Source organism: Silene latifolia, chromosome 6 (genome assembly GCF_048544455.1).
Source record: "Silene latifolia isolate original U9 population chromosome 6, ASM4854445v1, whole genome shotgun sequence".
In the NCBI taxonomy this organism is placed as follows: Eukaryota; Viridiplantae; Streptophyta; class Magnoliopsida; order Caryophyllales; family Caryophyllaceae; genus Silene; species Silene latifolia.
In genome coordinates, this window is record NC_133531.1 from 57,301,867 (window position 1) to 57,373,955 (window position 72,089).

Here is a 72,089-nt window from a genome sequence, read left to right on the forward strand (position 1 = left end):
ATATATATATATATATATATAGAACTTGAGTTCCGTAATTTTCACTCTGTCAAGGTAGTTGTTACGGTTCGTGCTTCGTAGTCATTTTGAGAGTTCATGGTGAATTGTTAGCTACATGAGGAGGTGATGCAAAGAATTTGTTGAAAAATTCTCTCTTACTTTGTGAAGTGCAAGAAGCTCTTATAGGAGTCTGAAGTTGTGTAGATAGTGCTCAAGTAGTCACATTTATAAACATGGAGATATTAATTGGTCACTGTGAAGAATGGTAGATATGTTTAAATCAGTTCAATGACCGTCAATCATAAAATAAAATGAAAACAAAGGACCATTACAGGAATGTGAATGATTTTGTTTTGAAATCAGGATGCCAATTGCGGAAACACACTTCTCATTTCTCTTGAAGAACTGGTGAAGGATGGACTGTTGACAGAAGATGAACTTCCTAAGCCTATGTATGCCTCGTTGCTCTGCTCATTTTCGCAACATCCCCACAAAAACTATTTTTTCTAGATGATGCTATGTTTGTGTTCTTTCATATAGTCATACTATTTTTTTCCCCTCTTTTCTAGTGATGCAGAGCGAGTCAATTTTGCTGCTGTGGCTGAGATAAAAGATCACTTGGTTGCAAAGGTTGGAGATTTACATTGTTCTTTATGACGAGAGTGAAGTTTGCTCAAATGAATGGTTAAGAGTGAATTTTTCCCCAAGTCAGAAACTTATAAGACTTACACGATTTAACCACCACCACAATTTTAATTATGTATTAGTATGAATCAAAATTTAAATTCCCCAGTCATGCCCTTTGAGTTATGGTGACCAATAACTGATAAGGTGGCCACTGGCCAGTGGGCATTATTCAAAATTATTGCCTATATCATGATTCAGAACTTTTTCCTCTTGAAAGTTAAAGGAAAGCTGGTCGCAGGACTTAATTTTAGGATCTTATGCAACAAATGCCATTACACATATCCTAGCCCTATCTCCAAAGGTACGTCTTGTGGGTGTCAGTTTGTGTTAATTGTTCCTGTTTAACTTTTGGTAGGCAGCAGAAAGACTCATAATGAGTGAAGGGGAGCTAAAAAATCAGCTTCAAAATTTCCGAAAAGATCCCAGTATATCAAGTGAGTTTCTGATGTCTGGTTTTCATTTCTTATGATTCTCGTTAAGTTTGTAAGCACATAATCTCTGTCTAAGCCATGAGCTCATGTAGTATACTAGTACATCGCTTTTTTGAAGATTCTGAACCAGGAGGCTTGAGCCAAAGCAAAGCTCATGATTGACTTATTTCAGTAATCAACATATTGAGAGACATTAATTTTTTCAGTCGACAATTTTCATATACTGTGTGACTCAGATGTTGCAGTCATATTTTTCGTCAAAAAGTAAAATTTCAAATATGCTCCCATGCTCCCTAATTCAATAGTAAATGATTTATGAATTGTTGTGCTTAGGGGAGACTTTCTTTAGATGCTTGAGGCTAAACTCCATGATTATTAGCAACATTGCAAAAATCTATATATCCTTCAGTCTTGTCACAATCATGCAGGCTGGCTTGAGGATGCAGCATACTTTGCTGCGATCGACAGTGTCTGCAATACGTTCAGTTGGTATGACTGGCCTGAACCCCTAAAAAACCGCCATCTCTCAGCACTGGAGAAAATTTACCAGACCAAGAAAGACTTTGTAAGCTGAACTAGCTTTAAGCTCCTTTGGGAGATTGCATCCCTCTGATTAATCATTGGTTGATGATGTACTTACCCATTGAGTTGGACAGATTGATATATTCATTGCTGAGCAGTTTCTATTCCAAAGGCAATGGAAGAAAATTCAGAATTATGCACGAGTAAAGGGTATAAAGATAATGGGGGATATGCCAATTTATGTGGGCTATCATAGTGCAGATGTTTGGGCTAACAGGAAATTGTTTTTGCTGGTACGTGTTCGTGTGCTTAACAACTTATATTGATAACTCGTTTCTCTTGATTTTTCGACCTTTGAGGATTTGCTACTGATGTCTATACATGTTGCAGAACAGGAAGGGTTTTCCTCTTTTAGTTAGCGGCGTTCCACCTGATGCTTTCAGTGAAACCGGTCAACTGTGGAACAGGTTTGTGACTTTTCAACAAAAATTAGTAACTCGTCGGTGGAGAAAAATATAGTCAAAGTTGCGTCTTGCAGACTACTCAGAAGTAAATGGGGCAATTGGATTTGAATGGAGGGAGTATTTTTTTTCCAGACTGTGGAATGTAAAAAATATTGTGAATGCTACTTTTACTTCGTTGCTCACCTGATCTCGTCTCTAGGAACCTGCATCTCAATTTTCTCAATCATTTTGCTGAAACTCCCCTTTATTATGCTCTAGTTGAGTCGTCGTGCCAATAAGCTTTCTTTATTCTTAAATGTAAAGCCCTTTATACGATTGGAAGGCTATGGAGAAAGATCAATTTTCTTGGTGGGTACGCCGAATTCGACGAGCAGTAGATCTGTACGATGATTTCAGAATTGACCATTTTCGAGGATTAGCTGGCTTTTGGGCTGTTCCATCAGGTATGAACCTTTGACATTTTATCACTGATTTGCTAAAATTTAGTGATACTTTCCACAAGTGCTATAATGGAGGTACTGTTGATATACAGAGGCAAACACTGCAATGGTAGGGAAATGGAAGGTCAGTTTCCTTACTTTACTCAATCAAGTACTGTCTTTTTTAAGTTTTCGTTGCTTACCTGCAATGTTATTTGATGACAGTAGGCTGGTCCTGGGAAGTCATTGTTCGATGCTATCTTTGGGGCTGTTGGGAAGATTGACATAATTGCCGAAGACCTTGTATGATTCTGTTTTGTATGGTGTATTGTTAATTTTTTATGCCCTGATGATAGCGTGCTTTTCTCTTATCATTTGAGTTACTATTTAACCATCCATTGTTGTGGCAGCTTTTGACCTTTTAATGTATTATATTATAGGGTGTGATCACTGAGGATGTAGTTCAGTTAAGGAAATCTATTGGGGCACCTGGGATGGCTGTCCTGCAATTTGGTATTGATATTTTAAAAAACCTCTGGCTTCTCCCCTTCCCTCAATTCTCCTCACGTCCCTATGGCCCTATTTCAAGTTTTTCATAATTACCAAAATAATACTTCATTAAGTTGATGCATTTTGATTCAGGCTTTGGAAGTGATGCAGACAACCCGCATCTGCCGCATAATCATGAAAATAATCAAGTAGTATACACAGGAACTCATGATAATGACACGGTAAATGTCTGCTAAATATACAGCTACATAGCATGAAATTTCAATATTAGTAGTATATTTCATTATTTGGTTGCGTTATAGATTACAGAAGGTGATTTTGGGATTTGTAAGTTTGGGAGAAAAATTCAGTTGATGATTAATCTGTGTTTGACTTCAGCTTTCCGATTTATTGGATATTTGGTTATTTTCTGTAGGTTCAAGGCTGGTGGGACAATTTGAAGCAGGAGGAGAAATCTCATGTATGATTTCTTTTTTGCTGAAGTGTTTTATAAGTATGCATTGGAGAGTATAAATTTTGCTTTTTTCTTTTCTGTGTGCCCGAGCATTACTTCCACACTGATATTTGTACAGGTGCTAAGATATCTTTCCCTCAATGATGGAACTGATATCTCATGGGACCTTATCAAAAGTGCAATATCTTCAGTAGCTAAAACAGTAATTATACCAATGCAAGACGTTCTTCGACTTGGAAATTCTGCCAGAATGAACATTCCAGCTACTCAGGTAGTTTTGCTTTTCTGTGTAGGATGTGGATTATTAGTGTTAGTCTATTAATTTACCCATTGTTTCTCACTAGGTTAATGTAAGGCTTAGGTTTATTTTTAGTAATAAGTTCGTGAAGGTAAATGTTGTCGTCTGTGTGATGTGAAATGGCACATCTAGATTTTCTTTTGAAAGAAATTTTGTTGTTATTCAGACGTTTCACAGAATGAAGCCACTTTCCCACGTTTGTTTGGTAAAATTCATGAAATTTGGAGGGAAATGGGGGAGTTAGCGATAGGAAATGTTCCATATTCCGCTTAATTTGGAGGGTTTTAGATGGAAAGAAAACTAAGGCAGCGTTTGGTTGCTCCTTGAATTCACGGGTACTCTAAAATCCAATGAATTGCATTTTTGTAGGGTGGTTTGTTTGGCTCCATTTTTGCATGACGGAGGAGTTGGGAACTCCATAGGAATTCACAAGTCTCACACATAACGTGGGTTTTAGTAGTTTCTTTGTTGATGAGTGGCATATCAGTCTAAACTGTAAATTTCACTGAAACATTGTACTATGAGCTGATTGCAAATAATTAATACTGCAAGGGATACTAAATTGCTGATCATACTCGTACCATCTCTGGATGGATTGTGGCTGAGGATCTGTTTGTGGTGTAAAAGAGAGCATTTCTTAGTTTCTGGCTTCTCTTTCTAACCTTGGGGGAAAAAAAACAATGGATATATTTTGTAAAAGACCGCATTGTGCATGTGATTGGCTGCTGTTTGGAGTTCTTCTACTTCTATCATTTTGTTTCTACTATAAAATCTTCAATACCAACTTTTCTAGATATAACTGTCAAGATAAATATGTAGCTCCTCTTCCCTTTGGTGTGGGATTTCTTCTAATTCTTAAATGTCATACAGTTTGGAAACTGGAGCTGGAGATTACCTGCTTCTGCCAGTTTTGGAAGTTTGGAGGCGGAGGCCTCAAAATTGCGGGATTTACTATCAATGTACGGTAGGCTGTAAATATTGCTCTTACTGAGGTTTGTAATTTTGTTCAAGCTAATCAGGATTCAGCTTTTCTGTATAATCCAGCGGGAAAAAAATGTATATCAGTTGTAATAAACAACCAATGAGGATCCTCTGTCCCAAGTGATAAACTACTTACCTAAGGAACGGAGTAGAAGTAGAAATAATAACCAAACAAAACACTGAGAAATTCATTATGTTGCTGTCATTTCTTCCTTGGCAACCATGTCTATAAAAATCTTTGGATGGCATTGTCATATGGAGTTAGGATGGGATTTTTCGGAATCCTTCTCTGGATCGAAGATGGATTGGTAGTTTGGTACTTGGTAGGATCGAATCGCGGGATTGAATCGAAGATCGTAAGATTGTACAAATAAATTGGACAAACAAGCACTCAGTACATGTAAAAACTTTGGTATAATTTGTGATGTTGTATGTAGGGTGAGTTTTACCGCCCTAGTACTCCTACCTGGCTTGAATTCGGACTAAACCGAATGGTTTACACAAAAAAAAAAAAAAATGTATAATATTGAAGGTCGATTTCATGAAGTGGGAGTATCTATAAATTCTATAATTATATCAATGTATTACTATTGCTTTTTGTTTGGCGTACTTGGTAGTGAATTTTATTTGGTAAAGTAGTTTATTTGATTAAAATTTTAGCTATCTGATTTTTTTGCAAGTGTTTGGTAAGTAACTTATTTGACTAAATAAGTCACCTGAAATTAAATGCTACATAATGTAGCATTTGAGAAATTAGGGGGTGTTTGGTTTACCCAAAAAAGGTATGAGGTATGGGTTTGGAATGAGCCAAACCCATACCAAGTGTTTGTTTGGCAAATACAAAGGTTTCATACCCATACCTCAAACCCATGAGGTATGGGTTTCTCATATCCAAGGAGGGGGGTGGGTATGAGATTGATACCCACAGGTATCAAACTAAATTGATCAAAAATATGAAAAAACAAATTATAGTATATTGTAAATCCAATTTTTTATATACTTATTTGGTTAACTAATCATTTTCATGATTTTATAATATTGAAAATTATTATTTATAATACTTTAATTTACGCATTTTAACCTTAATTGATGTTCAAACCCATACCACTCAAAAATGAACCAAACACAAGGTATGAGGAATCAAGTTTCAAACCCATACCACCCGGGTATGATTCCTGATTCCAACCCCATACCCGTGCACGAAACAAACGCCCCCTTAGTTACCTGAAATGAGTTATCTTCCATTTTTTACCCCTCTAAACTATAATATTAAATAATTATTATATCCTTTTACGTCATTTTATCAAAATCAGCTACTTTTCAGCTGATTTGCTAAACCTTTTTTATAGGATTTTTCTACATAATACCCCCGAGTTCTTTCATTTTCTACCTGATACCCTTTCACTTTTTAAAATACATATGATACCACTAACCTTTCCTATAAAAAGTAACAACCGTGACCCTAACATCGTCTTCCGTCAATTTGCTGACATTGATGAATACTAGTTGTTATATCGCGCGCTTTGCGCGCGATACCCCAAGATATTATTATTTGCAAATTGTTGTTTGCCAAGGATGATATATATTTTAAAGTGTGCAAATTTAGTAGCTACAAGTGTACTATAAGACCATCTCCAACCATACTCAATACTCTTCCTCATCCCACCCTCTCTTATCACTTCTTACTCATCCACCTCATTATTCCTCAACTTTTCAATTTTACACCCCCAACAATAATTTACACTTATTCTTCATCACTCCCTTTCATCATTTATCTTTCTTACTTTAACATACCCCACACATTTTTTACAATAAAATCTATTTTCGTAATTTGTTCGGTTTTTCAACTCGATAATTTATTGACTTCGGTTTTAAAAAAAATAAGACGGTTTTTTAAAGTTAAAAAAATGATATTAAATAAAAAAACTCGAGAAAAAAATTATGAATTCTTAACCGTCCATTAAAGAAACGATATCTAAGAGAATAAACAAAATCAAAGAAGAAAGAGGAGGAAAAGTCAAGAAGTGGGTGGATATATGTCAATATTACTACACTAAAACTTGGGAGAGACGGTCTCTCACTAAGTTATTGAGAGACCAATTTTTCGTACCTATTTATTTGTATTTCGTACCCCTTTTATTGTTGATCGTGACATAGTAATTTCGTACCTATTTACATAATAAATGTACCTATTTTATCATTAATCATGATTTGTACCTATTTTATTACCTTTAGTACCACTTTTTCTTAAAATTGTACAATGGTCTCTCAATAAAGCTTATTAAGAGACCGTCTCTCAGAAGACCTACTCATATTACTATCTATTTGTAAAGAAAAAAAAAAATGAATTATAATGTAATTATTTTTTCAAATAAAAATTTTACATTTTAATTACTAGGAAGTAAAAATAAAAATGGCCTTTTAACACTAATTACATGTATACATATTCAATAAAGTACACAAATTCTCATTGAAGACATGACATATCCGTCACAAGCTTGTGACGGATACCACTTTACCTCACAATGTACCCATTTTTTCTCTCTCTGCAACACTATTCATGTGGTCCCCTTTCTCCACTAACCCATTTTGTTACCATTTTATCTCACAAAATATCCGCCACAAATGGTAACCCGTCACAAGGGAGACCAATTGAATAAAGTAAGAGTTTGTGAAGGGGTATGGTGTACTACAAAGCAATAAAAAAATGAAAGATGGTCCACATATTGGTTTCATGCGCAGCGTTGTTATCTTCGGTTTGTCGCTGAATGCTTCAATCCTCAACTTCCTGAGGATTAATAATTATGGTTGGAGCCCATATTTGCACCTCAATTCCTCTTCCTCAATTTTGTGAGGAATGCTATCCTCATGGTTGAGGATGGTCTAAGGTTAGTATTTTTGGAGTAACGTTGTGGGTAGTTTGAAACTGGTAGAGCATCAAACTATAATAGAGGGAAATCTAACAAATGAAATTATATTTACAATCATCCGACATTTTTAATTTATCTTTTCCCTTTGCAAAGTATAGGATTTCCAAAACTGATAATCCTCCATGTAGAGCGATCTTAATACGCCGATCACGACTCCTATATATGAAAAGATATAAACAACATAGAATTAGTTTATACAAAACACACACAAAAAAAAGCTAAGAGTACTAAATCGGTAAATTCTAGCAAAACCACCATAAGCATATTTGCAGCTGAAGTTATGGTTCAATTAGTGACTAATGAACAAAGAGAGGTAATGCACATTTACTATTGATTCAAAAGTTGAATGTTTGATCTCATTGAGAGTAGGGAGTTCCTTCTCATCTTCTGTCTGAACCTGATACGCTGGAAGATCTCAACTTGCCATCAGCGTCCACTGGGACCGCAGCATTGCCAGGTGGAAGAACCAATGTGCAGGTAATCTATCTTATATACCCTGCTTCTTTTCCTCCTTGTACTTGAGCCTTTTGGTTTATTTATGAACGGGGTTTTAAGTGAATTTTTAGTGCTTGGCATTATTCGGATCTTTAAAAATACAAGTGAGGTTATATTATTCATGTTAGTTTGTTATTTCTTTTAGTTTTTACGCTGAACTTAAGTAATATGTGATCAGAAATTGAAAAATCCGGTGAGATTTTGGCCGGAAAAATAAAAGGAGCTTGATTTCACTTTATAACAAAGTTAAGGGGGTTGTTTACTCCAAATCAAACTTAAGGGGCTTAATCTCACGTTGAAGTAAACTTAAGGGGGTTGTTTACCACTTTCGCGTAAGCAAAACTTAATGATCTTCTAAGAGGTTCTCAATTGGTTTGTATCAAATGTTACATGTCACTGCCTTGGAGGTAATTGGGGCTTTACTTTTAGTGAACAGACGAAGAATAAGATATTAATTAGGTGTTCTTTATCAGAGAAATTCTTACTTCGATCATAATCCTTCTTTTATTCCCAGTTAGAAAATTGTATCATGCTAATATAAAGTAAAATGTACTCATTTAATATAAGCGAAAAGTCAAAGTCCATCAAACCAAATGAACTACTTTTACTATGATATTACTAAGGCTTTTTCCCATATTCAACATCTGTCGATCGGATATTCACAATCGAGTGACAATACTATTGTTCCAAAAAGTGCAAAATTCGTATTAGTTTAGTTAATTTCAATTGATTTGTTATCGATTTCATTTTTGCATATAGTCTTTTCATTCTACAATATTAAATAATATGAGATTACTCAATTCTTAATACATATAATTATCCTTGTTATGTGATTGGAACACATTTGCCATTTATGTAATTTGGCTTCATTAAATTACTAAGCTCAGTAAATAAGTCCATTACTTCTATTATTTTTGGGGTACCGCTAGGCAAACAACAACTCGAAAGTAATAATATCTTGGGGTAATGCACATTTCCCCGAATCAGCTAATACTAATCACTACTACACAAACAATAGATTCCGCCATCTTCCCTTCCAAATCACTCCAACAAATTCATCACACTAACTTTGATTCTGCCATGTCTCCTCGCCAATCCCCATCTGCTCACCTAAATCACCCTTAACCTCAATGATCCTTCTCAAATTCTTCATCACTCTTCACTTACCTATACAATTCCACTAAACCCCACTAAAAAAGTTCTAAATTTCCTCATAAATACACCCAAAAACCTCAAATTCTCACTATTTCATCACCAAAAAAAGCCGAATAAATGAAATGGACAGTCACAATTTTATCAAATCACAAACCCCTTTTCATAGTTTTATGGACCCTTGGACTTGAATCAGTGTTCATGCGGCAAGGAAACAAACTTGATGGTCTGCTAAGCTTGACTAAGCTATTCTCATTTACGGACTATTTTCCCTTGTTTGTATAGGTAAACCATCGTCCTATCTAACACATGCTCTCCAGCAGTAGTTCTTGTCAGACCAACAACTCTCATCCATAACTTGGCCGACAAAATAAGATCCATAAGACGATAACTCTTAAGCCACTAATCATCAACAAAATTAATCCCTCCTCCAAAAAACGCAGCAATAATAGCCCAAAAAAGGCTCTAGTAAACTATAAATTGCACTGCCCGCATACAATTGGGAATATTGTAAGGATCATCACCCAACAAAACAAACCCTCTTCACATCAATCTCAACTAAAAACAGCACGGTAAACCTAATATAGTTTCAATTTTTTAATGATAAAATCAAACATCTTGGTTAAGAAAATACGGTAAAGATAATCAAAGCAAAACCAATCTATTAACCATTCACCGCCTATATCACTAAAGTTTCAATATTTATTTTCCTGAGGAAATCATGGTTTCAGCAGTTCGAGATTAAATAGTGATTTGAAGGAGATACCTCCTAAAATCTTATAATGTTAGGAGATGAAAGAAATCTTTGATCAATGATTTCTTTAGCAAAATTCTTATTTATATATTGACAATCCACCAAAAACTACACCCAAATTAATAAAAGCACACCAAAAATTGACGAAATTAAATTAAAACTTGAAGAATAAATAGCATCAAATCTTCGGACCAAGAGTAGAAAACCTCAAAAAAACCAAAAATTAAATTAAGGAATAGATGACGATGGATATACTCACTAAATAAAACCAAGAGATTTGAATGTATCTGATAAGGCGATGATAACGACGGCGAACTGATCGCCGATTGCGTTGATGATATGAAACTCTGGATGGTAGTTGAAATCACACCCAAATTAGTGAGCAACGAAGAAAGCGAACAAGAGAAGAGAGTGAGGAAAGTAGGTGATAGGAAGGGGAGTATTAAGTGTGGATAAAGTGAGGGAAAGCGAGGAGTAGTAAGCTGAAAGTGAAACAAAGAGAGAAGGTAAAGGCCCACGTGAGGTTTAACCCAAAAAAAAAAAGGCCACGCAAGGAGCCCACTTAGCACAAGCACATGTAAACAAAAACGCAGCGCAAATGAGTAGAGCAACTCAAAACGACTCACAGCAACTGTTCATATGAACAGTAAGAAGCTTTGAAGACATTTAGGATAACTAGTTGTTGCACCGCGCCCTATCGGGCGCGGCGCCCCAATTTGGTTAAACAGTATTGTATAATAATAGTGGTACAATAATAGAAATGATCTTTGCTAAATCAAGTAAGTAAAATGATTTAAGTTAAACACACTACGTAGTCGGATGGCATATCATTGAAATGCTTTACAAAATATGACTTGTCTTGACAAAATGAATAGAATGGTGAAGCATCCGTACAGTTTTAGCAACAAAATCGATAGTATTTACGCATTCCGAGGGATACATTAATCTCCATTCGAACCGAAATATGCCGTCTGTAACACCCCCATATTCAGAGGAGCCTTAACTAGGCCTTCCTTAGGATATAAGGGCGTTACCATCTCGGTTGCCCGAGGATAGCAATATTCAAATGTCGATAAAAGAACCATTAAGATATATTACAAGCGATTTAAACCAAAATACAATATAAAGGTACAACTCAAAGACTATTCAATATGACCGCCATATCTCGTGAGGACTCATCCCTGCCCGGACTCCAGCTATCAACAACATCAACACCTGCTAAGACCGACTGCTCACCATAAGGGATCACGGCAGACACATAACAAACAAACAACCACACAAGGTCAGTACTGAGATAAGACACGGCAATAACAGCTACAACCAACAACACAATACGATGCTATCAGTCTCACACACACAGTCACGACAATCCAACCAATCTCTGTCACTGACTGTCCACTGGACCAGTCCTGCCAGTGGGGGACCGCAGCCGCACCCACCAAATCCCCGCTCATCATACCGAGCGATAACCCTGTCCATTAATGTGCACATCCTTCTCTACGTGGCGGGTTCCCATGAAGGCGAAACAGGGCGTGAAGCCACTCCCGCAAGTGACCCCACTCACCGAGACGCATCTCGAGAACCGGAGACAACAACCACAACCGCCATCACAATCGTTTGCCATACAATTACGACATTAAGCAAACACTAAACAATCACAACAATCGACACGCTAGACTATCTCTAAACCGAGTAGGCGAACCTACCTTTAAGCCACCGCAACCAATCCATGCCGACAGATAACATGTCCGGCGACCAAGCAACGCCTATAACGAGAATACCATCATCTATTACTAACAGGCAAACCCTAACTAAAAGAACAAGGACACGGATGATGATTATGACATACCTATTAGGAGAAAACTCGCAAGAGACCGCTACCCGACACCAAAGTGACGCCCTCCTAAGGTTCAAGGATCTTAAAAAAGGCTTCCATGGAGGTTTTGAGGTGAAGGGGAGGGAAAGAGGCGACTGAAGGATAGAAGGAAAGTGGCGGAAGTGATTTGCGGATTTAACAAAACGCGATATAAAACCCTCGCTGAAAACCAGGTACTCGATCGAGTACTCAACATACTCGATCGAGTGGCCCCCTACTCGATCGAGCAACCTAGCTACTCGATCGAGTAGCCTCTACTCTATCGAGTACCACTCTTAACACGCAGCCCAAGATGGTTTTGGCACACTTTTCTAAGACTACTCCCGCTCCTATGGTCAGTCAACGCTGGTCAAAGGGTCCCTAAAAGGGCGGGTATTACAGTCTTCCCCCCTTAAAAAGAACTTCGTCCCCGAAGTTCAACTCACCTATCTCCCGCTCGCGGCACGAGAACAACACGACCTCACCACTCTTTCCGCTCAAACCATAACTCCATGGAAATACCATCCCCCCCTCATGTCATCATCATCACCGTCCACATTTATACCTATCGATTCTTACTACTGTCATGCAAGCGTTATCACCGTCAACCGTTATTCTATATATATATAAAACATCAAACTCGCAATGCGAATCACCACCCACGATCACCCAACATGCAGTAACAACTATCAAACTATCAATCTAGAACATGTCTCATATCAACTTTCATGTGGTACAACTAATGCCACCATGTTACTCGGCAACGTGATTCAAATACGATTCATCGCACTATAACTATTTCTTCATGACCGTCTCTTGAAACATACAACCACATTCACTTTAAAGAACTAAAGTAATCCGTTATACTTCAGAAATTTTTGTAATTAAAGCAAAACATAATACCAACAACATTATAAACAAGCAAAACATTATTCAAAAACAGCCTTTTTATTTCGCGACATTACTCTTCCCCTCTAAAAAGGAACTTCATCCCCGAAGTTCACCACCCAATTTCAACGCATATTACTTATTATCTGATTCATGACATGGGTTAAAACATATTATTTATTGTAGACATTACTCGCTAAGCCTAAACTCGTTAAATTATAAATCATACATAACTCTCCGGGACAACTAGTCGCCAACGATAAAGCACGTTAACATTGCACGCACAGCGTATGAAGAAATGTAACTTCAATGAATAAATGGTAAAATGACATATTGTAATATTAAAACAACAAGAAACCGTTACCACTTCACTAATCGTTATCAAGATGTATATAAAACCGAAACTTGACTTCCAACATATAAAATTAATGGTTCAAAGGTGTAACTACGCACTAATAGTCACATTAAACATTAAACTTGCAATTATAAAGCAATTGGACATTTTAATTTTCGAAAACCTCCTGTAACAGTGCTACTCGATCGAGTATGTAGCGATACTCGATCGAGTGCCATGCTACTCAATCGAGTGTCTTGGCTACTCGATCGAGTAGCCTACAGGTCAGAATGCTTTTTATCCCGTCTTCCTGCAGCTACTCGATAGAGTACGGGGTACTCTATCGAGTACCTACAGGCCAAGTTCCTTATAAAACCTGTCATAAACTAACCCATATATATATATATAGCCGTCACATAACTTGGGTCGAGATGATTTCCCGACCCTAAAGTCAATCCTGCAACATAGGTAAGTAATAAATCCGGCCTTATGGCCACAATACAAGTCCAAAATCAAGTCTCAACGAAAGTCTAGCAATACTCTTAACCACTAATACCAACTACCATCAACAAGGATAAAACAAGGAGTATCACTCCTCCTGCTGCTGCTGCTGCTCAAACATCACCTCATCATCACCACCACCGAAGTACCGCTCCCGATGACCCGATCCCCGCATCCACTCCCGCTCCCGCTCCCGGGCCCACGTACCATGGAGTCAAGCCACCGTAAGGGAAGGACTGAGGTGCCCCCACATCGATCGATCCACCCCGTAGGAATGGAAAACCCCGAGTAGTCCCCAACTCCACTCCACCAAATCGGATGCGGTCCCTCGGTCCCTATCCCCTGAGCGTACGCCATCTCGTGCATCTTCCGGAGTGTCAAGGTAGATGACACACTCGTCGCAAGTAGCTGGACCGCGTCTCGGGGTGTCGAGGTAAGGGTAGCACGGAAAAGGATGTCGCTCGCCTGTGGGCGCTACCGGGCCGTGGCCTAGTCTCCGAGGCCCTCTCCCTCACTCGACGGGGTCCCCTCCCCAACCTGGGTCTCTCCACCACCGCAACTCCCGCATTTTCGCCCTTCGTCGGCTCCGGCATCACCTCCAGGATGGTGTCGTCGATGAGATAGGTCTGCGGTGGTGGGGGTCTATCCTCATCCTCCTCCTCCTCCTCATCATCGGAGTCCACCGCCACTACCGTCGGCTCCAAGGGCTCCATCGGTGGGAGGTCTTTGAGGAGCCGGAATTTTCATCCAACTCATGCCCCACACCCTCCATGCTAGGCTACCGTCAGCCAAGGTCCTCAACCATTTCAGGTCGAGATAGTAGTCACGATCCATGGTAGGCACTGGGGTAGCTAGAGGCACGTACTCCGAAGAAGCCTCAAAAGAGGTTAGCTTTTCAGCTAACCGAGTGGCGATAGCGCCACAACTCAGGTATCGGGAAGAGGAAGAAGCCATCAAGGCAAGGGCAGCACAAACCATAGAAGGAGCATTAAAGACCACTTTCCTGGCCCGCTCCGGGTTAAGGTAAGACATCAAGTAAGACCTCATGATTATTCAATTTATCGATATCCTTTTCGTCATAGAGGAGGTTCGAAGAGAACGGAGAAAGACCCTCAAGGTAACATCTTTGAACGTCATTAATCGGCATGTTGATCGAGGTGGGAGCTTGCTTCCCGGTCAAGCAAGGCATTAGGCGCGACGCCGCACTCACCGGGATGTCGGTGATAGAATTCTTGGGAGGTTTGGCCAACCCAAGGTGAGAGGCAACCAAATCCATGGTCACGTAAAGTGGTGTTCATCAATCTAAACTCAACGACCGGCATTTGGTCATAGCTAAAAGAGCTCATGAACTCCAAAGTAAGAAAAGGGTAAGTATGCTTCCTCAGCCTATACAAACCCGTAAAACCCAAGGTCTCGAATATGTGACGGACATCCGTCTCTATCTCTAAATCCTCCAACACAGTAGTGTCTATACACCTCGTAGGTCTCATTTTGCGTTTTTGTAAAGCTACAAAACGCTCCCTCTGCTTGAAATCAACAAAAACAATCAAGGGTATTCGGGGCTGCGGGTACCACAGTCCACTCCCTCCCCATCTCGGGTGGGTTACCCTCCCCGTTTACTTTGGCGGATTCCAAGGTTCGGTCTCGGATCCGCTTTAGGCATATGTTCAAGCAACTTGTATAAACATGCAAATATTTATTTCATGTAATTTGAATTCACATACTCAGCTAAGTACACAATTTCACCAACAAATTTGACATGTGAAGCACATAATTCATGCTATTAACCTTGAATATCACACTATGTACACACATTCGTCAACGGTTTCCAAATTTTGACATACAAGCTCAGTTTACTACTACTCATAGGCCATAGTTGTGAAAGAAATTTATCATGGTGATTACGTATGCCCAACAAATTCGAATATCTTAGCATGATTCTAAGGTTATTCCAAACACACTTCTAATCACATGTGAGGTATTCTTACTAGTTCATGGACAAGAATGACTTAGAACATATCATTATCACCCTTCACTATTATGAACAACAACTCAATTAGAATTTTCAGACGGTCTTTACAGCTGTGATAATCTTGGCATATTTTCATCAATTATCGTTTCTATTATCATATTGAAGTTTAACTTATACTTATAATGTCATTCACAACATCAATTTTCCAATTATAAATCACGAATTTCCATTTGAGGCACTTTTAAGACGGAGTTTTAAGGCAACTTTCTAAGGTGAAATCATCAAAATCTATCTTCCAACATGACATAAACAATATTTAAGGCTCAATTCTACCACCTAACCATTGTAAAACAACCAAAAATCGATTTCAATTTTGGAAACCCTAGAAATTTCGATTTCAAATTTTGCAATTTCTAATCTAATTTACAGCAATTAGTCACCCACAAACATGGAAAGAAGGCATGTGAATCATGTTTCAACAATTAAAAGCACCAAATTGATCATAATAATCGGAATTTCAGATTGTTTCACTTCTCTAACACATTCAAAACAATAAATCGTGTAAATTAAGAAGAATAGCATACCTTGATTGATTAACAAAGTAAAGAAACGAAATTAAGCAAGGAAATTAACCCAAGAATCACCACTTAACCCAAGAGTATGAGAGGATTTGAGAGGAAATAAGGAATTTGAGAGTAGTTTAGGTTTAGGTGTGTCAAAATATAGGGGAAGAAGAATAGGAAATAGAAAGGTTAGGGGTTTTAGAAAACCCGTAGGATTCGCTGTACAGTAACCTACTCGATCGAGTGCCTGGGGTACTCGATCGAGTACCACCCTACTCGATCGAGTAGGAGCTAAATCATCAAGTATCTGCAGGAATTTTCCCACATCCCGACGTCATAGCTTCCTAACTAGATCGAGTGAGGTCTACTCGGTCTAGTAAACACCCGCACTCGGTAAAGTATGGTTAAGTACTCGATCCGGGTACGACGTAAATCAAAGATACCGCAAAATAACACCGCGTGTCGATTCCAAACTAAGTTCGAATTCGGCACTAATTATCACTTCGATCACGTATTACAATCATTAGTCACGCACAACGACGCCTTACTAACAAGGCGTATGCCACCTTACGCTACAACAACTACCCAACTCGGTTCACCTGCTACCGAACGTTCCATAAACATATTCACGTCATCATATTGTATTTGAACTTACTATACATGTTACTACTAGACTCATATTCACTCCAATTTGAAGCATATAATTCACCTCAATTCTTTCTTTCACTTATCACATAAATACACACTTTTCAAACAATTGTTCAATCATGTCTTACATTCTATCCTAAGCAATTCATCTTGCACTAATCAAATATTACGGAGCGGAAAAATTTCAACTGATTAGCAAAGCATATACACATTGCCATATGCTATGATTCGGATTATTACTCAACTATACTATAACTATTATCATAGTCATTACGGTAGGATTTATAAACTCGCTTACAACTTCCGTCATTGTTAACTTTTAGCAAACACCTACATGTTCACTCTTCATGTCACGACATTCGACTCCACATTTTCACGCATCACTATCACTTAAACCTTCGTCACATATCTCATAACCATCCTATAAGCTTGCTAATCATTCAAAGAACTTCAATAATCTCATCAACAATTACACTACACGGCCCAAATTCTACCATCACACCCCTACTAACTTCTAACAAAGACTTAACCAGGAGGTAGCTCCTGCACGCTTAACATACATATCACACATAGACACACGGACTCCACATTCCCATACCATGTGACTGGCTTAAGTGTCATGGGGCCAAGATTTTGAAATGAGGGCGCCTACTCACCCAAAATCTAGCATCAGCTGGGGTTCCCATTACACATACACCAGGTTCATTTTATTAGACTCTCTACGTTCATTATGTTCATTTGTTACAGGTTCCAAAACCGTCGCTCTGATACCACTTTGTAACACCCCCATATTCAGAGGAGCCTTAACTAGGCCTTCCTTAGGATATAAGGGCGTTACCATCTCGGTTGTGTCGAGGATAGCAATATTCAAATGTCGATAAAAGAACCATTAAGATATATTACAAGCGATTTAAACCAAAATACAATATAAAGGTACAACTCAAAGACTATTCACTATGACCGCCATATCTCGTGAGGACTCATCCCCGCCGGACTCACTATCAACAACATCAACACTGCTAAGACCGATCACCGCTCACCATAAGGGATCACGGCAGACACATAACAAACAAACAACCACACAAGGTCAAGATCGAGATAAGACACAAAGAATAACAGCTACAACCAACAACACAATACGATGCTATGGGTCTCACACACACAATCCACGACAATCCAACCAATCTCTCACATCGATCGTCCACTGGACTGATCCCCGCCAGCTGGGGGACCGCAGCCGCACCCACCAAATCCCCGCTCATCATACCGAGCGATAACCCTGTCCATTAATGTGCACATCCCTTCTGTGGCGGGTTCCATGTATAGGCGAAACTAGGGCGTGAAGCCACTCCCGCAAGTGACTCTACTCACCGAGACGCATCTCGAGAACCGAGACAACAACCACAACCGCCATCACAATCGTTGCCATACAATTACGACACTAAGCAAACACCAAACAATCACAACAATCGACACGCTAGACTATCTACTAAACCGAGTAGGCGAACCTACCTTTAAGCCACCGCAACCAATCCATGCCGACAGATAACATGTCCAGCGACCAAGCAACGCCTATAACCAGAATACCATCATCTATTACTAACAGGCAAACCCTAACTAAAAGAACAAGGACACGGTTGATGATTATGACATACCTATTAGGGAGAAAACTCAGCAAGAGACCGCTACCCGACACCAGTGACGCCCTCCTAAGGTTCAAGGATCTTCAAAAAGGCTTCCATGGAGGTTTTGAGGTGAAGGGGAGGGAAAGAGGCGACTGAAGGATATAAGGAAAGTGGCAGAAGTGATTTGCGGATTTAACAAAACGCGATATAAAACCCTCGCTGAAAACCAGGTACTCGATCGAGTACCCAACATACTCGATCGAGTGGCCCCCTACTCGATCGAGTAACCTAGCTACTCGATCGAGTAGCCTCTACTCTATCGAGTACCACTCTTAACACGCAGCCCAAGATGGTTTTGGAACACTTTTCTAAGACTACTCCCGCTCCCATGGTCAGTCAACGCTGGTCAAAGGGTCCCTAAAAGGGCGGGTATTACACCGTCATCAGCAGAAATCACATGTTCAAGTACTTCCCGAAATTTGTTTTGGCTTTGGTGTTCTGATAAGGTAGTGAATATGCATGTTTAGCATAACTGTATAACAAGCTCACAACCTTACTTGGACCATGTCTTGTCTAAAATTCCTTCATACTCGATCTCTTCACCATCGGCGGTAAAACGAATCTCTTCTCCATGCCAGAAACTTAGCTTAAGCGAGCTGGCCATGTAAACTGAGGGCTACATAGCTTTGCGGATCTGCAAATGGGCAGTTTTTTAAGTGATGATAAAGGCAAATGTTGAGACGAAAATGACCGTTTTTTCATTCTGGGGATAATGTGTATTAGACAAGGAGCCTTACACAAGGAACATTCTACAGTTCCCTAAGCATGCCTTAAGCTCACTCTTTTCCTCCCTTCCTCTTAAAAAATCAGCCAGAGACTATCTCCCTCACCCCCTCCTTCCCTCCCTCCTCTTTCATTCTCCCCTTCCCTCCCAGCCTCCCTCGCATGGGTCCATGCTGAAAATTACATGGTGCAGAAATATAGGACCTGATCCGGTAACAGGTGTACATTTTGATTTGATGCGATAGATGTGCAGCTTCTCATATAAGTCATACTTAATAAGGGTACACGCACATGCAAAGGAACGACGTTCTCCCATCTTCCATTCTTCCCTCTTAATATCTCCTCATCTCCCTTCCCTCTCTCTCTCTCCCTCTCTCTCAAATCTAAACAAAACCAAAGCACAAACGATCTCTCTCCCTTCCACCCTTCACCTTGCTCCCTCTCAATCTACACACAATCAAGCAGAAACAATTTGTGCCTCCCTTTCAATCTAAACAAAACCAAGCAGAAACTATCTGTCCGACTGTCCCTCCCTCCATTCCCTCCTTCCTGTTTAACTTATTTCGTAGTAACAATTCTTTGACAGAACTCCAATCCAACCCCCAAAAATGAAAAAAATGTTGAGATAAAACCCCATCAGAACTCATTCTCAAAGAAAACATCTGAATTAAAATATTTCTAATATACAAGCACTAACCTTGCTCGGACTGTGAGAAGAACATGCTCATTGATAATCTGGCCTCGATATCACTGAATGGTCGTCAATCCTGTGACAAGGATCCAACTGATGACTCAGAAAAAAATGACTCAAGCAAAAAGGCTTGGTACACTTATACAAAATATGCAAAACACTATTGTTGGTTTTTGGATCCCTTACATGCAAAGCCTTGGTACAATATTGATAAAGAAACTAACACAAGGTGGGGTGGGAAAAATGCGTTCTTTATCCTCCTTCCTCGTCTTATACTCTCATTAACCTTAAGTCGGGAATTTGGTGATTACACTTTGAATGTCACATATTGAACCAGGAAATTGGTTAAAGAAACACATAATATATATATACATACTTCATGATTATAGACTTGAGCTGGGAATCAAGACTCTTCTTTCAAGGGATCTCCTTCAGTTTATTCCACTTCTACATTACAGCTTTGGACTAATAACCAGCAACAAAGGTCGCGAACTGCCAATAGAATTTTAAAATTAATCATTCTTGCCATCACTTAAGGAATAGTTCATCTTGTTATTAACCGTATACCCATGCCATCGTCTTAAAGTATCAACACCTATTAGTCTTTCATGTTTCTCCTATGTGTCTTTCATACTCCCTTCATTCTAATTAATTTTATACATTTGATTGAAATATAATTCACATATATTGAACAAATTAATGAGGGTACACCACATATGCAAAGGAGACGCTTTCCCTTGTCCCACCTCTCCCCATATCCCTCTCCCTCTCAATTCCGAAAAAAACCATCCCCGGTTGCTCTCCCTCCCTTCCAACCTGTACCCCTTTACCTCTCCCTCGCTCTCTCTAAATCTATATTTCCAATGGAGAAGGGAAATTAATTAAAGGAACTTACTCTAACGAAAACTCTCGCCCCTCCTTTTTGTTATTATTTCCCCCATAACTGAAACTTTGGCTCTCTGTTTTGTCAAAAAAAAAAAAGGTTATGATGAAAAAGGCACTATTCATGTGACGTAACTTGAATCGCAGGTTAACCTATACCTAACAATATAACTCTCTACCTAACTTGATAAATAATGCCAAAGACTTCTAATTACCACTATAATGTACAAACCACACATTACGAGATTGAGGAGCCGGCTGTAACCTATCATCAAACCAATCAACAAACCAATTCGTGATTTAGCTAACTATGACTCTAACTTTTTTAGGTTCCTAATTCTTAGATTAGAAGTTAGAATTCCCCCATGACCGTAACCTATATTCAAACCAATCTACAATTTAGCTAACTGTGTTAATGCATAGTACAGTCCCCAGTAGCTAATAACACCACACTCAACCAAAATTTCCACTTATTGGACATTAGCTCACAAGTTAACCATCTCATCAAAAAATCAAAATCAAAATCTCAATCAACTCCGAAAACTACACAATCAATAACCATTTTAAACCCGTAAGCTTATAAATACCTACAGTCCTAACCAACATCAATTGATTAGTCCCTTGAATTTCTAATGAAAATCGTCAAAATTAGCATGCCAGGAGTCATCTACATAGAGGGGGAAAAAGGAAACGTTGCGGGTTTCATTTAAGGTATTAAATATCCAGCGCTACTTAGTCATCAAGATTACGAAGGTTAAAGGGATCGTCTTTTGAAGTGGTTTTTGCCGCATTTACGGTGCAATTACCAAGAAGAGACCAACAAGACATATTTAAGGATCAAATCTCAAAACTGATATATAATACCATGGTTTGGAAGTAACCAAGCACCATGCTTAGCGACAAAGATAAATACAACCTGCAAGGATTAAATCTTGAAATTATTTGTCAAATAAAGGCAAGAATAAATAAACCTAAAGTAATCAAATTTGTAAGGTAATTCAATGTTGCAAAGATGGCAATAGTGCTTGTAACTTTCCGTCTTTTCCAGGGCACATCTCTTCATCTCCTCGTCCATTGCATCAGCGAGTCTCTAAAACACCAGCAGATAAAAGCACAGTGAGGCAACAAGATTACAAGACTGTAACACCCCCATACTCCAAGTGCCTTACCAGGACCACTCAGGTATGAAGACATTACCATCTCGGTTACCCGAGGCAATGATAATCAAACAACAATAAAGAAACAACGTTTATTATAAATAATTTAGCGAATAGTTACAATCCTCAACACCAAACCAAAAGTACGATACATTATCTCAAAATGACTGCTCTAATCGAAATGTAAATAAACTAAAGGCTACAAAGCGGAAGACTCCTATCATCATGTCGTGGCATCCCCTATCCCAAGACTCATCTCAATACCGCTCACCATCCCCGAATGGATCACCGCAGTTTACAAAACAACACCGGGTCGATTACTAATCACACAATCAATATGTATAACAACAATAAGATACACAGACATGGCTTTAATCGCACACACACACACACACAACCAACCAATTCCCATCATCTCAATCGATCGTCCTTTGGACTACCGCGATGGGGGACCGCACCGTACCCACCAAATCCCCGCTCCACATAGTGAGCGATAACCCTGTCCATTAATGTGCACATCCCCTTTCGTGGCGGGTTCCACGAAGGGCGAAACTAGGGCGTGAAGTCACTCCCCGCAAGTGACCCCACTCGCCCGAGGCCACGCCTCGCGAACCATCAACGACAATCACAACCACAAGCACAATACAATTATTATATCAAACAACCAAATACAACACATCAACCAATATCCCATTATGGGACTAATACCGAGTAGGAAATCCTACCTGGTATGCACACAATCAGACGGTCTCTCTGGGCCGAGTCAAAAGCCTCTTCTATGAACCCTCCTCCTATCATATAACACATAGAGGCTACACATCACATACTACACATAAAAACCCCCAATCACTAAATTAGGGTTTAACCAAATCAAGGGAAAAACAATAAAAAGGGTACGTAGATCTTACCCTCGACGCAAGGAACTCAACGATACGAATAACGACAAGAATCGACCGTCTCGAACTCCGGAATTGCTAAGAATGCGATTAGGAAGATGAACTTGTTGCTTTCTCTCTTAAACAGGGTTTTAGGTTTTGTAAAAGTGATTTAAAACAATGACGACGATACTTAAATACCTTAATCGCATAATTAACAAAACCCGAGAAAACTCCCGTAAAACCAAGCTACTCGATCGAGTACCCGAGGTACTCGATCGAGTACCCCTTACTCGATCGAGTGCCTGACCTACTCGATCGAGTACCCAACAGTCGAAACTATTTTATTTCGCAACTTGCCCTTACTCGACAGAGTAAGGGCTACTCGATAGAGTACCCCAAGACTTATAAATACGGAGTATTACAGTCTTCCCTCCTTAAAAGGAACTTCGTCCCCGAAGTTCAAACCACTACTAACCAAAGGTACTCCCACAACATTCCCGACTCAAAAGCCAAACAAAATTCAACATAAAACATGATACTAACCCCAACTCATCCCGACACAAAATATAAAAGGGGTATAAAACTCTTAAAAACTGCTCGCGATCATCTCCTACCCCCCTAAAAGAAACAAGGTTACGTCCCCGTAACCATACATACCTGATCAAAAAGGAAAGGGTAACGCTCTTTCATAGCTTCCTCTGGCTCCCATGTAGCTTCCTCGGTCTCGTGGTTAGACCACAGGATCTTAAGCAAAACTGTCTCACCACTCCTAGTCTTTCTAACCTTTCGGTCTAGAATCTGCTTAGGCACCTCCAGATATGATAAGGACTCATCTAGCTCTAAGCTCTCTGCCTCCAACACATGTGACGGGTCACTCACATACTTCCGCAGCTGCGATACATGAAACACATTATGCACTCTCTCTAACGCAGTTTGGTAAAGCCAGACGATAAGCAACTTCCCCAACTCGCTCTAGGATCTCATAAGGCCCTATAAACTTCTGACTTAACTTGCCTTTCTTCCCAAATCTCATAACCCCACGCATAGGAGACACTTTCAAAAGAACCTTGTCCCCAACTTGAAACTCTATGTCCCGGCGATGTAGATCCGCATAACTCTTTTGTCGATTCCGGGTCGCTCTCATCCGTTCCCCGATCATCTTAACTGTTCCACCATCTCATGCACCATCTCTGGTCCTAAAACCATTGCCTCTCAAAGACTATCGTCCCAACAGATTGGACTCCTACATCTCCTCCCATACAAAGCCTCAAACGGTGCCATACCTATACTGGTGTGATAACTGTTATTGTAAGAAAATTCTATCAAGTCCAACCTCTACTCCCAGCTACAACCAAAATCCATCACACAAGCTCGCAACATATCCTCAAGAGTCTTGATTGTTCTCTCAGTCTGCCCGTCTGTCGCAGGATGAAATGCTGTACTCATCTTTAAAGTTGTTCCCAACGATTCTTGCAACTCCTTCCAAAACCTCGATGTAAACCTCGCATCTCTGTCAGACACTATGTCCTTAGGGACTCCATGTAACTTAAGCACGTTCTTTCGATAGGCCATAGCCAATTGTGCCTTAGTCCATGTATCTTTCATTGGAACAAAGTGAGCTGACTTGGTCAGACGATCCACTATCACCCAAATCATGTTGTTACCTTGTTGACTCTTTGGCAAACCCACAATGAAATCCATGGAAATGGATTCCCACTTCCACTCAGGCACCTCTAAAGACTGAATCTTACCTTGTGGTCGTCATTGTTCACCTTTAACTCTCGGCATGTCAAACAACGAGACACAAACTCATTTGTCTCTTTCTTCATCCGTGCCACCAAAACGTTTTCTTCAAATCCTTGTATAGCTTGTCTCCACCTGGATGAACTGAATACGGTGTGCAATGCGCCTCTGTCATGATTGTCTTTTTCAACTCCTCGTCATTAGGAACACACCACCTACCATCAAACCTCAAACTACCGTCTGTATGAATAGAAAATCGGGACACTTTGTCCCTTTTCTACTCCACTCTCCACTCCACTATCTTAGGATCCAAAGCCCGCATATCCCGAATATCATCATAAAACTCCGGATGTCTTTGTCATATCACCCATGGCATCTCCTTTCGCATCATATGTATCCCAAAACTCGCTACCTCATCCCTCAGCCTCATCAAAGAAAGAGCTGTACACAAGGAATGTACACTCTTCCTACTCAAAGCATCAGCAACAACATTGGCCTTCCCTTCATGGTAGATAATTTCCATGTCATAATCGCCAATCAACTCCATCCACCTCCTCTGCCTCATGTTCAACTCCTTCTGCGTGAAGATGTACTTAAGACTCTTGTGATCAGAAAATACCTTAAAGATTGCTCCATAAAGGTAATGTCTCCAAATCTTGAGAGCAAACACCACTGCACCCAACTTCAGATCATGAGTAGGGTAGTTCTCCTCATAAGGCTTCAATTGCCTAGAAGCATAGGCAATCACTTTGCCATTCTGCATCAACACACATCCCAGCCCATTCTTCGAGGCATCTGTATAAACCTCAAAGTTCTCGCTCCCTTCAGGCAATGCTAAGACAGGAGCTGTGGTCAAACGCTCCTTTAATGTTTGGAACGCCGTCTCACAACTCTCATCCCAACGAAACCTGTTCTCTTTCCTCATCAACGCTGTCATCGGTCTAGCTATCTTGGAGAAATCTTTCACGAACCGTCCCGTAGTATCCGGCTAAACCCAAGAAACTCCTAACCTCAAGAACATTCTTCGGTGCTTCCCACTTTGTCACCGCCTCAATCTTCGCCGGATCCACAGCTACCCCATCTTTAGAGATTACATGTCCTTAAAAGCAACTTTCTCTAACAGAACTCACACTTGGACAGTTTAGCATACAACTCATGATCCCTCAAAGTCTGCAACACGATCCTCAGATGCTCCTCATGCTCCTCCTTAGTCTTAGAGTAGACTAAGATATCATCGATAAACACCACTACAAACTGGTCCAAAAACTGTCTGAAGATTCTATTCATCAAATCCATAAACACTGCCAGCGCATTAGACAACCCAAACGGCATCACCACATACTCATAATGGCCATACCTCGACGTGAAAGCTGTCTTTGGTATGTCCACCTCTCTAATCTTCACCTGATGGTACCCCGACCTCAAATCAATCTTAGAAAAGACTGTTGCACCGCTCAACTGATCAAACAGGTCATCTATCCTTGGCAAAGGATACTTGTTCTTTATCGTCACACGGTTCAGCTCCCTGTAATCTATGCGTAACCTCAAACTCCCATCTTTCTTCTTCACGAAAAGAACTGGTGCTCCCCACGGCGATACACTTGGTCTAATGTATCCCTTCTCTATCAGATCATCCAACTGTTTCCTAAGTTCCTCCATCTCCTTAGGACCCATACGGTACGGTGCCTTAGAGATTGGCCCCGTCCCTGGCTTCAACTCAACGGTGAAATCTATCTCCCTCTTCGGTGGCAACCCGGAATCTCCTCGGAAAAACATCTCGCAAACTCCCCCACCACTGGTATCTCATCAATCGCCGGACTCTCTATCCGATCATCTCTCACATGGCACAAGATCAGCGGACATCCCTTCCTCGGATAAGACTTCAAGGTGACAGGCAATGCAATCAACTTAACTTTGGGTTTGACTAGAAACCCACGATAAGACACACTAACACCCTTAGGACCTCTTAAAGACACTTTCTTTTGATGACAGTCTATCTTAGCTTTATACTTTCCTAACCAATCCATCCCAACTATCATCTCAAAACCGTTAAAAGGAAACTCTAGCAAGTCTACAGGGAAATCAACTTGCCCAACTATCAAAGATACATCCCTGAAAAAAATCTCCCACACGATACAGACTCACCCGAAGGTATGAAAACTTGCTCACTAACAGACTCGTATACTCTCAAACCCAACTGTTTTACATGACTCGAAGACACAAACGACCGAGAAGCCCCCGAATCAAACAAAACAAAGGTAGGAATACCATTAACAAGGAATGTACCGGTGATAACGTGCGCATCTTTCTCAGCTGCTTTCTTCTCCATCATGAATAACTTGCCATCGGTCTTCCGCCCACCTCCTGGGACGGTGCTAGGCGATGCGGTCGGCTTAGCACCGACCCTTGATTGTTGTTGTTGTTGTTCGCTGGTGTTTTTTCGATAAGAATTACCGCCGTTGCGGTTGCCTCCACTGTAACTCGACTCCCGGTTTGGCCATGATCCAGCCGGTCTGTTGCTCGCGAAGCTCTGCGCAGGTCTCTGGAAAGATCCCGGTGCACTTGTGCACTCATGTCTCTTGTGGCCTACACCACCACAGCTATAGCAGGTAACTCCCCAACTATTACTCACACTTCCACGGCCACGCCCAAAGGAAGCCCCAGCACTAAACCCAGACCCAGAAGAAAATCCCTTAGACTGATTGTGGTTGCCTTTCTTGTGATTAGATTGGCCACCACCCTCGCTCTCAGACTTCCTCTTCTCACCACCTAACCTCTCCTGAGCCATCTCCACCAACCTCTCCGCTCTCCCAGCTCTCTCATAAGCTTCCTTAACATCTGTAAGGATTCCCACGGGTAACTTATCCATAATCTTAGGGGTCAACCCCCTCTCAAACCTCAATGCCAGATTCTCCTCACTCAAACCCATATCCTCCAAGATACCTCGACTTCTCATTGAACAGCGTATAGTACTCAGCCACAGACATCTCAACAGTCATCTTAAAACCATCAAACTCTTCTCTCATCTTACTCCTCACATGTTCCGGTACAAACTCCTTCCTCACAGCCCTACGAAACTCTTCCCAAGGTATAGCAGGTAAGCCTTGGCTTGTATATATCTCCTTAGCACTCACTTTCACTGAATCCCACCACTTGCCTGCTGCCTCCCTCAGATAGAACGCGGCCTGTTCCACTCTCATCTCATCAGGACAATGAACCAAGTCTAAGATGTTCTCCATCTCTCTCAGCCAACTATCAAGAAGGTTAGGTTCCCCAACCCCCTTGTATTCTTTCGGGTTAAACCTCGCAATGTAAAGGCTGATTTTTGAATGATCAACCTCCTTCTCCTTATCCTTATTCTTGTCCTCATTCACTTTCTTTAGGGTCTCAGTGAGAGCATCCTGGTGCTCTAACATCTTAACGATGTCATCCACGGTCATAAGCTCAGCTCTCGCATACAAAGCAGTTCTCTTGGGCGGCATCTTGAAACTATACATATATAAGAAAGGGTAGATATGAACATACGTACTAAACCTCAAAACACGGAAACACGCCACCCAGAACCCACTCGATCAAGTTCCCAAACACACTCGATCGAGTAACGGGCTACTCGATCGAGTGCCCCACGTACTCGATCGAGTACCCAAACTTCAGACCCCAAACAGACCTTCTGATCTCTTACCTACTCGATCGAGTATCTAGGCTACTCGATCAAGTGACCCCCTACTCGATCGAGTACCCCTAGTTACTCGATCGAGTGCCCCAAAACTCGATTCTGGACTCAAAATCGCCAAAAACCCACCCGATCAAGTCAGTCCCACTCGATCGAGTAACACTAATTCGTAAGAGCTACCCGCATGTTACGTCATATGCTAACATGCTAAACTTTATGAACCACATTATATCATAATAAACATGCTACGCATCTTTTCTACTATCTATGAAATTATTTCATCATATTATTAAATGCCACATTGTAAATCATCCAACATGTTATCATTTCATCAACAAATTCCCACATATCACCATTTTCTTTCACATGCTCAACTTCCTACTTCAACACCCAACAATTAACACATTTCACCACATCCGTACACAAGTTAACCAAACACACATACGACTCGACAAACACTTCCCCCATGTGACCGGTTCAAAGTTGTAGGGCGACCCCTGCGACTTTAGGACGTCTCCCAAGCCTTTGCACTAGCTCCTACAACTTTTACCCCGGGTTCATTTTAATTGACTCTCTATGTTCATTAGGTTCATTGGTTACAGGTTTCAGGATCGTCGCTCTGATACCATTTGTAACACCCCCATACTCCAAGTGCCTTACCAGGACCACTCAGGTATGAAGACATTACCATCTCGGTTACCCGAGGCAATGATAATCAAACAACAATAAAGAAACAACGTTTATTATAAATAATTTAGCGAATAGTTACAATCCTCAACACCAAACCAAAAGTACGATACATTATCTCAAAATGACTGTTTAATGAAATGTAAATAAACTAAAGGCTACAAATGGAAGACTCCTATCATCATGTCGTGGCATCCCAGCCTATCCCAAGACTCATCTCAATACCGCTCACCATCCCCGAATGGATCACCGCAGTTTACAAAACAACACCGGGTCGTACTAATCACACAATCAATATGTATAACAACAATAAGATACACATGACGGCTTTAATCGCCACACACACACACACACACACAACCAACCAATTCCCATCATCTCAATACCGATCCCCACCGGACCACCCCGATGGGGGACCGCAGCCGTACCCACCAAATCCCCGCTCCACATAGTGAGCGATAACCCTGTCCATTAATGTGCACATCCCCTTTCGTGGCGGGTTCCACGAAGGGCGAAACTAGGGCGTGAAGTCACTCCCGCAAGTGACCCCACTCAGCCGAGGCCACGCCTCGCGAACCATCAACAGCAATCACAACCACAAGCACAGTACAATTATTATATCAAACAACCAAATACAACACATCAACCAATATCCCATTATGGGACTAATACTGAGTAGGAAATCCTACCTGGTATGCACACAATCAGACGGTCTCTACTGCTGAGTCAAAAAGCCTCTTCTATGAACCCTCCTCCTATCATATAACACATAGAGGCTACACATCACATACTACACATAAAAACCCCCAATCACTAAATTAGGGTTTAACCAAATCAAGGGAAAAACAATAAAAAGGGTACGTAGATCTTACCCTCGACGCAAGGAACTCAACGATACGAATAACGACAAGAACTGACCGTCTGAACTCCGGGAATTGCTAAGAATGCGATTAGGAAGATGAACTTGTTGCTTTCTCTCTTAAACAGGGTTTTAGGTTTTGTAAAAGTGATTTAAAACAATGACGACGATACTTAAATACCTTAATCGCATAATTAACAAAACCCGAGAAAACTCCCCGTAAAACCGGCTACTCGATCGAGTACCCGAGGTACTCGATCGAGTACCCCCTTACTCGATCGAGTGCCCCAGCTACTCGATCGAGTACCCAACAGGTCAGAAACTATTTTATTTCGCAACTTGCCCTTACTCGACAGAGTAAGGGCTACTCGATAGAGTACCCCAAGACTTATAAATACGGAGTATTACAAAGACTATGCATTCAACTTTCACACTTCTCAGATGTTTTTCTTCCTGCTCCTGCCGAGCTTTGAATTCATGTAGATTCATCTTAGCTATAGCACGTTCCTAGATGCATTTGTAAATAAAACTGAATTAAACTACTTTGAACCAGAGCATTAGTTCAATAGCAAAATAACCAGTATGACTCAAGAATTTTCTCCATCAAGATCTAAGATAAGTCATCAATCAAGAAGTAGATTCATAGATCAAGGTATACATGATATATAGTAGGAGGTAAGACATAAAGCAGTAGTTTATGTAATGCACCACACTACTATCCATTAAAGCAATGATATAAACAAAACTAAATATAATAAAATTTCGCAGCATTTGGGTTCATTCATTTTGACCTAAAGTCGAAAAACTAATGACGGGCTATTGGAGCTGAAGAATAGTAATTATGAGAAACAAATATTTGTTTGTAGTGTAATGTTCTAACTTCTATCACCAAAAATCAGATGCCTTTAAACATTTAAGTATATGAAGGGACCTCTTGCCCTTAGAGTCAATGACTTTCGACTTCACTAATCAAGCAAGAAAACGGGCTCCGGGTATTTGAAGGAGTAAACGGCGTGCATAGGCTTATTGCAGAGTTCAATGAGAAAAGATGGGTGATCAATTTAAATTTTCCCTAGCACCACCATTGCCTTTGTTCTCCTCTTCCTTTTCAGTTCATCTAATACACACTAAAATACTGAGGAAATAATAACTCTATGGATGATAAGACTAATCAAGGCAAGAACTTTGCCCCTACTTGATGCAACTCTTTCATACAAGCCTCCCTGGTCCGAGACGTATAATATCATAGCTTATGTTTCAAAATCATTTAAAGAGACATCTTTAAAGCTAAACACAAGCGATGTGATTAAACCTATGAATTAGTAAAGCAAAGTTATAAGCATACCGAATCTGGTATGGTGCCAACACATTCCCCTTCAACACAGACATTTTCATTACACATGCCGAGTTATGCAGATTGGTATGCGGATAGAGGTTGATGTCATAGAAGCAACATTCTGCCAAACAGGGGATAATTGAATCAAATCAGCTACAGTAAGATAAAAACGATCTGGAAAACCAAAAATGATAATTTAAGCAAAACACGAAGAATTCTCGTGAAAAGTCATATGCTCTTGAAAAATACAGTCAACTACCAAGTAAAAATCAGCGAAGCGAGATAACTACCTCTTAATCGCCCACCAATGGTAACTGCCCCCTCCCCTGCTTCTTATTCAATGGTGTCCTTGGATAGTTGGATCTGCAATTTAGCCATGCTGTTAAAACTCGGCTTGACTTGATCTCTGAATCTATTCAGGTACATCATACTGCATTTAATCTTGATTTCTAAATCTTCAAATATCACGACCAACTTTAAAGTGACTTTACATAATAAAGATAGTATAAAGTTAGGACTTTTAGAGACGGCAAAAACCAAAGGCTCCACAAATAAGATGATACAATAATACGTATTATACCAAGTTCATATATAGAAAGTTACAACTTCGGGTGGAGGGTAACAATAAAGAAAAAAGTGTTAGCACTTGTGGTCCACATCAGATAAACCTTAATCAACACAAATTGTACTGAAGCCTCTTTCTAAGTATTCAGTCTGGCAAGAATGTTTTTCGGCTTGTATTGATCTTTTTGGTTGAAAAGATGTGACTTGTAAACTACGAGTTGTAGGTGCCAGTCCTATTTCTTCACCTAACAACATGTGCTTGAAATTTAAAACCATGCACACATGAGTCCTGAATACCTACACTGCATACAACTACACATTTTATCAAAATCCCGCCAACCACAATGAAAGCAACACAAATAAATAACCACTTCAGCACATATTACATAATAATGCCGTCCCACAATGAAATCAAGCAACATCGATAAGTAATCACCGTCTCATAATTTCAGACAATCTTATACAATAATCATTGCTAATTTAGACAAGGGTTGTACAACTAATACCTGAATTCAAGTGATTATCCAACTCTTCAATATAAGGACCACCAGAATAATGTTCTGAATCCTCATCAACCGGAACAGATGAAGTAGTGATGAACTCATAGCATCATGCAAGCCTTGCTGAGATGTTTCACCCACCAATTTTTCATGCTCTTTTATATCATTATTTGTTTTGATCAGAAATTTCACTGAACCATGGCTTAAATATAAGGTATGTGGCACTTTTAATGTCACTAAATTCTCCAATTAGAACAATCACTTTGATTCGGCTCATTAGCATCATTCTCGTCAAGACTAATCACCAACCGACTATAAGTTTCATTAACTACCCGAGCAAGGAACAACCAATGTATCATCATATGACAATTCAAATTTCTAACCCACAATAAAAAGACAATGATTCAACCATTAATACTCTCTTATCCTTTCGACTACAATCATTTTCCCGAGCACTCTATCCTACTTTGTGTCGCATATCCGCCATCTGATACTTTTGTTGATTAGGCAATTGAGAAAATTCTAAAGAAATTGACAGCCACACTAAGATTCCATAAATCTCATTTCTTAATCTAGCATAATTCCAAAATTTCAACATTTCTATCCTACCACAAAATTAATGATGCAACACATGGCATGGAAGTGCACATAATAAAGTAAAAGGGTGTATATTTTTTTTTTCATTTTTGACATTCCTAACAATCTGGCTAAGCAAGGAAAGTAGAGTACCACACCATGGTACGCATTTCATATTATGTGCCACTATTATGCATTTACTGGTAGTATACACATTACATAGGTGTAGCACTCACACAGTCACGCAAAAAAATCAGTTAAAGAAGTTTGTTAAGGTTTTAGAAACATGTACCAGTAGACGCCACACAAAAAGGGCATACCATCTCTTTCTTAAAGTCGTTTCTCAATGACCTTGATCACTACCAATAGCACACATGTCGTGTTATTGAAAGGTAATAATCTGATTAAAGAATAATCGATTGCTGTTAAGCATGAAGTTGAACCTTTTTCAGCTTGCCCGGTGTTCAGTAGGAAAGTAAACCATACTTCATGGAACCTACGTGCAATTTTATAGTAAACAATCAACTCCCCAAGCCTCCCCTGAATAGCTTCGTGATCCACATGCTGTAATAATTTAAGATTGAATTCATGATAAAAATCGCAATTGGTGAATAAAATGGAATGAAATTTCGGTATTATGAAATTTTGGCAAAAACAAAATTTAAGCGTAGTTGCTTACCTGCATATAAGTCATCTGGTCAAAAGTAAGTGCCTTGTTTTTTACATTTGGGTCTGGTCCATCCTGCAATATCTGTACACCTTAATTCTACAAATCATGACTTATAACAGCATTGTTCCAGTAGAAGGGTAGATCATTACCAAAATATATACCTGAAATATAAAGAGCGCATACTTTGATGCAGCGTTGCTATCATATCTGGAAAAGAACGATAAGTTGATCAGAATATAGAATCAAGGTCACTAAAATCTTTCACACATAAACACTGAGTGGTGGCCAATGGGTATAGATGCTAAACGTGGAACGGGAGACATACTTTAAAATCAATTTAATTGTTATTTCAAGGTAATCAACACGATTGCAGACCATGCCAACGAAGCCATGACAACGATAGCTGCCACTGGTACCTATTGGTTTCAACATATTAGAAACCTAATGAGTCAGGTGCTCAATTAATGTTCCTGAAAATGAGAACATGGGCCTAAATTAAATGAGTTGAACCTCTATTTTCTCGGTCAACTTTTGATGGCCTTTCCCTACACAAGAAAATAGAATAATTGAACACAAAGCCTCAGTAAAACATCAAGCTAAAGTAAGAACGACATATTAACAAATTGACGAACTCAGGTGAACTTTTTTTATTTGTAGTTATAAACTGGGCAAGAAACAGGCTCTTTTGTGAACTTCTTCTCTCCGCTTATTTTCATTTGAAATTCGAATCACAATTTCAGACTTGTCACAGAAACAAAAAAGAATGATGTTAGGAGATAGGCCAATCAACAACAAAACAGAAAATACAAATACAGTACAGTAGCTTATAGTCTTATATTAACAGAAAACTTTGTGATCATATGAAAAGAACCTTGATCCTTCCATGAACAACATTCCTATAAATTCCTTACAGCCTGAATTAATTCCTAGAAATCACTTGATCATATGAAAAGAACCTTGATCCAGTCTTATATTAACAGAAAAGCACGTGATCATATGAAAAAAAGGTTGAGATCAGCAGGAAAACAGATGCATGGAAATCACTTGATATACAGACTTACTGAATATTTTTAATCAGTGGCCTATATGTGTCGGAAAATGATATAGATTCTCTCAATCAACTCCGTTTTTTTTATATGAACCAATCCAAGTAATTACTAGAAATATACTATGAACTTATCTGATATTTATTTGCAGAAACAAAATAGAAAAAGAAATAGAATGCAACAAGATGCCTTGGCAAAAGGTGCATTAGTGCTGGTACGACCACACATTCACACCTACTATTTTGATAGTTTTACTTCAGGGATTTGTTGGGTTAGTTTAAATTTAGTAATAAAGTATGCATCTATCTACATTGAATGAAAATCCTGACAAAGATGAATATCTTAAGCTTTTAGATCTTTGTTATAAGTTTCTGCTTTGTGAAAACATGGTCATTACAGCTACACACCACAACTTCTTGTAAACTCACCACACCAGATTATTACCACCCATAACAGACAAACCAATCAATATCAGGAATTCGCATAAAATAAAATTAGCATACCTCACGCACCGGCACTTGTACATGGTCCGTTAACAGCGTGAACTGTTCTTTCTTCGGCAGTGGTGATGACATGAAAGTAGTTAACAGCCTGCACTGAAATTGTTGTATAGAGGGGTTATCATAAGGCTATATTCGTAAAGACCGATTAGTGAGCACAGTTTTTATAGTAAGTACCATCTTCAGTTAAACACACAAAGTTGATGCGTAAATGCAATAATCTAGATAAAAAATAAAAGCAAAGCACCAAAATAACCCAGAAATTTAAATTGTGCCAAAGTATTGCACGCAATCAATTTAAACCTAAAAAACCCCCAAATCATTGCATGCAATTTATTTACACCCAAAAAATGAACTCGAAATTATTTAATTTAACCCACAATCAATAATCTACCTAAATAGTTAACATAGAGGAACAAAATCTGAATAATGAATAAGACAACTTACCTGCTACGTGTTCGTATAATCTTCTTCGTCATCGCCATTGTTGATTCTATTCGATAATTGAATTGCTTTATGGAAGAGGAATTATGGTGATTGTTTTGGCTAGAGGGTTAGAGTTAGGGTTCCTACAAAAGGGGGAATTTCGCCATATAATTGATTGATATTTTGATGAAGAAATTCGTAAAAGATCCACAGATAGGAAATTGGGACAGAACAGAGCAGATCAGCAGATGAGAAATATAGAAATAGAGAATGAGGAGCAGTGTGGGATTCGAAAAGAGGGAGAAAAAAAAAAAAGCACCCACAATTAGATTAAATTAGCATATGGCAGGCAACCAAGGCAACGACAAATTCCAAAGTCGAAAAAGAAGAGAGGACATAGAAGGGGAAAGAGACGGAGAGAAGAGGAATGACAGAGTGAGAAGCACTGATAATTCATAAAATAATGATAAAAGGGGTAAAATGGGGAGAAATGGTAAAAGGTACTGTTGTGGCTACAGTAACCCAAGTTTGGGTTTTTAAAAGAGTATGGATAAGGTGAGTAGATATGGGCTGTGTTTATAACTTTAATCCTCATTTCAACTACCTTCAACCTCTCACCACCACAAACTATGACCGTCGTGCCTGGTTTGTGTTGGAAGTAATGCAAAAGGCTAGTAATGTTGTATAGATACATTGCATTGTAGAGAAGCCTTACATTACCTCGTAAGAGAATCTCTACACTCTCTCCACTAAATGCATGTTTATAACCCACTAACTCCATGTTTATGGTAGTGGTTATGCCTCTTTATAGTGCTAATTAATCACTATAAATATGAGAAGTATGTAGTCATTTGAGACACACATCTTCCATATATCTCAACTATTTCTCTATGATAATTTTGAGCATACCATATGAGTTCCAACTCCTAATGGTTGAGTACACAACTTTTAGGAGTGTTGTGTGACCTTGGGGGACGACGCCTATATCGATTTGTACCGTAGTCGGGGCGGTTTCGTTTCTCATTCAGTGGCCTTCATACCACGACACAACAACAAATATTCTCTAATTATATCTTCGCCCCTATAGTGATACTATATTTCCAACAATTGAGAAACGAAATTTTGTCACTATTATTGTTGTTGTATTCTCATCATTGAGAATTATTTGATTGGAGAAAATATTTATTTTCGTGTCGAAGATTCAGCCCGTATGGAGTGAGACAACACGTCGGTATTTTGGCCATAACTCGGTCTCTAGACCTTTGTTTGAGGCGTGTAATATGGCGTTGGAAAGCTAAGAAGAAGGGCTACAACTTTGTAGTTGAAGCCGTGGGCAGATTCTGTCATTTAGCCTCCTTAAAATAGGCAGCAATGTCATGGTAGTGTGCTGGAAAGTTTATGAAGATTCATAAAAGAATGGTATTATCTATAATTTTATTGCTCAATTCATTCTTGTGATTAAGGTATGTTCCCGTGAATTACCTTTACAAATATTTATGATGATAAATATGAAGGTTTGGTCAAATTATATATGCCTTAATCGTTCATATGTTTAAGCTACTAATTTATTTGGTAATGTCTATAATCTTGGTAAAATTACTTGATAATTGATTTCGAGATTAAGTGAATGAAATTGTTCCAAGATTTTGAATGACAAGTAGCTAGAATGATTGAGTGACCAAGATATTGTTATGTGTATAATATGTTTATCAAGCAAACTATTTCACACATTTGGATTGATTTTTTAGTTTTGATTATGAGATGAACTAAAATTGATATTTGAGTTATGAACCAAATGTGGGGGCTAAATATTTTGTTTTAAATTGATATAGTATCTTGGATATGTGTGACAAAAAGTGAAAATGATTATTTGTCAAAGCTTCATAAAAGTAGATTATGGAGAACATAATTTATCAATGATTATATGATATCTAAAAGTTGAGATGATGAATGAATAAATAAGGTGTATTTTTTGTTTGAACGATTATGTTTGTCACTAATTTGTGGCGTGACAACATGTGGGGGAAGACGTTCAACTTATTTGATAAACTTATTTGATAAATTTATTCATCATGTTTAGAGTTGATATCTTATAATTTGTGAAGAGCATGTATATCTTTGATTGTGGGGGTGTAAAGAAAATGATAATCGCATGTTTTATACGTGATTAATTGAACCAAAATTAGAAGTATTAATTTGTTGGATAATGGCTATGAAATATAAATAATGGTTGCATAATGTTCAATTATTTATGTTACATTTTGCTTACACCATACTATATGAGATTATGATGATTGATTTTATGTTGGTAAGAAGTCAAATTCTTTTTGTAAAATATTGTGGATTTACAAAGAGTAAATATAAGTGAAACAATCATCGAGATTCGTTATATTCTAATATAAGAATGATGATGTATATAGAGCTTTTAGTAAATAATATGATTTTGGGTGCAAAATCACAAACACTACGTGTATGCTTTATTCTATGTCAATTTATTAGAAAGAGAAAATAATAAAGAAGATTATTTGTTCTTTTAAACGACATGAGAGTGGAGCTCTATATTTAATTAGAACAATGATGCTAATGACTTATAAGAGAACATATTTTGACTATTGTGAGAAGTCTAATATGTATAATTATAGTTGCTTCAATGTAGCTTATCTTTGCTAAGTACATTTTGTCTTTGTATTCATTACCAAAGTTATCATTCACATTTGGTGAAGTACCTAGGGAATATTAAGAATTGCACTATGTTGGATATCTAGAAAGATATTGGACTGACCAAAAGGTAATGACGATCGACAAGGTGAGATCTATGGTGAGTACTATACATTTTCACCTTTAATGGTGATCGTGTTTTAAGTCTATTGAGAAGACTATTATAACCTTGTCTATTGTGTAAGCATATTATATTGCTCTTAATCTTGCTGGGTAAGATGCAGGGTGATTGTGAAGTTATTATTAGCTACTATTTAATTGTGGGGGCATGGAGTTTTGCCTAATGTTTATCTTTAGCATAATGCTAATATCAACTTGATAATGCTAAAATAATGTGTATAATGACATGCAGATTTACACATTTTTTGCAGATTTGAGATTTGAGAAAGTTGATTGAGAATAATACGCTCATAAATTACTATCTTTGTGAAATTTTGAGTGAAGTATATTTAAGCTAATGGACTAAGAAAGAAAGAAGTCCTAGAATTGTCGAGGGGAATGGGGCAAAAGCCTATTAGTTGAGGAATTTGTGGTGGATACCGGAACTTGTTATGCAAGGGTGGTCTAACGAAGCCATAGATAACTCATACTTGTGTACACATCCCATTCCTATGACATGTACACTATTTTGGAAGGTTGAGTATATAGCTCTTAATGGTCTTATAGCCCAAAATTGGGTGGTCCTTGTGAGACGGACTTGATGAGATCACCGTAATGAAGGAGGTTGAGATATTTCTCTTAATGAATCTATATCCTTTTATTTGGGTGGTCCTATTGAGAAGGACTTGATGGATTCACCGCTATGTTGAAAGGTTGAGCCTTAGAGCTTTTAATGAATCTATATCCCTTTATTTGGGTGGTCTTATTGGGAAGGACTTGATAGATTCACCGCTATGTTGAGAGGTTGAGCCTTAGAGCTCTTAATGATTCTATAGCTCATGCGTGAGTGGTTTATATGGAGATAGACTTGTTGGAATCACCTACGTGAGTGTGAAGGATTGGCCTCCTTCTATGAGAGATTAGGCTATCTCTCTAGAGCACTCATGAGAATCCCAAGGTTCATTTGGCCATAAATTTGTTGAATTGTATCGCGGAACTCGTTTGGAACTTAAGGTGAGATATGTGTTTGGAATTTACCCCGGAGTCTAGGAGTTCAAGATTCGTTCACTCTCTAGGTGATGAAAGAACTGTTCCATTTCACTATGTGTTAATTCAAATCGAAAGATATTAATGCTTAAGTATCAATCCTTATTAATATGCTCAGAATTTTGTCTATCATTTGCATTAGTGGGGGATTGTTGGAAGTAATGCAAAAGGCTAGTAATGTTGTCTAGATACATTGCATTGTAGAGAAACCTTACATTACCTCGTAAGAGAATCTCTACACTCTCTCCACTAAATGCATGTTTATAACCCCACTAACTCCATGTTTATGGTAGTGGTTATGCCTCTTTATAGTGCTAATTAATCACTATAAATATGAGAAGTATGTAGTCATTTGAGACACACATCTTCCATATATCTCAACTATTTCTCTATGATAATTTTGAGCATACCATATGAGTTCCAACTCCTAATGGTTGAGTACACAACTTTTAGGAGTGTTGTGTGACCTTGAGGGACGACGCCTATATCGATTTGTACCGTAGTCGGGGTGATTTCGTTTCTCATTCAGTGGCCTTCATACCACGACACAACAACAAATATTCTCTAATTATATCTTCGCCCCTATAGTGATACTATATTTCCAACAGTTTGTGCCGGATCCTCCCGGTCGTGTCGTGCCTGGGCACGAGAATTACCAAAAAAAACGTAGCAGCGGCTCGCCTCCAACCCGTTCGTGTCATGCTCGTGCCGTCAGTACTGTTCATCCGTACCGTGTCCGTGCCGCCCGCCTTAGCCGTGCCCGGATTGCCTTCTCTAGTCTAAATTAACGAAACATAGTGATAGGACCATGGTTATTTGTTTATAAGGAAAGATAGGGGTACTACATATATTTTAAAAAGTGAAGGGATACGATGTGGAAAATGAAAAAACACAGTGATACTATGTAGAAAAACTTTTTTTTTTTTATATAATCAGTTACTTTATCAGCTTTTAATTTGCAGCTATCTTATCAGTTTTCTTTTTAGGTTTCAGTTACCTTTTCAGTTTTTAGGTAGCTTTACCAAATAAAGCCTACAGAAATACTTTTGTTTTAAAGTTGCAACTTGCAAGCTAGGTAGCACGGACACTCCTCCTAATCGGCCTTCCCGTGTCAGACACCCGTGTCGAACACGACACTCGTCGGACACACGTCAAAACGTGTCGGACACTTGTAAAGCCGTGTCTAACTTTCATCTTTTATTTGGGCACGTGTCCGACCCGTGTCCATGGTATTTTGAGCCGTGTCCATGGTATTTGGACACACCTTCAAACGGAATGAAGTTGAATAGGTAAATGGCGTGAATTGTTATATGGTTGAATTTGGTGGAGAAATAAGTTGAATTGGGGATAAATGATGTTTTTTAGACTAGTAATGAGATGTCGAAATAAATTGATTATAAGTTGGTTTTTGGTTTTGGAAATAAGAATGAGTTATAATTAACGTCAAAATTTACCTTCACTTATTTAAATTTAATATTGAATACTTTTTCAAAAATAAAATCACATATAAATAACTATAAAATATACTATATTTTATTAAATTTACATGACGTGTGCCGTGTCCTAAATTTCATGGGATGCCATGTCGCGTGTCCGTGTCGTGTCTGTGTCCGTGTCCATTTTGATGCTACCTAGCTTGCAAGTACATATACATAAAAACAAACAAGATACAACTTTAGAACAGAAATAAACCTTTTATGATAAAAATGATCCTAGTCAATCGTTACTTTCCAACCCGATACACTGTACTCATAGTTGCATAATTGTTAGAATCGCGTAGAATTGTTTGTGGTAGGATCGTTGTAGGATCATTTAAAATTTTCCGTAGATGTCGTCGTGTGGAGAATGGAGATTATACAAGTAGTACGTAACAACTTTTCTACACTAAACTTGAGAATTAATCCCCCACAGAAGGGAGATGTCCCATGGCTGACCAACCCTCATCTTCATCTTCATCATCAAGTCTGACTAAAGACAACCACAACCAAACACTAATCCCACACCTCCCAAACGACGTCGCACTACAATGCATAGCAAGAGTACCTCGATCTCACCACCCTCACCTCTCCTTAGTCTCTAAACAATGGCGATCAACCCTTCAATCACCTCACCTCCATTCCACTCGCCGTACACTCTTCACCACCGAATCCTTCCTCTACCTTAATCTCCGTCTTTTCAATCCTCTTAACTCTTCCTTCTCTTTCAAATGGTACTTTCTCGACCCTTCTACAAACTTCTCAGCTTCTTCCCAAAATACCCCTTACCCACCTCATATTTTCCCGATTTACCCCTGCCCATCTCAAACAATTGGCGCTTCTTATGTTACTTTGGATCATTTGGTGTATGTGATTGGTGGGTCAATTAGGGATATTCCTTCTAATAATATGTGGGTTTATGATTGTTTGATGAATAAATGGGAATTGGGTCCTAAGATGAGGGTAGGAAGGGAATTTGCAGCTTCAGGGGTAATTGATGGCAAAATATATGTTTTAGGGGGTTGTTTGGGGGATAATTGGGCTAGGTCTATGAATTGGGCTGAGGTTTTTGATCCGAAAACCGGGATTTGGGCCCCGGTTAAGAGCCCGGTCGAGGTTAGGGAGAAATGGATGCACGGGAGTGCGGTGGTGGGTGGGAGGATTTATGGTATGGCTGATAGGGGAGGGGTGGTTTTTGAACCCGGGACTGAGGAGTGGGGACCTGTGTCAATGGAGTTGGATTTAGGGTGGCGTGGGCGAGCTGCCGTTGTAGATGAGGTGCTGTATTGTTATGATTATTTGGGGAAGGTTAGAGGGTTTGATATTGGGGAGAATGTGTGGAAAGAGTTGAGAGGGGTGAATGATAGTAAAGGGTGTTTGCCTAAGTTTTTGTGTGGTGCTACAATGGCTAATGTGGGTGGGAGGTTGTTTGTTGTGTGGGAAGGCAAGAATGGGAGTGGAAAGGACATTGAGGTCTGGTGCGCTGAGATTGTTGTTAGGAAGGATGATTCAGGGGATTTGTGGGGTTCCGTCGTTTGGTCTAATGTCATCATTGTGATTCCAAAGGGTTCCTCCATTGTGCATTGCATAGGTGCTCAGGTCTAACTCAGAGGAGCTACCCAGTATGTATCCATATTTATACATAACATTGGATTCTTTCTTTGTCAAATATTCTTTCTTTGCTAAATAGCCTATTGCTTGTTTTTATTGGTTTTGCTCATGAGATCGTCATGCTAAATAGGCTTCACTGAACTATTCAAGATCATACATAAACCTGTGGCAGTAATGCTGCTGTTTTGTAGACTGTCGATGGTCATATTCCATTGTAAATTTATTAATACAATCTAATAGCCATAACTCTGAGCTAAAGAGGTCATACAAATTAGTTCCCGGACTTTGCGGAAGCACAAGTTTGGTTCTCAGCTGGCTGAGAACAAGCCAACTGCTAGTGCATATGGGATATCAAGAGAAATATGACGGTAACACCGACTTTATCCCAAGTCAATCTCAAGCTAGGCTGAGCCATTAGACTTTTGAATGATAACTGTGAGGGGAAAAATATGGACTAAATCTATTGTGGTGTTTTGATGAGTCTGAGCAATAGGTTGAAAAATGTAGAATTAGTAGAAAGACCAAGTCTGACTGTCTGAGTAACATCATCTCTTCCAAATTGATGTTCCAATATCTTCTTGTCATTTCTCCACACACTTTAACTCTTTTTTGAATAAAGAGATGAGGTATCCTGAAATAAAAAATTGTTCCAACGGAACCTTCTTTTTTAACCTGGATTGATCATTGATATTTAGTCGATGCTAGGTCTCATGGTCAACTGGGAACAAAGATCGTCCAAATCTATTTGATCATTTTAATGGTCACTAGTTGTATCTACCCTTCTGTGGAATTAGTACCCGACCTCAAGCATAGTTTTGAAAGAGGTCATTGAGTTGGGGGAAGGGGACTAGATTTTGTTTATATGCTTAATTTTTAGAGTTTACTTCCTTGATTACGAGTTTACGACCATTTAAAGAAACACCAAAACATGCATGAGGCAGTTTTACATTTGACACCAATCTATTAATGTGTTCTTATATGAGGACTGCGCCAAGGATTTGGCCTGTTCTCACACGTAAGATCATCTCATACGAGGCTCACTGAAGAGAATTTGATAACTTGCAACACTGACGCTAGTGGTTTATTTTTACAGCCGTTATAACCTTGAAGGGACAAATGCTCAAGGAGGTTGTGTGCTAAGGCCTTAAACATCAGCACATGACGAAACAAAGCACAAGTATTCTTCTCGCGACATCTTACTATGTATTTCGTGATGAAAATTTAGGGTGAAGTGGTGTTATATATTCCTTGTACAGTGTAGTGCATTATTTCATTCCCTGAACTGAGGAAAAGGTTCATTCTCAAGTTTCAAGGGTTATGTATACTACTTTGTATGAACAAAATTTTGCCTCTTTATGAGAGGATATATATTCAATGTTTTGCAGATAATCTGCTTGCCATATTCCGTTGTCTCTTTTATGTCATTATGTCAGCCTATTGACTTGGTTTCATACGAGGAAGCAAGTTGGGCAATGCTAAATAGCCTATTGCGGTATGTAAGATTACTTGAGCTATGTTGAATGATAGCTATAGAAGATGATAAAAGCACATGTTTATTGGTGCCTTGGTGAGTGAGAGGCAAATTTAAGTTGAAATTTCTTCAGCAAATGATAGCTTTTGCATCACATGCACTCGGTTGATGTTGGTTTAGATAATTTCGGGCGGTTAAATCTTAGAGAACACAACTTTGTACTGAAGACATGTATCGTGGGCACATGTCTAATACTTTGGCTAGCAAAAAGGACAAAAGTGGACCCATGAATTGTTAAGAGTACATACAGGTAGCAATCGGGTCGGTTTTGGGTTGGGACATATCGGTTTCGAGTCGGCCTATTCTGTCGGGTCGAGTTGATTTTGGGTAGTTGTCAGGCCGTGTTTGAGTCAGGTCATTATCGAAATTACTTTATCACATTAATTCAATTTTTAACCATTAAATTTAAATTTTAAACCATTGTTTGGCTTACTTACTTTAATATTAGGCCACGCGTACCAATCTAACACTCAGTCACTTTCATTTTGATCAATATTAAGCTTAATAATTGTCAGGTCATCAATTTAATCGGGTCAATATCGGTTCGTGTCAGGTTGAGGTTCGGGTTCGGGTCACTAATTGTCGGGTCATGTTGGGTTGTGGGTCGTTATCGGGTCGGGTCGGGTTTGCAAAATTCTTGAGCATCCATTGAAGTGACATAAAAAGCTTCTTGAGCCATCCATTGAAGTGACATGTGTCACCTCTCAAATTCTTGCCACATACCACCTTCAAAATAATAATAATAATTATTATGGTGAGCACAGCTTGTGGTCTTGTCAGGGGGTTCAGAAGGGTGACCCTTTAGGTCCTTTACTTTTTGCTTTCGTGTTACATCCGTTGGTTTGTAAGATCAGGGACTCTTTCGACTTGAGTATGCAGGCTTGGTACTTGGATGATGGCACTATTGTTGGCGATACCTTGTTGGTTGGGAAGATTTTGGAGCTGATTATGGAAGATGGTCCTCGTTCGGGTCTTCATCTTAATGTCGGTAAAATCGAGGTTTTTTTGGCCTACGGAAGAACCTAGGAGCAGCCAAGCATAGGCTAACAACTCTACATCCTCAGAATCAATGTTGGTGAGACAATCTTGTAGTTTATCAGACGATGTACGCTCCAAAGAGGGCTCAGACAAGTACTCCTCTAAAACATCAACTCGGTAGCTACTATCACTCATAGAAGGACCGCCCATAGTTTCGCTAAGCTCAAAATCTACCTTGTCTACACCAACTTGCAATAAGAGCTTTCCACTCCTCACATCAATCATAGCTCCAGCAGTGGCTAAACATGGACGTCCCAAGATAATGGGTACTTGAGTGTCCTCAGATATGTCCATGACAAGGAAATCACATGGAATAACAAGTTTCCCAATAGCTAAGGGAACATCTTCAATGACCCCAAGTGGAAATTTGACTGACCGATGAACCAATTGCAGTGAAACTCTAGTCGGTTTTAGATCCGTCATTTGCAACCTCTTAAAAATCGACAGAGGCATAAGGCTAACACTAGCCCCCAAATCATACAAAGCACGTTGAATATAAATACCTCCAATAGAACAAGGGATCGAAAAACTGCCAGGATCGTCAAGCTTTTGAGGAAGCTTGTTAAGGAGTATGGCACTACACTCCTTAGGCAAGTTAATAGTCGTGCTGGCTCCAAGTTTCTTTTTGCTAGAAAGCAGCTCCTTGAGAAATTTTCCATAAGATGGGATTTCAAAAATAGCCTCCAAAAAGGGAATATTAATGTGCATTCGTTTTAGGATATCTAGACATTTTCCGTACTTTTGCTCTAATTTTGCCTTGGCTAACCTTTGAGGAAAAGGTACAGGCGGTATATATACTCTAGGTGGAGTTAACGAAGCTTCCTTCTCATAAGCTTGCTTCTTTTCAACTACAATTTCCTCCAGCGCCTTGTCTTCATCCTCGATCACAATAGCTTCATCTTCAACAACAATGCTCTTAGGATTAGTAGTCTCTTCAAGTACCTTCCCGTTCCTTAGGGTTAAAGCATTCATCTGACCTTTTGGATTAGCTTCAGTGTTTCCCGGGAACTGACCTTGAGATTTCACAGATTGACTTACTTGTTGGGCTATTTGAGCAAGTTGAGTTTCTACCATTTTATGTGAGGATTTGAGTTGAGAAATTGATGTAGAAAACTCTTCATTTTTCTGGTTTTGGTCCCGCATATATTGAGATTGTTGGGACAGAACTTGCTCTAACATCAACTCTACATTGGATTTTTGAGGAGTTTGAGGTTGTTGAAATTGGTGTTGTTGTTGCTGAAATGGGGGACGAGATTGCATGGGTGAATGATGATAAGACGGTCTTGGTTGAAAACTAGGCGGTTGCTGAAAAGTCTGCTTAACTTGATGTCGGAGATTCTGAATGTTGCTGGTATTTCCATATGAGAGCTTAGGATTATGAGCCCATTCTGGATTGTAAGTATTAGAATAAGTGTCCATTGTTGCTTCCCATTAAGAGCATTAACTTGCTCAAGCATTGAAGCATTCCCACACCCAGAAGTATCATGCCCATTAACCCCACAAAGTTGACATATGGGTGATGAAGAACTAGAACCACTACGCAATTTAAGCTGAGCCACTTGTTGAGATAGATCATCAATTTTCGCTTGCATCACATTAACATAATCACTTTTAGTCTTGCTCCCTCGAACATGACGGTCACTACCCCAATGATAAGTGCTTATTGCTAGATCCTCTATGAGAGCCTTGGCTTTGTCCCAAGAAATCCCGTCTAACAGCCCTCCAGCAGCGGCATTAAGGTTCATTTGCAACTCCGGATTTAAGGAATTGTAGAAAGTAAGAATCAATACACAAGATGGGATCCCGTGATGAGGACATTGCCGTTGAAGTTCCTTGTACCTTTCCCAAGCTTCATATAGAGACTCGTCTGCATGTTGGATGAATCCTGTAATGTCATTTCTAAACTTGGCAGTCTTCCCTGGTGGAAAGTATTTTTGGAGAAAAGCCGTAGAAAGCTTATCCTAAGTATCGAGCAGTCGGGATCACAATTATTCAACCATTCACGTGCACTCCTCGAAGAGAATAGGGGAATAATCTCAACCGAATGGCGTCATCAGAGACTCCATTAATCTTGATGTCATCCTTATCAAGGAATGTATTCAGTGCCGTTCGGGTTTTCAGTTGGTGATCCCTTTGAATTGATCGATTTGAACAAACCGGATCAAAGAAGTCTTGACTCAAAATTTTTGCATCAATTTTAGGTCATGAGATACTTGAATTGAAATTCGGCTTTGGAGCACTTTCATTGCACATAGAAGTCATGATGATTGGTGTATCAAATTCTATAAGAGACTCAATAGTATCGAGTTCAGGTTTCTTTCTCTTCTTCTTTCTTTGAGCATTTCGTCTCCTAGCTGTAGCTTCAATCTCAGGGTCAAATAGCAATTCACCACCAGAATGTCGCGTGTGCATATAAGACTAACAACAAAACTAAAGAAGAATCAGTAACAAAAGAGGTGTACTTGCGTACGCTTAAAAAAACGTAGTCTAAAATAAACTAAAATTAACTAATATCAAACCGTTACTTCCCCGGCAACGGCGCCAAAAACTTGTTCGGTTTATAAATTACCGCAAGTGAACGGTGTCTGTTGTAGCACTTACGGGTCGATCTCAGGAAAGTGAAGGTTGAGTACTAGTCGATTTAAGATTTGATTTATCTACGTCAGAATAATATTTGTGTATGTGTGAGGTATGGCAGAAGAAAAATAACATATAGTAATTGGATAATAAAATTAATTCATTAATAAAAAGCTCTAGGACAACGGTATTACAATTAACATAGATTGATCAACATAGACTATTGAAAGGAACAACATATTTAATTGTGTACTTAGGTGAGACTAATCTTCTGGTTTTAATTCTGAAAACTAAAACCAATACTTGTTATTCTCTCTCGAGATATAAGAAGCATTCCTATAGTGAAATAATCCTATTCTCATGGGTCTTATAACTCATATAGGAGCTTTAAGGACCAAAATTAAAATGTCTCAACTATCACTCTCACCATTCTCATATGAGAGGTGATGAGCTCCTATTTCTACATACATTTGGCATCATTTGGAGCTCATTTGGTAGCATTTGGTAACGGTTTTAGGCAATTCTAGCGTTATTTGACCAATTCCGAGTGCTTTATCATTTAGCAAGGTTTTCTAGTGAAGAATGAAGTGCCAAGTGACCAAGAGAAGCATCAAAGGAAGGATGAAGAACAAGCATTGAAGAAACATCATGAAGAAGCCTTCCAAGGATCAAGCAAGCAACGATTTGAAAATGCATTCCAGCAGCTTTCTCGCACGGTGCGAGTTTCCTGCTCCCATTTCTCGCACCGTGCGAGTTTTATGGGTTTATGCCGTTTTGTATTACGGGCTTCTCCCATGTTAAGCCCACGGATATTAGGTTATTTTAGACTATATATAGTGTGTTTTCCTCTAGGTTAAGACATCTTATGCTTACTTTAATTAATCAAGTTGTAATTTTGGGAATTATTCATCTTTTGATTGGGTTTAGATCTACTATGGAGAACTAATCTCTCCATCTTAATCCGGCTCAAAGGTGTAATCTTTGGTTGTAAGACTACTTAATCTTTCCTTAATTTTCATTATCATTGTTAATCCTTTGTGTTTATTGATCGAATTTTGGAAACCTTGTTTAAATTGAGTAATTAAGTGTGATTTCCTTGTTGCTTAATTAATCAAGTTCCTTAATTTATTGTTGTTGGGATTATTAAGTGTGATTTCCTTGTAATCTCATCTTTGCAACACCTTGTTATTTTGCTAATGAATGTGATTTCTTCTTGGCTTGATTAGCAAGTAAAGGACTAACTTGTAATTAGGCATTAATCGTGTTTTCATTATGTCTAATTACCCTTATTGAATTTTGGAAACCTTGTTTAAATTGAGTAATTAAGTGTGATTTCCTTGTTGCTTAATTAATCAAGTTCCTTAATTTATTGTTGTTGGGATTATTAAGTGTGATTTCCTTGTAATCTCATCTTTGCAACACCTTGTTATTTTGCTAATGAATGTGATTTCTTCTTGGCTTGATTAGCAAGTAAATGACTAACTTGTAATTAGGCATTAATCGTGTTTTCATTATGTCTAATTACCCTTATTGAATCTCTAATGCTTTTATCTTATTGATTTAACCAATGTATGTGATTTCTACTTGGTAGGATTGATAAGTTGGGTTGTTTGATTAAGTGTGATTTCCTTGTCATTTAACCATTATTAAGGAGATTTAGGTGAATAATCTCTACAATAAGGTGATAATATTTAATCAAAGGATTGATTTTGTGGTTTTACTAACCAAAGTGCCTCACTTTATTGAGTCGGATTAAGTTTTCCTTAAATTTGATAAATTTCTATCTTAAAACTTGTTTGATTAATTACTTGTTGTTCACTCTTGTTTGAATTTCCTTTTGTTGTCTTGAAAACCAAACCACCACCCCCCCTTTTTACATACTTGCTGTTAATTTGTCATAATTGTTCCAGTTGCTCTTTTTAATTCACCATTGCAAAACCTCCCTTCTCTTGGGTTCGATCCCATTACTTGCTACTTTACTAGTTTAGAATTAGTATTAATTAGTACGTATTGTGGTATATAAATTGTTAATTTGGCGGTCTTAAATAGCGACGTTTTAGGCGTGTTAAATTTTGGCGCCGTTGCCGGGGAAGGTAATGGTTTTGCTAGTGTTTTTGTTGGTGTTTTTAGAATAGTTGTGTTAGTTAATTTTCACTTCACTTTTGTTAGTGTCTTGTTCATTACTTGTGTGAACCTTTTTGAGCGTGTGCTTTTGTGTAGAATTGTTTATGGTCAATAATAGCAATTCAAGTGAACCCCTTTTTCCACTCAACCCGGAAATTGAAAGATCACTTGCTTGGATAGGAGGAGGTATTAGAAGAGAAAGACCGGTTATTCAAGAGGCTAATCCCGTTACTAAACAAGATCAAGAGGAAGATAACATCATCTCTTTTGAAATAGATCCACAACCCATAAGAATCATTATGGGTGATGCCGAGAATCAACCACACAATGATGCACAAAGGGAGGATCCACCAAGGCCTAGGACTGTAATACTACGGTTTTATGAGTCTCTGGGTACTCTATCGAGTGGGCCTGACTCTGTCGAGTAAGGGTGTTTTGATTTTAGAAACAATATTCTGTCTGTAGGGTACTCGATCGAGTAGCCTGGGTACTCGATCGAGTAAGTGGCACTCGATCGAGTACGTCAGTTACTCGATCGAGTAGCTCGGTTAGCGGGTATTAATTCGACGGGTTTTGTTAATAACACGGATTAATATATAATTCTTTCCGTCATCTTCATAAATCACTTTTACAAACCTAGTAACATTAAAAAGGAGATTCAACCTACGTTCTTCACATCATCCGTGTTATTGACAAATCCCGGAGCTTGAGAGGTCGGATTTCATCGTTCTTTACATCCTTGTGATCCTTGCGTCGAGGGTAAGATCTACGTACCAATTTTATAGTAATTAGTTAAGTTTGTTTAAACCCTAATTTGGGGTATTGGGGGGTGGGGGGGGGGGGGGGAGGTTGATGGTTATTATGATTGTTAGTAATTATATGATTATGTGAATAGGAGGAGGATTCATAGAGGAGCGTTTTTGAGACAGCTGTTAGATCGACTGCTGCTTGTGATTGCATTTCAGGTAGGGTTTTCCCTACTCAGTATTAGTTACATGATATGTGTGGTGATTTGTGCTGTAGTTAGTGTTGTTGATTGTTTCAGACGATTGTTGAGATTGTATTGTGATTGTTGATTATCTGTCTGTGTTCTTCGGGGCGTGTCCCTGGCTGAGTAGAGTCACTTGCGGGAGTGGCTTCACGCCCATGATTCAGCTTCTGTGGAACCCGCCATAGAAGGGATGTGCACATTAATGGACGTGGGTTATCGCTCGATGGAGATGAGCGGGGATTTGGTGGGTACGGCTGCGGTCCCCCACTGGCGGTGTGGAGTATCTGTTGCGATGGGTACTCTGGCAGGGCTACACACTTTAGTGTGTAGTCGGTTACGTGGAGATTGTTCATGGAGACCGGGGTTTGATGTGATGATTGTGCTGTTTGGTAATTGTTGTATTGTATCTTGTTTTGTGTAATTAGTACTGACCCCGTTTAATTGTTTTAAAACTGTGGTGATCCATTCGGGGATGGTGAGCAGTTATTGAGCATGTTTGACTAGAGGCATTTGGGCTAGCTGGGATGTGTCACCACGAGCTGATTAGAGTCTTCCGCTGTCATACTTTAGTTGTTTAGGCCTTTGGTTATTGAGAACATGTATTGTACCTTTTATCAGTTTGGTTTTGGACTTGTAATCACTTTAAACAGTTTGGCTACTTAAATTATGTTTCTTTATTGTCATTTGATTATCATTGCCTCGGGAAGTCGAGATGGTGACGTCCTTATACCTGAGTGGTCCTGGTAAGGCACTTGGAGTATGGGGGTGTCACAAAGTGGTATCAGAGCGACGATCCTGAAACCTGAAACCAATGAATCTAATGAACATAGGGAGTCAATTAAAATGAACCCGGGGCAAAGGTTGTAGGAGCTAATGCAAAGGCTTGGGAGACGTCCTAAAGTCGCGAACTCGCCCTGCAATTTTGAACCGGTCACATGGGGATGTGTGTCAGGGTCGTATGTGTTGTCTTTTGGTTTGTATGTGTACATAACGGTATGTGTCGTGAATTGTTGGATGTTGGGTGTGGAGAATTGAAAGTATGGTTAAAAGTTGAAGATATATGTTTTATATGTGAATTGAATGAGAAGTATGTTGGGTGTTTATAATGTGGCATTTTGATAACATGAAGTAGATTGTTTTGTTGATTATATGAAGAATTGCGTAGATATGCATGCGTAGTTATAATTATAATGTTGGAGTTATAAAGGTTGCATAGTAAGTTTGGGGAAGTCAGCTAACATGCGGGTAGTGTATACGAGTCTGCATGACTCGATCGAGTGGAGGGCACTCGATCGAGTAGGTGAGGTGCTCGATCGAGTGGGCCTGACTCGATCGAGTGGTTAGTTTGATGTTTTTCTGGTCAGAATCGTATTTTTGGGTACTCGATCGAGTACATAGGGGCACTCGATCGAGTAGGGGTCACTCGATTGAGTGGCTGGTCAGCTCGGTCGAGTATGTTTGAGATCAGAAGGTCTGTTTGGGGTCTGGAGTCGGGGCACTCGATCGAGTATGTTGGGCACTCGATCGAGTAGCCTCACCTCGATCGAGTAGGTTATGGTACTCGATCGAGTGGGGTCTGTGCAGGCTATATACGTGTTCAGGGTTATAGTATGTATGTTTATGTCTACCTTTTCTTATATAGTTTCAAGATGCCGCCTAAGAGAAACGCCTTGTTCGCTAGAGCTGAGAGCATGACCACAGATGACATAGTTAAGATGTTGGAGTACCAAGATGCTCTTACGGAAGCTTTAAAGAGAGTGGGGAAAGATAAGGAGGTCGATCACTCAAAGATCAGTCTTTACATAGCAAGGTTCAACCCGAAAGAGTACAAGGGAACTGGGGAGCCAATTCTTCTGGATAATTGTCATAGAGAGATGGAGAACATCCTGGATTTGGTGCACTGTCCGGATGAGATGAAAGTGGAACAAGCTGCGTTCTACTTGAGGGGGGCGGCAGGTGAGTGGTGGGACAAGGTGAAGGTGAACGCTAGGGATATGTATGCGAGGCAGGGGTTACCTGCTATTCCTTGGGAAGAGTTTAGAAAGGCTATGAGGCGAGAGTTCGTACCGGAGCATGTGAGGAATAAGTTGAGAGAGGAGTTCGATGGGTTTAAGATGATAGTTGACATGACGGTGGCTGAGTATTACCGATAGTTTAATGAGAAGGCTAGGTATGCTGAGGATATGGGATTGAGTGATGAGAACCTAGCTCTGAGGTTTGAGAAGGGGTTAACCCCCAAGATCATGGAGAAGTTACCCGTGGGAGTCCTTACGGATGTTAAGGAAGTTTATGAGAGAGCTGGGAGGGCTGAACGACTAGTGGAGATGGCCCGAGAGAGGGGTGCTGAGAAAAGAAAGGCTGAGAGTGAGGGAGGTGGCCAATCCAACTATAAGAAGGGTAACCACACTCAGGCAAGAGCATATTCATCGGGCTTGGGGTTTAGTGCTGGGGCTTCTTTCGGAAGAGGCTGTGGTAGTAGTGAAGGTAGCTGGGGTATGACCTGCTACAACTATGGCGGTACGGGCCACAAGAGATATGAGTGCACCAGTGCGGTGAGTGGAGGTCTTCAGAGGCCGGGACAGGGGAGCTTTTCTCAGGGTCCTGCACAGAGTTATGCGAGCAATGCACCACTGGGTCATGGAACAACAGGGGAGGTCAGAGCAACAACGGTGGGGGCAACCGCAATGGCGGTAACTCTTATCAGAAACCTGCTATGAACTCCAACAACAACCAGGGGTCGGGTGCTAAACCGGCTACTTCAGCTAGTACTGTACAGGGAGGTGGGCAGAAGACCAGTGGCAAGCTGTTCATGATGGAGAAGAAAGCAGCTGAGGACGACGCTCATGTTATCACTGGTACTTTTCTTGTTAACGGTGTTTATACCTTTGTTTTGTTTGATTCGGGGGCATCACAGTCGTTTGTATCTTCGAGTCATGTTATACAGTTGGGTCTGAGAGAGTATGAGTCTGTAAGAGAGGAAGTTTTTATACCTTCGGGTGAGTATGTATCGTGTGGGAGGTTGTATAGAGATGTATCCATGATAGTTGGGCAAGTTGATCTACCTGTAGACTTGCTAGAGTTTCCTTTAGACGGTTTTGAGATGATAGTCGGGATGGATTGGTTAGGAAAGTACAAAGCTAAGATAGACTGTCATCAAAAGAAAGTGTCTCTGAGGGGTCCTAAGGGCATTAGTGTGTCTTATCGTGGGTTTGTTGTCAAACCCAAAGTTAAGTTGATTGCAGCTGTGACCTTGAAGTCCTATCTGAGGAAGGGGTGTCCGATGATCTTGTGCCATGTGAGAGATGACAGGATGGAGAGTCCGTGAGTTGATCGATACCGATTGTGGGGGAGTTTTTGAGATGTCTTTCCAGATGAGATTCCGGGGTTGCCACCGAAGAGGGAGATAGATTTTAGTGTTGAGCTGAAACCGAGGACGGGGCCAATCTCTAAGGCATCGTACCGGATGGGTCCTAAGGAGTTGGAGGAGATCAGGAAGCAGCTAGATGATCTGATAGAGAAGGGGTACATTAGACCTAGTGTATCACCGTGGGGAGCACCAGTTCTTTTTGTGAAGAAGAAAGATGGGAGCCTGAGGTTGTGCATAGATTACAGAGATTTAAACCGAGTGACAGTGAAGAACAAGTATCCTTTGCCAAGGATAGATGACCTGTTTGATAAGTTGAGTGGTGCATCAGTCTTTTCCAAGATTGATCTGAGATCGGGGTACCATCAGGTGAAGATTAGAGAGGAGTACATACCAAAGACAGCTTTCACATCGAGGTATGGCCATTATGAGTATGTGGTGATGCCGTTTGGGTTATCTAATGCACCTGCTGTGTTTATGGATTTGATGAACAGAATCTTCAGTCAGTTTTTGGACAAGTTTGTAGTGGTTTTCATCGATGACATCTTAGTCTATTCTAAGACTAAGGAGGAGCATGAGGAGCATCTCAGGATTGTGTTGCAGACTTTGAGGGAGCATGAGTTGTATGCCAAGTTGTCCAAGTGTGAGTTCTGGTTAGAGAAAGTTGCCTTTTTGGGGCATGTGATTTCAAAGGAAGGGGTAGTTGTGGATCCTGCAAGGATTGAGGCAGTTACCAAGTGGGAAGCACCAAAGAATGTAGCTGAGATCAGAAGTTTCTTGGGTTTAGCTGGATATTACAGACGGTTCATGAAAGATTTCTCCAAGATTGCTAGACCTATAAGAGCTTTGATGAGGAAAGAGAACAGGTTTCGTTGGGATGAAAGTTGTGAGACGGCGTTCCAGACATTAAAGGAGCGTTTGACCACAGCTCAAATCTTTGCATTGCCTGAAGGGAGTGAGAACTTTTGAGGTTTATACAGATGCCTCAAAGAACGGGTTGGGATGTGTGTTGATGCAGAACGGTAAAGTGATTGCCTATGCTTCTAGGCAACTGAAGCCTTATGAGGAGAATTATCCTACACACGATCTGGAGTTGGGTGCAGTTGTGTTTGCTCTCAAGATTTGGAGACATTACCTTTATGGGGCGACCTTTAAGGTATTTTCTAATCACAAGAGTCTCAAGTACATCTTCACTCAAAATGAGTTGAACATAAGACAGAGGAGGTGGATGGAGTTGATTGGCGATTATGACATGTATATTATCTACCATGAAGGGAAAGACAATGTGGTGGCAGATGCTTTGAGCAGGAAGAGTGTACATTCTTTATGCACAGCTATATCCTTAATGAGGTTGAGAGATGAGGTTGGGAAGTTTGGGATACATATGATCCAGAAAGAGGATGCCATGGGAGATTTGACAGTGCAGCCTGATCTATATGATGATATTTGAGATAAACAGGTGTTAGATCCTAAGATGGTAGAGTGGAGAGCTGGAGTAGAGAAAGGGACAGCGTCTAGATTCTCTATTCATACAGACGGTAGTTTGAGGTTTGATGGGAGATGGTGTGTCCCTAATGATGAGGAGCTGAAAAAGACAATCATGACAGAGGCACATAGTACACCATATTCGGTACATCCAGGTGGTGACAAGCTGTACAAGGATTTAAAGAAGACAATCTGGTGGCCTGGGATGAAGAAAGAAACAACTGAGTTTGTGGCTCGTTGTTTGACATGTCAGAGAGTTAAAGGGGAGCAGCGACGACCACAAGGTAAGAGTCAGCCTTTAGAGGTACCTGAGTGGAAGTGGGAATCCATTTCCATGGATTTTATCGTGGGTTTGCCCAAGAGCCAGTAGGGTAACAACATGATATGGGTTGTAGTGGATCGACTGACCAAGTCAGCTCATTTTGTACCAATGAAAGATACATGGACTAAGGCACAATTAGCTATGGCTTATCGGAAGAATGTACTAAGGTTACATGGGGTGCCTAAAGACATAGTATCTGACAGAGATGCGAGGTTTATCTCAAGGTTTTGGAAAGAGTTGCAGGAGTCTTTGGGAATGACATTGAAGATGAGTATAGCATTTCATCCTGCAACAGATGGTCAGACAGAGAGAACAATCAAGACTCTTGAGGATATGTTACGAGCTTGTGTGATGGATTTTGGTGGTAGCTGGGAGCAGAGGCTAGATTTGATTGAGGTTTCCTACAGCAACAACTATCACACTAGTATTGGCATGACGCCATTTGAGGCTTTATATGGGAGGAGATGTAGGAGTCCGATTTGTTGGGACGACAGTGCTGAGGCAGTGGTTTTGGGACCAGAAATGGTACATGAGATGGTTGAGCAGATTAAGATGATCAGAGAACGGATGAGAGCAGCTCAGGATAGGCAAAAGAGTTATGCAGATCTACATCGCCGGGATATAGAGTTTCAGGTTGGGGACAAGGTTCTTTTGAAAGTGTCTCCTATGCGTGGGGTCATAAGATTTGGGAAGAAAGGCAAGCTGAGTCAGAAGTTCATAGGACCATATGAGATCTTAGACCGGGTTGGAGAGGTTTGTTGAACCATATAGATATATGATTAAGTTTTGATAATGACAAGTGTGTGCTTCGTTTTATATATACTCTTGCTTGTAATCGTTTGTTTAGTCTTTGTTAGAATAACTTAGGATTACAAGTTTAGCAAGTAATGTTATAACTCTCTTAGCTATAACATTGAAGATTTGTGAAGCATCATTCAAGTCATGTTATAGCAGCTTGAGCTATAACATTGAAGGTTCTTAAAACATCATAAGCAACTGTAACAAGTTTCAAGTATGATAATCATTCAAGCAAAAGGCTAGATCAAGTCTTTAACAAAGCTCAAGATGAAGAGATTTTGGTCAAGATAAAGAGAAGATCCTTTACTGAAGATCTCCAGGAAGATTAGTTAGTATAGGTCTTCATCTAATGACGGTATCTTAAGATAAGAGTATTGGGAAAGTAAAGTTATAGCTATTTCACCTATAACTTTACTAACCAAACTTAAAGTTATAGCTGTTTCTACTATAACTTTAGGTAGCATTTTAATGGCACAATTTTAATAGTTTTTAAAATCATTTTTCAAAGAATAAAATTCTTTTAAACATATTTCGAAATCATTTGTGTATATAGTAGAGCTGAATTATGGGTTGTTATAATGGATGACTTGCATATCCCCATTGGTTAGTAAAACGACTTATGGGTCGTCATGCTACCTAGGGTTTGCTAGTGTATTTAACCTAACCCTAATTCATGAAGATAGGTTTTTATCCAAGATGGGCACGGGCCTAGGGTTTCAGCCGTGAGCTGCAAACCATTGGGGCGTGTGAGGTTGTTGTGCTTAAGTAAACTATCTAATCAAATCTAGCTTATATTTATATAAGATATTTTCCTATATTTATAATATATGATTTGATTTGTTTACTTATTCTAACTTCTTAAAAGATATAGTTTTAGATAACAAATAAGATTTACTTTTATCTTATTTACCTAAACTATAATATCTTGGATTTAATTAGGAAAGAGATCAAGATTTATCTCTTGAAGTCTTTGCCGCCTATCTCACGGCATCCTAAGGTTTCGTGCAAACCCTAGTTCCCTCTTCTACTATAAATACAATTGATCATTCCTTGTTTAAGCAAGCTTTTCGAAATACAACAATCCTTGCAAAACATATTTGAGTTTAATTCTTAATTGTCTTATTGTGTTGTTTTTTAAAATATTACGAAAAGTCGTGCTCATCAAATTGCTTATCTTTCTTAAGATTACGTCAAAAGATAATAGTACTTCATATTGTTTCTTACTCGTTCAATTGTGTGAACACTTAGGAGAACAATCAAGTGCTTTCTTAGTAACTTAAGATAGTCAAATCGAATATCTAGTGATATTCAAATCGAGTTATAGTTAGAGTTAACTATACGAGTTGGGTTGATAATTTTGTAATCCGGAGTAAGGTACTAAAATTATTAATCGAGAATAGTGGACGTAGGCTTCGACGTGTGAAGCTGAACCACTTCAAATATCGTGTGTCTTTGCATCTTTCGTTTCAGTCATTTCATTACGTTCATAATCAATTAGTTAATTAGTTAAAGTTTAATCAATAAACTTTAAGTAATTAATTACCTTGATATAAAATAAAAAGTAGGCATAATTTTTAAATACTCAATTCACCCCCCTTCTCGAGTATTTCGGGTGTGATAGACTCTTCAAGGTTGCTTACCGTTTGGCTTTACCGTCTTCTTTAAATAGGGTGCATAATGTGTTTCATGTATCTCAGCTGCGGAAGTATGTGAGTGATCCGTCACATGTGTTAGAGGCAGAGAACATAGAGCTAGATGAGTCCTTGTCTTACCTTAAGGTGCCTAAGCAGATTCTTGACCGGAAGGTTAGGAAAACTAGAAATGGTGAGACGGTCTTGCTTAAGATTCTTTGGTATAATCATGAGGTTGAGGAGGCTACATGGGAGGTAGAGAAGTCCATGAAAGAGCGCTATCCGTTTCTTTTTGATCAGGTATGTATGGTTACGAGGACGTAACCTTGTTTCTTTTAGGGGGGTAGGAGATGATCGCAAAGAGTTTTTGTATCTTTTTATGTTGTTTTTGGGTATAGTTCATAGTGAGTTGTGTCGGGTTGAGTTTGGTTGGTAGTATGTATCGGAGTTTTTATGTTGCATTTTGTTTTGGTGCTTGTGTCGGGAGTGTGGTAGTATGTTTTTATTTTGTTGTGGTTTGAACTTCGGGGACGAAGTTCTTTTTAAGGAGGCAAGACTGTAATACTACGGTTTTATGAGTCTCTGGGTACTCTATTGAGTGGGCCTTACTCTGTCGAGTAAGGGTGTTTTGATTTTAGAAACAAAGATTCATGTCGTCAGAGTACTCGATCGAGTAGCCTGGGTACTCGATCGAGTAAGTGGCACTCGATCGAGTACGTCAGTTACTCGATCGAGTAGCTCGGTTAGCGGGTATTAATTTGATGGGTTTTGTTAATAACACGGATTAATATATAATTCTTTCCGTCATCTTCATAAATCACTTTTACAAACCTAATAACATTAAAAAGGAGATTCAACCTACGTTCTTTGCATCATCCGTGTTATTGACAAATCCCGGAGCTTGAGAGGTCGGATTTCATCGTTCTTTACATCCTTGTGATCCTTGCGTCGAGGGTAAGATCTACGTACCAATTTTATAGTAATTAGTTAAGTATGTTTAAACCGTAATTTGGGGTATTGGGGGGGGGGGGGGGGTTTGATGGTTATTATGATTGTTAGTAATTATATGATTATGTGAATAAGAGGAGGATTCATAGAGGAGCGTTTTTTAGACAGCTTTTAGATCGTCTGCTGCTTGTGATTGCATTTCAGGTAGGGTTTTCCCTACTCAGTATTAGTTACATGATATGTGTGGTGATTTGTGCTGTAGTTAGTGTTGTTGATTGTTTCAGACGATTGTTGAGATTGTATTGTGATTGTTGATTATCTGTCTGTGTTCTTCGGGGCGTGTCCCTGGCTGAGTGGAGTCACTTGCGGGAGTGGCTTCACGCCCATGATTCACCTTCTGTGGAACCCGCCACAAAAGGGATGTGCACATTAATGGACGTGGGTTATCGCTCGATGGAGATGAGCGGGGATTTGGTGGGTACGGCTGCGGTCCCCCACTGGGGGTGTGGAGTATCTGTTGCGATGGGTACTCTGGCAGGGCTACACACTTTAGTGTGTAGTCGGTTACGTGGAGATTGTTCATGGAGACCAGAGTTTGATGTGACGATTGTGCTGTTTGGTAATTGTTGTATTGTATCTTGTTTTGTGTAATTAGTACTGACCCCGTTTAATTATTTTAAAACTGTGGTGATCCATTCGGGGATGGTGAGCAGTTATTGAGCAGGTTTGACTAGAGGCATTTGGGCTAGCTGGGATGTGTCACCACGAGCTGATTAGAGTCTTCCGCTGTCATACTTTAGTTGTTTAGTCCTTTGGTTTTTGAGAACATGTATTGTACCTTTTATCAGTTTGGTTTTGGACTTGTAATCACTTTAAACAGTTTGGCTACTTAAATTATGTTTCTTTATTGTCATTTGATTATCATTGCATCGGGAAACCGAGATGGTGGCGTCCTTATACCTGAGTGGTCCTGGTAAGGCACTTGGAGTATGGGGGTGTCACGAGGACCATCAAAGAACTCACCGCACCGGACCTTACACAAGTCCCCTTGTGTATCTTCTTTCCGGCCTTAGCGGAAAATGCCACCTTTGAACTCAAGTCCGGGCTCATCCACCAATTGCCCAAATTCCATGGACTTAGTATAGAGGATCCCAATAAGCATTTAAACAAATTCCATGTAGTTTGCTCAAGCATGAAGCCTAATGGGGTTACCGACGAGCAACTTCAACTAAGAGCCTTCCCTTTCTCACTCAAGGACACGGCAAATGATTGGCTTTACTATCTTCCCACCGGGAGCATCACTACTTGGAATCAAATGAAGAAGGCCTTCCTAGAGAAGTATTTTCCCGCTAGTCTCTCCTCTCAATTAAAGAAAGAAATAAGTAATATTGAACAAATGGATGGAGAGAACTTGTATGAGTATTAGGAGAGGTTCAAACAACTTCTTGCTAGTTGTCCATACCATGGGTATACCGACCACGACCTACTCTTGAACTTTTGTGGTGGTCTCCTTGAGGATGATGCTAGGATGATTAAAGCCGCTACACAAGGAGGGATTGAGTACATGTCGGTCCAAGAGGCAAATGATTTGATTGAAAGATTGGTAGGAAGTTCTAGGAATTTCGGGAGGAGAGTCAAGAAGGCAAGTGTGGCATCTTCTTCAAGGCAAAACTCCAACCATATGGAAGACAAAGTTGATTTTCTTACCAATTTGGTTAAGGAACTTGCAAAAGGGAATGGTAGTACATCTCATGTGAAGTTTTGTGGTCTTTGTATTGATCCGACTCATCCCACCGATGGGTGTCCATCTTTGCAAACGGAGGAAGCAAGTGAAGCGGTTAAGGCTCTTGGGTTTTGGAACTTTGACCCCTATTACAACACTTACAATGAGGGGTGGAAAGCTCACCCAAATTTTGGGTAGGGTGGAAACCAAAACCAAAACCAAAAGGGACCTTCAAATTCTTCATTTCAAAAGCCAAACCAAAATCAAAACCAATCACAAAATTCCTTGGAAGATATGATGAAAACACTTGCCGCCAATCAAGTGGCTTTGCAAGCCAATACCAAGGATTTCCAAACCACCATGCTGCAACAAAATCGGCTCACCGACTCTAGGATTGGTATCCTTGAGACCCAAGTTGGTAAAATTCTCAACATACTCACTACACAACCCACTCAAGGAGGGAGCCTCCCTTCTCACACAATTCCTCCACCCACCAAGGAACAAGCAAAAGAGGTTTCTTTGAGGAATGGTAGAGAGTTGGTAGAGGCACCCAAGGCTCCAAAGAAATCAAGGCCACTTCCAATTGTTCATGAAATGAGGATGTAGTTGAAGATGAAATTGAAGTAGTGGTGGAACATGGGATAACATCTACACCCGATCAAGTGAGGATCAATGAACCACTTCCGGAATACGAGCCACAAGCTCCATTTCCAAGTGCTTTGAATGACACAAGGATAATTGACAAGAAGACTTCAAGCCTTTACGATATCTTTCGTAAAGTGGATGTAAACATTCCACTTCTTGATCTTCTTATTAATGTGCCAAAGCATGCAAAGTTTTTGAAAGAGTTGTGCACTACTAAGAGGGCCAACAAGGCAAAAAGCATGAAAAAAGTAAGGGCTAGTGAACATGTATCGGCAATGTTTCAAAAACGTTTGCCACAAAAATGTAGTGATCCGGGCATGTTCACCATCCCTTGAAGAATTGGTGACTTGGATTGTCAAAATGCTATGCTTGATTTAGGTGCATATATTAATGTCTTGCCCACTTACCTCTATGAGTCTCTTAAGTTGGGACCTTTAAAACCGACTCGTACGGTCATCTCTTTTGCCAATAGGTCCAACATCTAACCTAAAGGTATTGTTGAAGATGTCTTGATGAAGGTGGGGGATATGATTTTCCCCGCCGACTTCTATGTAATTGAAATGGAACCCGAGAAAGGCTCAACTCCCATTTTGTTGGGAAGGCCTTTCATGAGAACTTCCAACACCAAGATAGATGTATCTAGTGGATGCCTTACAATGGAGTTTGAAGGGCAAAATATTGAATATAGCATTCATGAGGCAATGAAATACCTTACAGAGACCTCTTCCTTGTGCTTTCTTGAAATTTTTGAACCAATTGTTCAAACCGTGTATTAATTGTGTAAAAGTGACACCTTGGATGTTGCTTTAACTAATGGAATGGTTGGAGAGGATATGGGGTATGTTTTGTCTTGTAATTTGGAGGAAACTATCCAAGAATTAGAGGAAAATACGCCAATGGAAGAATGGGAAAAGAAGGAAGCAATCCGGAGGGCAGAGCAGAACTCGCACCGTGCGAAAAATGCAGAGGAGAAACTCGCACCGTGCGAGTTTACTACTGCCCGTGATTTTTGCTTCCTTTCTTCCAAGTTGTTAGAGGAGATACCAAAGGAGAAACCCATTCCTTCTATTGTCAAGGCCCCTATTATTGAAATGAAGCCCTTGCAAAGCCACTTGAAGTATGCTTTTCTAGGAGATGAAGAAACTTTACCGGTAATTATTTCAAGCAAGCTTTCAAGTGAGCAAGAAGAGGCTCTCATTCGAGTTCTAAAGCAACACAAGGAAGCAATTGGGTGGACAATGGCCGATATCAAAGGTATTAGTCCCACTTTATGCATGCACCGGATTCTTTTGGAGGATGAAGCCAAACCTGTTCGCCAACCACAAAGGCGTTTGAGCCCCCCAATGATGGATGTCAAAAAGGAGGAACTCAAACTCCTTCATATAAGTATGATCTATCCCATCTCCGATAGTCAATGGGTTAGTCCAACCCAAGTTGTACCAAAGAAGTTCGGCCTAACGGTAGTCGAAAATAATGAAGGTGTTTTGATTCCCACTCGAGTTCAAAACGGGTGGCGAGTATGTATCGACTACCGTAGGCTCAATGCCGTGACCCGAAAAGATCACTTCCCGCTTCCCTTCATGGATCAAATGTTGGAAAGGTTAGCGGAAAAATCTTTTTATTGCTTTTTGGATGGATACTCGGGTTATTTTCAAATTCCAATTGCATCCGAGGACCAAACAAAAACCACCTTCACATGTCCCTTTGAAACGTTTGCCTATAGAAAGATGCCTTTCGATCTTTGTAATGCACCAGGAACGTTCCAAAGGTGCATGATGAGCATATTTTCGGATCATGTGGAGGATTTTATTGAGGTATTCATGGACGATTTTACCGTTCATGGTCAATCTTTTGAGGATTGTTTGAATCATCTTGCGTGGGTTTTGCAAAGATGTATTGATACCAACCTCGTTCTCAACCATGAGAAATGCCATTTCATGGTTGATGAAGGAATAGTGTTGGGACATGTGGTCTCCTCTAAGGGGTTGATAAGGCCAAGGTCGATACCATTCGCACCTTGCCTTATCCTACTAATGTGCGTGAAGTGAGATCTTTCTTAGGGCACGCCGGGTTCTACCGGCGCTTCATCAAAGATTTCTCCAAGATCGCTGCTCCTTTATGCAAGCTACTTCAAAAGGATTATGAATTCATCATGAGTGAAGAATGCAAGGAAGCTTTTGACATGCTCAAGGAAAAGCTTATTTCGGCACCCATAATTCAACCTCCTAATTGTAGTGAACCATTTGAGATAATGTCGAACGCGAGTAACTATGCCCTTGGCGCGCTACTTGGCCAAAGGGTAGGAAGAGCACCCCATGTTATTCAATATGCCTCGACAGTGATGAACGAGGCTCAAAGAAACTATACCACTGCCGAAAAAGAATTTCTTGCGGTAGTGTTTACTTTGGAGAAGTTTCGACCATATATTCTTGGAGCTAAGGTCATCATCTTCACGGATCATGCCGCCTTAAGGCATTTGGTGAACAAGAAGGAATCCAAACCCCGTTTAATGCGATGGGTATTACTTTTGAGTGAGTTTGATGTTGAGCTCAAAAACAAGAACGGCTCCACCAACACGGTGGCGGATCACCTAAGTAGGATTGTGCAAGACAAACCTCAAGAAGCTTTGGAATCACCAATACAAGCCACTTTTTCGGATGACACACTTCTAGCCTTGTCTTCCATTGAGCCATGGTGTGCTCATATAGTCAACTTCTTGGTTCTACAAGAATTTCCAAATGGTCTTTCTCGTTCCCAACGGGATAAAATCAAGAGTGATGCTAAATATTATGTGTGGGATGACCCATACCTTTGGAAATATTTTGCCGACCAAGTCATTAGGAGGTGTGTCCCAGATACGGAAGTCATTCCAATTCTTAAATTTTGCCACGAATACGCTTGTGGTGGGCATTTTGGAGCCAAGAAAACGGCTAGAAAAGTCTTGGAAAGCGGTTTCTTTTGGCCCACACTATTCCGGGATGCTCATGCTATGGTGAAGGCTTGTGATTGATGCCAAAGAGTTGGCAACATTTCAAGAAGAGGAGAAATGCCACAAACTCCAATGATATATTGTGAAATATTTGATGTGTGGGGCATTGGCTTCATGGGAACGTTCCCCTCATCTTGTGGTTTCACCTACATCCTTTTGGCGGTGGACTACTTCTCCAAGTGGGTGGAGGCTAAGGCCACCAAGACCGATGATGCAAAGGTGGTTGGAGAGTTCATCAAAACCAACATCTTCTCTCGTTTTGGCTTTCCTAAGGCTTTGATAAGCGACCGTGGAACTCACTTTTGCAACAAAGCCATTTGAGTTCTACTCAAGAAGTATGGAGTAATTTATAAGGTATCTACCACCTATCACCCTCAAACCAACGGTCAAGCCGAGGTTTCTAATAGGGATATTAAGGCTATCCTTGAGAAGACGGTGAATCCCGACCGCAAGGATTGGTGTTTGAGATTGGATGATGCTTTGTGAGCATATCGCACGGCCTACGAAACACCAATCGGGATGTCACCTTACCGCTTACTTTTTGGAAAACCGTGTCATTTACTCGTGGAGCTTGAACATAGGGCTTATTGGGCGGTCAAATCATTCAACTTGCAAATGAGTGAAGCGGGGATTCATAGGAAACTTCAACTCCAAGAATTGGAAGAAGTTCGAAATGATGCTTATGAGAATGCTTTGATTTATAAGGCAAGAACAAGAGCTTGGCATGACAACATGATTTCAATAAGAGTGTTCCAAGTTGGAGAGAAAGTCTTACTCTTTCAAAATAGGCTTAGACTTTTCTCGGGAAAATAGCGGTCTAGATGGATGGGACCATATGAGGTAGTTCGTGTTTTTCCATATGGAGCAATCGAGATCAAGTGCTTAAAGTCGGGGAAAGTTTTGAAAGTGAACGGTCAAAGGCTTAAGCACTATCATGAAGGAATTGAAATAGGTGAAGTGGGAACACTACACCTTGTTGATCCAATTTATGAAGATTAATGAGAATGCAACTTTGTCGAGCCATCGACGTTAAATAAACGGCAAAAGTTTGTAAATATTCCTTCCCTTGCATATTTAATTTCCGCACTTTATTGCATTTTTGCACGTTTAAATTAATTGCATCAATTAGTTATTGCATTATAAATTAATTCACTTGCATTTTCATTAATATTGTTGGTATGTTAGAATGTTTTAATGTGTTTGTTAGCGTATAGGATACCAACTCAAGGGCATAAGTGAAGAAAGGAAGGAAGGAAAATGTGTAAAAATTGGCTAGGTATGGAAGAATTAAGCAACAAAAGGCACGATTCCAGCAGACAATTCGCACGGTGCAAATTTTCAAGGCCCATTTTTTTCGCACCGTGCTTAAAAACGCAGCGATCTAAGGCATTTCAGGCGAGATTTTTGACGACTTCTTCATTGTTCTTCCCCAAATTTCACAACATTCAACCCTCTTTCTTCATCCTAACCCTAACCCACTCAAAATCAACCTTCAAATCCATCCCAAATCATCAAATTCAAGCATTCAATTGGAAAGATTCATCAACTTTCATCACCCAACATCAATTTGGAGCGACAAATTGCAGAAAAATGCACCATTTCAATCGAAAAAACCGACCTAGGGTTTGTTCTTGTTCAAGCTTTGAAGATTCTGGGTTTTAATTGGATTAAAGGGGTTATTGGAGCATTCTTGTGTATTATTCACCATCCAACAATACTTACAAGAATCAAAAGGGAGGTATACACCTTATTCTTATTCTTGTCCATTCAAGGTTGGCAAATTTTGAATTTTACCTAGTAAAGGTCGAAATTTGTTATCAAATTGTTGTTGTTTATAACCCCTAAACCTTTTCTAAACTTGTGAGGTGCATTTTATTTAATAAACAACTAGTTAGCACATCCCTCTTTTGGTGCATACTAGGTGTTTGTTCAATTGCCTCAACCAAAATTTTTGCCAACACTTGTGTTTTTTCTGAAAAAATTTGGTGTAAAATGGGAAAGGGTAAAGCAACCGAGGCTTCCTCCTCACAAGGACCCAAGGGGGCCTCGGCTTTCGATGATAACGAGTACTCGGGAAAGGAGGGCGTCCGTGACAAAGCCCTTCAAAATTGGAAAAAATTTGAGTCTTGGTCATCCGTAGTGGTGACTAGATTTTTCGATGAGAATGTTCTTATCAATTTGGGAATGCTTCTTGAAAAAGTTGGTCTAGAGTCTATTATTGGGCAAGCCGCGTCAACCCGGAAAGGCATTACCTTCAAATTCCTCTCTACCCTAGAGAAAGTGAAATTAGGGAGGGACAAGACCCCGGGAATCAAATTCCGAGCATGTAGACTCGTCCATACCTTAACCTATGACCAAGTGAGGGAGGCCCTTCACATCACAAAAGCACCCGAACATGAACCCCTCAACAAGAAAAAAATGAGTGAATTTTGGAACAACATTACTGGAGATGTAAGGCACGAGAACTCTAAGAACACAACCCTTCCCCACCCCATTTTGCGCATTGTGAGCCGACACATAAATACCAACTATTTGGTCATGACCAAGCCTACCAAAATGAACTACCTATAATTGCAATGTCTTTGGTCCATGACCCCGGAGGGGAGGGGGATACCTGATTGGGTAGATTTGTTTGTGAAAGGTTGCCTTGCGTTGCAAAAAGAACCTAAGGACACAATCTATATTGGGGGCATGATTGAACAAATCGTGGCCAAGACGGGTGTACCATTCCCACCTAATGCATGGACACTTGAGAGTGATTGCCTCATGAACTATAAGTACTTGACAAAGGCAAACATGCTTGAATTTGTGGACCGAACCGCCCCCTTGGTGATTTGGTGTATGGGTGGAAAGAACCCAAAGTATTACATGTACTTACCCCGTCCCCCCAACTCACCCTTAGGTTGGGGAAGTGCCTAATACTTTTACATGCCCCCTGATGACGAGTTTGCGGACCTTTGGGTTGATAGAGCCCACGTGGTTCAACCCGGTAATTAAGGAGCGGGCGGTGGAGAGCAACCCAATTTGGAGGAGCCCTAACCTATGGTGACTTGCCATTTGGTGATGCCCCTCATGATGAACCCATTCCAAACTTTGCTCATGATGAACCTCACTTCACCCCACCTCCCATGTCACAAGCACCACAACAACAACCCTTCATGGCACCACAATTCAACTACCAAGCTTTCAATTCTTGGCAATCAGATGTCACAAACCGATTGACAACCCTTGAGTCCAACTTCTCCCAATTTCAACTCATGGAGAATGCCCAGTGGGGGATTAATGAGAACCTCTACCACCATTACCAAGAAGACATGGAGGAAGTGCGTTATGTCCAAAACGCAACTTTTGATATGGTGGCGGCAATGAATGCCCAACACATGCAAAACTTCCCCACCCAATACCAAGGCTATGGTGAGAATCAAATTAATGAAGCAAGAGCCGAAATGGCAATGTTTAGAAGAAGAAGAAGGGAATCAAGAAGAAGGGGAGGACCTCCGGGAAGTGGAGATGCCTCAAGCTCACACTCTTGAGTGGGTTTAGAGTGTTCACCTCACACTTTGGGGACAAAGTGAAAATTAAACTGTGGGGTGGACATGAGTTGGTAACATCATGTATATATTGTAATATATTCATTTTCATGCATCGTATTTCAATTCAAAAAAAAAAGAGAAAAAGAAAAAGAAAAGAAGAAGAAAAACCCGGTTAGGATGAAAACCCGAAAGGGCATCCTAGGCAAAAGTGGGAAAGTGGCCGAGGCCGGAGTGAAAACCCGAAAGGGCACTTCGGGCAAAATGAAAAAAAAAAAGAGTGCGAGCCACGAGAGTAGAGGTGAGGAAAAGAGCTAAACAGAAAACCCGAAAGGGTGGTTTAGGCAAAATGAGAGAATTAGGAAAAATTGAAAAACTTTGTTGACTCTTTGAAGCCTTGAAATCATGTCACATACATGACTACTTCCATTTTGCGGTGGTGACATAAGTGGTGGAGCTCTAGAAGGCCGGAAGGGTAGGATAGAAGTGTATCAAGGCTAAGTGGGGGGGTGTTGGAGGCCGAATCTTTAATTAGCGCTTGATACACTTGGCGAATGAAGTAGTGAGTTGTTTTGTTTTGAATGAATTAATTGTGAATTATTGTTGAGGAATTGTGATATTGTTGATATTGTTGCCATTTGAGAATTGTAGTAATATAATCATGGAGGAAATTGAGGTTGCCTAATTGTTGTGCTAGGAGATGCTTTGACGACTAGGGTGACCTTGTGTTTGAATTGAGTGGAGTTATAAGGGGGAGAAATAAGGAGAGTTGTTATGAGTGGTGAAGAATTGGTGGTGAAGAATCGGTGGACTAGGATCATCTTAGAAGAGGGATGGCATAAGGAGGGCGAGTGAGGGAAGAGAGACAAGCTTTGGAGGATTATGGGTCACTTACTCGCTATGTTGGAGCTTTGACGGAAAGTGACCATGTGTTCTAGAAGAGGGATGATATAAGAAGGGATTGTGAGAGAGGTAAGGAGAATTAGGAGCATGCCCATGCGGTTTTCTTAGCCTAGCGGTGATTAGCTTAGCTTTAGTTTGCTCGGGACGAGCAAAGGGCTAAGTGTGGGGTGTTTGATGAGCTCCTATTTTTACATACATTTGGCATCATTTGGAGCTCATTTGGTAGCATTTGGTAACGGTTTTAGGCAATTCTAGCGTTATTTGACCAATTCCGAGTTCTTTATCATTTAGCAAGGTTTTCTAGTGAAGAATGAAGTGCCAAGTGACCAAGAGAAGTATCAAAGGAAGGATGAAGAACACGCATTGAAAAAACATCATGAAGAAGCCTTCCAAGGATTAAGCAAGCAATGATTTGAAAATGCATTCCAGCAGCTTTCTCGCACGATGCGAGTTTCCTGCTCCCATTTCTCGCACCGTGCGAGTTTTCTGGGTTTATGCCGTTTTGTATTACGGGCTTCTCCGATGTTAAGCCCACGGATATTAGGTTATGTTATAATATATATAGTGTGTTTTCCTCTAGGTTAAGACATCTTATTCTTACTTTAATTAATCAAGTTGTAAATTTGGGAATTATTCATCTTTTGATTGGGTTTAGATCTACTATGGAGAACTAATCTCCTCATCTTAATCCGGCTCAAAGGTGTAATCTTTGTTTGTAAGACTACTTAATCTTTCCTTAATTTTCATTATCATTGTTAATCCTTTGTGTTTATTGATCGAATTTTGGAAACCTTGTTTAAATTGAGTAATTAAGTGTGATTTCCTTGTTGCTTAATTAATCAAGTTCCTTAATTTATTGTTGTTGGGATTATTAAGTGTGATTTCCTTGTAATATCATCTTTGCAACACCTTCTTATTTTGCTAATGAATGTGATTTCTTCTTGGCTTAATTAGCAAGTAAAGGATTAACTTATAATTAGGCATTAATCGTGTTTTCATTGTGTCTAATTACCCTTATTGAATCTCTAATGCTTTTATCTTCTTATTGATTTAACAAATGTATGTGATTTCTACTTGGTAGGATTGATAAGTTGGGTTATTTGATTAAGTGTGATTTCCTTGTCATTTAACTATTATTAAGGAGATTTAGGAGAATAATCTCCACAATAAGGTGATAATATTTTAATCAAAGGATTGATTTTGTGGTTTTACTAACCAAAGTGCCTCACTTTATTGAGTCGGATTAAGTTTTCCTTAAACTTGATAAATTTCCATCTTAAAACTTGTTTGATTGATTACTTGTTGTTCACTCTGGTTAATTTGTCACAATTGTTCTAGTTGCTCTTTTAAATTCACCATTGCAAAACCCCCCTTCTCTTGGGTTCGATCCCATTACTTGTTACTTTACTAGTTTAGAATTAGTATTAATTATTATGTATTGTGGTATATAAATTGCTAATTTGGCCGTCTTAAATAGCGACGTTTTAGGCGTGTCAAGAGGTCTAATTTTAACTCGGGCTCACTAAGTGGAAATTCAACTCTCATTGCAATTTACACTGAGTAATTATTAATTATATTCAAATCATAATATATATGCTAACTCAAAAAGACTAAACTCAACTCTCATTGTAGTATTAATTAATCAAGAGCTACGTATATAGATTATTACCAATAAATTAATTCTTTAACACAACCTTATCAAACCTAAGTATAACCAATAATGTTTAGAAAATTATAACGTTGACCAATCCATATTAAGGCTCCACCGAGCCCTAGATAAAAGACTACTCATGACCCATAATTATGACTACAACAACAATTATGATAAAAGTACACATAATTTAAATGAATAAATAGTGTTCACGTAAAAGACAGAAATAAGAGAAATTAAATATAGAATTTACTACGTTAAGAACAAAGTTGAATACCAAGGTTGAGCTTATCGTCAAATAATGACATAAACAATATTAGAATATAATAAAGATAATTGATGTAAATAATGAGAAAAAAATATAATTTAATATGAAACTAATTATTTTATTGCTTATTGTCTATCTCTTCGTCTCTCTATACTACATCACATCCTTTATATAGATGACCAAGTAATATTTCAAATTAAAGATACATGTACGTTTAAAGCAAGAATAAATATAAAAACATTACATGTAATTTATATCCTTCGATTTGTGCATGAATGCTATTCAAAAGGATGGATGTTTCATGAATTAAATAATTAAATTTGAGAGTTTCATGTTGTAATTAAGAGAATAACTCTTCACTCTTTCTAATGCTAGCATGCGTTTTCCTCGTAAATTGTTCAATGTAACATCAACCAAATTGAATGTTTCACCACTTTATTTTCAATGCTTCAACTTTTGTAATTGTGCTTCTTTATTTCATGATTTGTAAAATGGTCTTGTCAACAATTTATTCCGTAGTGGCTTTTCATTTTATCTTGGACTGCTTTGTCTTTTATTTTGTGGATTTGGAGAGCTTTAAGTCCATATTTATTTTTTCGTCTTTTATTCATCGCCTTACTTAGTTGTTAAGCTAATATTAGCATCAAAATAGTTCCTTCCTAAAAATAATTATATAAATCACAGTAAGATGTTCTAGGAAGTAATTTTATTACTAAAATGAAATACAATGCTGAAAATATAAGTAAAATTATGGGAAATAAGTATATAAAATATAGTAAATTATACGCTTAACAAGCTGTTGTTGCTTCGGGCTTGTACTGGTATTTCAAAACTTTATTTTGCTTTACGTACTTGCCTACCTGTTGTTTTTGAGCCGGCTAAGCTTGCTTTTGACAAGGCGCTTCGTTCTCATTTGGAACATATTGTTACCGCGTCTGGTCGTGGTTTTGGTGACTGGCAATGGCGGCTTTCTAGTCTCCCCTTGCTTTACCTTTGTAGGGCTTGGTGTATATTGATCTGGAGATGTTATACATTATGCTTTTCTGGCATCTCGTTTGCAGTCTGCTGAGTTGCAGGCTAAGCTCCTTCAGGCCTGTGAAGTCATGGCTCCTCGACCTTCTTTTGATGTGGCTTTGAGTGTGTTTAATGAGGTTACGGGTTCTGACC

General features: G+C 39.6%; 4 protein-coding genes and 1 non-coding gene across 17 annotated transcripts in view; 3 read left to right on the forward strand and 2 right to left on the reverse strand.

Annotated features, from left to right (window-relative positions):
• The window catches only part of LOC141586804 (4-alpha-glucanotransferase, chloroplastic/amyloplastic-like), a 6,189-nt gene extending 1,229 nt beyond the window's left edge, over positions 1 to 4,960 (forward strand). Inside the window, exons 3-16 of the mRNA XM_074408155.1 lie at positions 364 to 452; positions 570 to 630; positions 1,043 to 1,121; positions 1,547 to 1,683; positions 1,775 to 1,933; positions 2,031 to 2,107; positions 2,408 to 2,547; positions 2,637 to 2,668; positions 2,752 to 2,826; positions 2,964 to 3,036; positions 3,166 to 3,254; positions 3,449 to 3,493; positions 3,606 to 3,758; positions 4,656 to 4,960. Coding sequence (XP_074264256.1) covers positions 364 to 452; positions 570 to 630; positions 1,043 to 1,121; positions 1,547 to 1,683; positions 1,775 to 1,933; positions 2,031 to 2,107; positions 2,408 to 2,547; positions 2,637 to 2,668; positions 2,752 to 2,826; positions 2,964 to 3,036; positions 3,166 to 3,254; positions 3,449 to 3,493; positions 3,606 to 3,758; positions 4,656 to 4,760 — 1,314 coding nt within the window. The 3' untranslated portion in view covers positions 4,761 to 4,960. The remainder of the gene's footprint in view (positions 1 to 363; positions 453 to 569; positions 631 to 1,042; positions 1,122 to 1,546; positions 1,684 to 1,774; positions 1,934 to 2,030; positions 2,108 to 2,407; positions 2,548 to 2,636; positions 2,669 to 2,751; positions 2,827 to 2,963; positions 3,037 to 3,165; positions 3,255 to 3,448; positions 3,494 to 3,605; positions 3,759 to 4,655) is intronic.
• Positions 4,961 to 19,906: 14,946 nt separating this feature from the next.
• Positions 19,907 to 35,886, reverse strand: LOC141586805 (alpha-1,3-mannosyl-glycoprotein 2-beta-N-acetylglucosaminyltransferase-like). Of its 13 annotated transcripts, none has more exons than XM_074408163.1 (13): positions 35,476 to 35,662; positions 35,032 to 35,124; positions 33,993 to 34,027; positions 33,808 to 33,898; positions 33,644 to 33,689; positions 33,492 to 33,563; positions 33,256 to 33,376; positions 33,133 to 33,171; positions 31,463 to 31,535; positions 31,182 to 31,293; positions 21,811 to 21,929; positions 20,334 to 20,449; positions 19,916 to 20,033 (listed from the first exon to the last, which is right to left on the reverse strand). In XM_074408163.1, the coding sequence occupies exons 2-8, from the start codon at positions 35,052 to 35,054 to the stop codon at positions 33,143 to 33,145; spliced, it is 417 nt and encodes a 138-aa protein (XP_074264264.1). In that variant the 5' UTR covers positions 35,055 to 35,124; positions 35,476 to 35,662; the 3' UTR covers positions 19,916 to 20,033; positions 20,334 to 20,449; positions 21,811 to 21,929; positions 31,182 to 31,293; positions 31,463 to 31,535; positions 33,133 to 33,142. The 13 variants fall into 13 exon arrangements, with proteins under 13 accessions (XP_074264262.1, XP_074264267.1, XP_074264259.1 ...); XM_074408162.1 differs by having other exon boundaries at positions 33,105 to 33,171; XM_074408165.1 differs by having other exon boundaries at positions 19,945 to 20,033; positions 33,105 to 33,171; positions 33,492 to 33,554.
• Positions 35,887 to 40,995: 5,109 nt separating this feature from the next.
• Positions 40,996 to 43,806, forward strand: LOC141586808 (F-box/kelch-repeat protein SKIP6-like). The gene is made up of 2 exons (XM_074408170.1): positions 40,996 to 42,415; positions 43,498 to 43,806. The coding sequence occupies exon 1, from the start codon at positions 41,244 to 41,246 to the stop codon at positions 42,396 to 42,398; it is 1,155 nt and encodes a 384-aa protein (XP_074264271.1). The 5' UTR covers positions 40,996 to 41,243; the 3' UTR covers positions 42,399 to 42,415; positions 43,498 to 43,806.
• A 957-nt stretch (positions 43,807 to 44,763) lies between these two features.
• LOC141588113 (uncharacterized) lies at positions 44,764 to 46,047 on the reverse strand. Its single transcript, XM_074409568.1, has one exon. It carries the CDS (start codon positions 46,045 to 46,047, stop codon positions 44,764 to 44,766), a length of 1,284 nt encoding a protein of 427 aa, XP_074265669.1.
• Positions 46,048 to 46,773: 726 nt separating this feature from the next.
• LOC141589369 (small nucleolar RNA R71) lies at positions 46,774 to 46,880 on the forward strand. Its single transcript, XR_012520311.1, has one exon. It is a non-coding gene; the product is annotated as a small nucleolar RNA R71 (small nucleolar RNA).
• Positions 46,881 to 72,089: the final 25,209 nt, after the last annotated feature.

What these genes read in the sequence shown, in the direction of transcription:
- LOC141586805 (XM_074408158.1), bottom strand. Translation starts at nt 35,054, where the DNA reads ATGTACAAGTGCCGGTGCGTGAG. An exon ending in ACAATTAAATTGATTTTAAA is followed by an intron (nt 33,690 to 33,807) that starts GTATGTCTCCCG and finishes GTTCTTTTCCAG; the next exon opens with ATATGATAGCAACGCTGCAT. An exon ending in ATGCGCTCTTTATATTTCAG is followed by an intron (nt 33,564 to 33,643) that starts GTATATATTTTG and finishes TAAGGTGTACAG; the next exon opens with ATATTGCAGGATGGACCAGA.
- LOC141586808 (XM_074408170.1), top strand. Translation starts at nt 41,244, where the DNA reads ATGGCTGACCAACCCTCATCTTCATCTTCATCATCAAGTCTGACTAAA.
- LOC141588113 (XM_074409568.1), bottom strand. Translation starts at nt 46,047, where the DNA reads ATGGTAGAAACTCAACTTGCTCAAATAGCCCAACAAGTAAGTCAATCT.